The sequence below is a fragment of the Eurytemora carolleeae genome, unplaced genomic scaffold, assembly GCF_000591075.1.
Source record: "Eurytemora carolleeae unplaced genomic scaffold, Eaff_2.0 scaffold717, whole genome shotgun sequence".
NCBI lineage: Eukaryota > Metazoa > Arthropoda > Copepoda > Calanoida > Temoridae > Eurytemora > Eurytemora carolleeae.
Window position 1 is genome coordinate 103,500 of NW_019396864.1, and position 72,089 is coordinate 175,588.

Here is a 72,089-nt window from a genome sequence, read left to right on the forward strand (position 1 = left end):
TTTGAACTATAAATATCAAGTTAAGTCGCTTAGACTAAGCGCTATTCTAAATAAAAATGTTGCCCTCAGATCTCTTAACTTTGGGGAAAGTTTCTCCATTAATTACATAAAAAGGACCTTTATCATTCTAGAAGCAAACACTACAGAGAATTCTAATTAAAGACCTTCAAGATAAATTGATATATACACGTACACATATAGAGAAGGATAGACAGATATATACATAGATAGCGAGTGTCTCAGAAAAAAATCGTTTTTTTCGAGGGTGTAATTTCAATAAAGGGAGAGAGGGGTCGTCAATAAAACATTTTGCTCCAAAATTGCATTTTAACCTTCAAAAGTAGGCCTAATATTAAAGAATGTCCTCGGTATCGCTTATCGAAGATTTTTATAAATTTTTCACCCACTAAATGTTGTAATTGTTGTACTTAAAAATATTACCAGTAAGTACAATTCCCTTAAATGGGAAGGGGGGGGGGCGTGTTTGAACCATTTTGCGCTAAACTGCTGTTTTAAGATGTAATCTAAATAAACCTTTTCCCAAAACAATCGTCTTTTTCGTCATTTATTTTGAAAAATCCTTATGATTTAAATTTTTTTGAATATATTTGGAAAATAGCTTACCGAATAATTTTCGAATATTCGGGCTACTTTTGAAGGTTAAAACGGCAAAGATAAAAGATGTACACTGTACATAAACAAGGTTCCCACTTACAATTTGAATTCTAGAGCTCTCAATATTGGCAATGCAAAGCTTGTGAATTCATATTTACCTAAAATTGCTTATAATGAAACTAGTCCACGCCAAAAAAAAAATATTTCTCAAGCGGCAACTTCCCAAGTCTGTACTAGCTGCAGCGCTCGGCCCCAGCCTGTTCTACCTGCCGCGCTTGGTCCATATTCTAGGTCTAAATTAATATTCCAGTTTCCATGCAAAATCTTAGAAGATTATCTTGAAAAATAAAGATGTGACCCCCTTTTTTCTGATTTTTTTTTATGGCGGAAAATTTTTTTTCATTGGCGCAAAATTTACAGCAAAATAATTTTTTTGTCTTGCTTTATTGATTTACAATGCGCAAAAGTTTTTCAATCAAAGAAAATTTTTTTTGGCGCAATTTTTTTTCAGTTAACCACAATTATGATCTGGATTCAAATTTAAACAGAAAAACTTCAAAAATGGAGATAGGAACTCAAATCAAATTCAATTTCAAAGGGAAAAAAGGCGGAAAAAAGAGGGAATAAACAAACAAAAAAAATAATTCATTAAAAAACAGGTAGGATAATGCCCACCATAATAATGGGGAAAGCCTATAGTTTTTCAAAATAAACGAGGAAAATGCGGGAAATATGTAGCAGTATTTTTTATTTTTTACATTTTGAAAAAAACATTGCTAAAGTTAATCACTAATCTGACTTTCTTGCAAAACCTCATGAAAAGAAAATAAGTTTTTCCCACAAACTTAAAATTATAAAATTATAAAATTATAAAATTATAAAATTATAAAATTGAAAAATTATAAATTATAATTATGTCGTAGAAATTTGATATTTCAAACTATAAATTCAGTGAGACCAAACAGCTTAAGTATGAAATATAAAAGGATTACACCATCAGGTCTGAAAGAAATAGGAATTAGAAAATTTGAGTTTGTTGCAAAAACTCAGTTCCTTACTCCAAAAATTTGTGTCATTTGAGGGAAATTGTGCCCATTCCCCTTTTTAAAAATGTTCAAAATCCACAACATTTTTTTATGAATTTTTTTGTTTTGTTTTACAATGTACACAAAGAGAACATGTTGAAAATTTAAATATATGATGGGCGCAAAGCACCCTATAAGACTAGTGTTCGTAGATTTATATAAATTAGAGAAGAAATGTACCCAGCTTTAGATAGATAGAAAGATAGATAAAATATGTATATAAAAGTTATGATAAAGTTGACACCTCTATTAGTTAGTTGCCAGGGAATACATAATGAAGATTTGGCAAGTACTAGAGTAAATTACCAAGTACGTGGGTATTATAGAATAGGATTGGTAAAATATATCATATATACATATATATATATATAAACTTTGCTTGTCTGTCTTTGTGCTTGTATCCAAAAAAACGTCAAAACGGCAAAACTGAACGGGTTCAAATTTTGTTTGGGACCTCACGTGACCCCAGGGAAGGTTTATGAGTGAAAGCCTAGTAATGTTTTATGATTGAAAACACGAATATGGCCTTAAAAATACTTAAATTTACTGATAAGCAAAAGCTTGATTCGTTTTAAAAAAATATTTGAAGATTTTTGAACGTTCCACATTTCTCTGAGAAAAGTTACCAATTTTAAAATAAAAATTTCAAAACATTTGCTTTCCGTCCACACATTTTTTGGTTCTCTTAGTGTAAAACATTTGAAATGTCGAAACGTTTACAGATTTTAGTTGTGCATTTTGTAAGTTCAAAAACCTTAGCAGGGGTCAAGCCATTGCCCAACAAAAATTACTCATGCTCTTTTTGGTATCATTTTAACCTTTTCTGTAGACAAAAAAACGGGTTTTTCATCTGAAATTGACAATTTTCAATTTTATTTTCTTTTAAAAAGCGGCTTGCGCATTTATGCAAAAGGAACGAAAAAAAGAAATTGGCAGAATTTATTTCAGTACAATGTAAATAAATCTTCTCAGATTTAAAGGGCACCTTTGTAAACTACGTTGATTGAATAGAAAGAGTAAAAGTTTTTCAAAATTCCCGTTTATAATCTACTAACTGAAGGGCCCGGTGTTGCCCATGGGAAAAAATGAAGAAATATTTTTTTAAACTAAAAAAAAAGAATTTCGATTTTCATTGCTTAAGATACTTCCAGGCTGAGTGTCCGCAACAAATTTCAACCCATTCGGTCCAACCGTTTGGCTCGCTATAGGCAACATATATGAATGTTTTGTTTTATTATATACATAGACTAGCTGAAGGGCCCAGCGTTGCCAATAGAAAAAAAATGTACAAAAAATGTACAAAAAAAAAAAATTTAGCCTTTAACAGAGGGCGACCCATTTATAGTGTTCAAAAAAAAATTTCAGCCCATTCGATAGCCATTTGGACGGTTATTGGCTGGAAACATATATATATGAATGCCTTATTTTTTTTTATAGAGATAAAGATTTAGATATAATAAAACAAGACATTCGTATATATGTTCCCTATAGTCGGCCAAACGGCTGGATCGACCGGGCTGAATTTTTATATAAAATATCTATCTATCTATCTAACTATCTATCTATCTATATTTAAAGTGTAAACATGTTGTGTAGAATAATAAATCAAGATATAACATATTACAAGCTGGTAAGGAGAATTTAAAGGAAAAATGATTCACGGTAAACTAGGAGTCATGGTTATTAAGTCAGTGAGCCTTAACTTTGGAACCCCTTTTCACTCCTTAAGTAAAGATTTATCCTAATTGCTATAGTATACGCAATTCATTTAAGAAATCAATAAAATTAATTTACGTTTTGTAGAAGGATTTTGAAGTAGAGATCAAAGTAATGACTGGAAAATATATGTTGATACAGACAGAATGTACTTTTTTGTAGTTAGTTGTACGTGAAGGTGTTATTGGTTTTAAAAAAAATTTCTCCATTTTTTAATTTTATTTTTCTTAAAATTTTTTTCTTCCACGGGCATGCCGGGCCCTATAGCTAGTATTTTAATATAAATGATTGTTGAGTATAATATATTGATGACATATGGCCAGGGAGGGGAATAGAACTATTATCTAATATTACAGAACATCGGGGTATACTTTGTCAGCGAAAAATCAATGTAAACCTTACATTCTTTACATTTGTGCGTTATCTAGCTAAATTTCGATGGTTTGGATTGAAAGAAGGATTATTCTAAAATGTGCCCTGAGCTCAAATTGTTAATATCGAGATTAATGCTTGATCTCCTATTTTTGTTAATCTGCAAATTGTTATAATCTTTATTTTGATATTCATTTAAGTGTCTAAAATTCTATTAATCGTAGTGTCATTTGCATAAACCGAACAGCCAATCAGAAGCCGAGAAATGGTTGGCACAATCAATGAAAGAACTCGCATTGGTCGGAACCCAGCAATGATATCCAAAAGAAAGGATTAACAAGAAAATAGTGGTTACTTAGATTAAAGGGATTGCCCGATTTGCAACTGTACCCATAAAACCTTTGTGTACGTGTTCGTAGAGTACAGAGATATGTATGTGTTAACTAATCGAACCCCGCTTGTATTCCAATGCGGTCCAAACAATTTTCCAAGTCCAAATAATTTCTGTAAATAAAAGTACATGTACGATAAACAACAAATGATAAAGCTTTTCGATTTGTGTAAATAAATATTATATGAATAAAGTGAATACACAGAAAGATCATTAGCATTGAACCACTATGCATGAATAAGGTATAGATTGTATTGTATATTGTATATTGTGTATATGTGACAGAAGAACAATTTGTCACCAAAGAAAGAGAATAATTTTTTAACATCCATGCTTTTATATTTTCAATTCATATCATTATGTGTATTGTATATTATGTACTACAGAAGCCTTTACATTTTTTAGAAATTGTAATTACAGATAATTTCAAGTATGATTCTTTCACACTAGTTTGGGAAACCAGCTTAACCTGGAGATTACAATAATTTTTCAAGCCAACACTAGCGCATTCTCGTGTTTCAATCTAAATTTAAGGCAAATCGGTCGAGGGGATCGTGGGCTTTGATTGGACACACAAACAAACAAACAGACAAACAGACAAACAGAGATTAAAACTTTAATCATGTTCACTTGTTTGTTGGTTTAAAATGATCAGATTTTAAGTAAACATATCAAAAATACATAATTGAGTAAGAAATGGTATTAGATATATTTGAAGAAATTCCACCTCTTTATTTAACTATGATTGATCTTTCCCCCATCTATCTATCTATCTATCTATCTATCTATCTATCTATCTATCTATCTATCTATCTATCTATCTATCTATCTATCTATAGTAGAAGGATTTTGAAGTAGAGATCAAAGTAATGACTGGAAAATATATGTTGATACAGACAGAATGTACTTTTTTGTAGTTAGTTGTACGTGAAGCATAGTAAACCTATCTTAACCCCCCCCCCCCCAACCAAATATTAAAAATTGGATCAAATTAAAATTTTTATTAAAAATTAAGAAAGTAGAAATGCGCAAGTCCCCTTTGTAGAAAAACCACAATTGAAAATTATCAGTTTTAAACATTATAAATATGTATACCCGATCAGACAAAAGCTTTTAAGCGTACCGTTGTGACATCACAGGCATTGGAATCTTTGCATTGAGGTTCACTTAAATTTACGCTTACGTAATGTACCTTTAAACTTTAAAATCATAATTAAGTTAAGTGTAACAGCTGTTTTCCATATCCATAGTTGTATAGGTCTCGCTGTGTGGTTTCAGATTTTTACTAAAACTCGGTTCCAATTTTTTTTTGGAAAAATAACTTTCTAACGCAAGGAAAAGAAATTTATTTCTTAGAAAACTACAAATCCTCTCAGCTCTCTGAATAAAACATGATAATCTGAAGCTAAAATTGAATTCTCTTTTCTATCGGTGAAACATTTAAAGGTACTAAGCTATCTGAGAGCTCACTGTTAAACTTTAAAGGAATAAATTGGGAAAGAATTCTTGAAAAATGTAAATTTTCGTTAAAAAAGAATTATATATTCAGGGAATGAATGGAAAGGTTGATTATAATATTATTATGAAATATTTGTCGATAGTTTCAGTTGACTTTTTACGGAATCTTGAGAGGTTTATAAAGATTTAACTTAATCCGTGGAAACCAAAATTATGCGGATTAGCTTTTAAGTCAATAAAAATAATAGATTATCTACTCTGTCTTTTTAGTTAAGGGTTTCTACTTTAAAATCATATTTAAATATTGCCTTGTCCATACATATTCTCATCTATTTCGGGACTGAACTTAATGAATTTAAACCAGATCTAGAGACGGTTCAACCACTTATTTTGTGTCGGTGACTCTTGATTTTCCATGTCCTTTAACCAACATTGTACAGATATGTATTTGAATTGAGGGTAGGAAGTTTAGCGACCTAGCTCAAATTCATTAAATTCGTCCTTATGTCGTGAAGAAGTTGCATTTGTAGAATTAAATTTTTTTTTCATATTTAAACAGGTGTATAAATATATATATATATATAAAGGAACTGAGTTTTTGTCACAAACCCTGATTTTCAAACACCTATATCCTTCGCAACACTATGTCGCAGACCTTTGATATTTCAAACTATGAATTATGTTAGATCAAACAGTCAAAGTTTAAAATATAAAAGGTTTACACCATCATATTACACAGATATAGGAGTTAGAAAATTTGAGTATGTGGCAAAAACTCACTTCCTTTGTATAAATTTGCCATAACTTACTCAGTTGAGTGCATTGAGTGAATCAAAAGTTTATTCAACTGTTCACTCAGTCTTTCAGAATATATTACAGCTGAAGGAAACAAGGTTTACAATTTAACTATTTTAAAAACAAAATTCTATAATACAAAAACATAAAAAAGCAAAAAAATAAAACTTTTATTTTGGGTTTAAATGACAGGCCAAAATTACCAATTTGCGAAAATTTACGAAAATTTAACAAAAAAAAATATAACCAGAATGCAGATTTATTTATGAATGAATTTTCACTGTATTTTTGTGTTGATGAATGACATGTTATTTTTAAAACTTTTTTTATGACGCTTCGTGTCCTTCTTCTTAATTTCATGGTTTATCAATTCCTATTAACAGTTTACCTTCAAACCTTACTAATAAACAACATTTTAAGATTTTGAATATTTAAATTTTTAAATAAAATATTTTAAAAAATTAATTCACAAATAACTTTTCGCGAACACTCCCTTTAACATGATAATTAAATCTAAATATTTCTATTGTTTGCTTCATAGTTATTAAAAATTTTCAACATTTTGAGATAGTTAATTCGATAATAGATACGGAATCGCTACACTGCGCGATTATGCATATTATATCCAGTCTTAAAATTTACAGTGCGATATTGATTTAGCTGACTTGATGTTTTTTGGGATACAAACAAAAAATCAATTTTACAAATATATAGATTAAATATCTCTTTCTAGAAATATTGAGTTAAAAAAATTGGATTTTTGTAAGGAAAAACAAGAATACTGAACTAAAGAATAAACTAGAAAATTTTGCACACTCTCTATATTATATCTTCCCTGTAATATGATATTCACAAAATAAATCTGCAAACATCAAGAGATTTTCAATGATGTTGGATTTGCAAATATTTGTGGATTTTAGAAAGGCACGTTCCGAGCCACAAATCATTGATCCTGCACTTTCATAACACCAACCCTACGTCAAACTAATGTAAATTAAAGAATTGAAACAAAAATGACTTATTCACTTTTTTTCATCAAAAACGTTTTTCCTTGTTTAAATTGACCCTCCAAGCAAAGATTGCAATGCCCGATTCACAAGTTTTGTCTGACCAAGTATGAATTAGATATCCATATTTTAGTTTCATGAAACTATTTATTTTCATTTTCGGTTTCTCTGCGAAAATGACTTTTATTGTTTCTATGAAGCAATGGAGAAATACACGTTTTGAGTCAGAAAAACAACAACATCTTCCACATTTTTGATCAGATTAAGGTTTCAAGGATATTGGTGTAAATAATATATTTCCATCTTTGCCTGGAGGCTCAACTGAAATGACGCAAACAGTTCCTTTAAGGAGCTATGCATAAAACTGCACAAATGCAAAATGAAAAATGAATCTGAAATCTTTGAAATTTATTAGGCAAACATGAAGGAAATAAAATATTTCGAAGAAATCAATTAAGAGAATAAAGTTTAAATTCTTGCAGAAAATAAGGTATAGGGGTGCACACACATGTATTCAGTCTGCTTATAAAAACACTTTTGCGTAATTGTAACAAACGAACGCATTTCGAAATTACAAAAAAAATCATGAAAACAATGTGAGGTAGGGATCTCACAAATTATGTTTATCCATCGTTATGTTAGTAATTTCGAACAACAAGTTCGAATATTTAAAATGCTTTTGATATTTTCGCTTTTATGAACATATTGTTCGGGATTCCTCAAATGTATGTCATAAATGAAAACTATTTTGCATTCTATTTTTATCCCACTAAGCAAACAACTGGTATTTGTGCAAATCTCAGTTTGCAAACATATATTTAGAAAATGTGGGAAATTTACACTAACAAATTCATAATATAAGGAGCTTCAATAATGTACATTGTCGCCGTTTTGGACAACATTTTTAAAATTCTAGTTTGCTTTGGATTTTAGAAATTAAAAAAATAAAATGTGATAAAAAATTCTAAAATTTATTTGGAAAATTTAAGTAAAAAATTTCACGAAACTAATTTTTTTTTTATTTTAGTTTTCGAAAAATTGTTTGAAAAATGTTAATTCTTATGTTTTCCAAAATTTCATAAAAATTCATCAACAATTGAATGAGAAATAACAGAAAATCCTCAAAAAACCCAAAGTGGAAGTCTGCAGTAAATGTTATCAAATAATGCCTTAGGACTGTTATGACATTTAATTGGTTTACAGTAGTTGTTTTTTAAGAAACAATAGAACCTAACCCTTATATTTAGCCAAAGAGAATAGAATATATATTTGAGGGGAATTTACTAGAAAAAAGTGTAAAACGGCCATTTTGTTGCACTGTTTTCATACTGCAGAAGTACTTCACATAAATTTATGCTATATAACCTTTTGGGCCCTGGAATATCATTTTATAGAAAATCTAAAATTAATGTTAAAAGAAAACCAAATTATGGAATAGGCTGGTTTCATAATTGACCAATGATCATTTCACATAGACTCTATGCCTTTCACTTTACAAACGATGATTTTCCGTTATAACTATAAATCAAATGATGTTTTTTATTCACCTAATTCATTATAAAGTTTATTTAAAACTCATGGGTGGCTGGGGGTGCTATAGGCTAAAATTTTTAAATTATTTTTTTCAACCTTTTTTTTCAATTTTTTTTTCACAGGCAACGCCGGGCCCTTTATCTAGTCAATAGAATAAAATATATGTATTCCCTATATGAACAGAAAACTTTAGCTAGTAGAAATATATATTTTCAGCGTTGTCTGTAATTTGTATACACTACAGTGATCATGCTAATTCTTGAATTCAAATTACTTTCTATTTTCAGTTAATTAAAATTTTTCTAGAAGAAGAATAATTAGTAAACGTACAGACTACAGACACTCCATTATAGTTAGCATAAAAAAACACAACGTTTTGCCACAGTAAAGGTCACAGAGTTAATTTGTTTCTTTGTTTACAAATTTAACAGCCAATAAACCTTTCCTTTTGGCTAGATTGGTTCAGCCGTTTTAGATACATAAATCTATAAATTTAAATTTAAATAATTTTTTGACATATTCCCAGCCCCATTATAATACAGTTTAGAATATTTGTTAATGTTTTTATATTCCCAGCCCCATTATAATACAGTTCAGAATTAGATGCATTTTTACTTACAGTTAAACCCTAAATGAGCCATACATCGAAAGGAGTTATCAAATGGGTTTTATACTATCTTACGTAAATCTCAGTATTTGCCAAAATAGATAAATAGCCATGAATATGCAGGAACAGTTTTAAAGAGCTCCATATAATCATTTAATAATTAGGGGGAGGAGATATTGCAGGGGGGATGAACTATACTGTCAGAATATTAAATAATAAATTTAAGGTTTATCTACATAAAACATGATAAAAGGAAATGTAACGAGGCATGAAACAAAACAAAAAAACTGGAAGGAGACTGAAACTTTTAATGTTTTCAGAAAACGAAACCGAGTTAAGGATGTATAAAAGATGAGATTACAGACTTTGATAAAAATAAATACAAGTGAAAAAGAAATTTAGTCTTTGCACCAAACTCAAATGTTTTAATTCAAATATCTTTGCAACCTGCAAAACTTTGATATTTCAAACCTAGATTTAACACTGTTCATAGCTTGAAATATCAAAGGTCTACAACATTGGGCTGCAACGCTATAGAGATTAGAAAATCAGAGTTTGTGACAAAGAATCAATTCCTTATAGATTTGTCTGCAATAACAAAGAAATATATGATTAGTTATTTGTTTCTTGTGTAAATAGATCATTGAAAAATCAGTCCTAGACATAGAGATTATTTTCAGAAGGTTTAAAATATCGATGCCATATTTATTTCAACATTGATACATTAATAATTTTCATATGATTTAAGGTTACAGGGTAGGTTTACTGAGAACAGTTAATATTACATTTAGTATTAATTCCATGCATTTTCATGCAATGTCTAATATTTTTTATACAATTTCTTAAATTTTTAAACATTTTCATACATTTTCTTACATTTTCATAATTTTTGTTACATTTTCATACAATTTCAATTACAATTTTTACCTCTTAAAACATTTTCTTTCACATTCTTACATTTTCCTGCATTTTCTTACATTTCCATACCTTTTCTTAGATTTTCATACATTTTCATGCATTTAACATAAAACAAGATATAAGTTTACATACTTGTTAAATATTGAGTACCAAATTAAAACAATATATTTCACGTTTTTCACATTTTGTATCATCAATATGGTACCCTGAGTTAGAATATAACAAATGCTGGTAACTAAATTTTAGACCTGTGGTCAATGACCCCCCATGTAGACCCCCATAGCCCGAGAAAAGCGGTAACATCTCACATGGTGGTCAGGGACCTCAGATCCAAAAGGTTCTTCTTGATTTGTATATGTAAATGACCAAAACCGGAATCCCCATTCAAAATAAATTTTTTTAAAAATTTAAGTTTTTTTTTACTCAGATGACCATAGAGAATGGAAACATATGCTTGACCAGACACCGAATTCCAATATAATTTGACAATATTTCTTTATATACAGTCAATCCCAAATAAATAGATACATAATGTCGTATTCTCAACCTATTTAAGATCAAATGCAGGGGAAAAACGAGTTTAATATATCAAATGCTGTCCTGCATATTTGGCTTAATTTACCTTGAAATAAAAATAAAAGTACTTTCTTCAGAATTATCAAATTTTTTTTACTCTCAACAAGGATAATTGGATAAGTTTCATAAATCATATTAAACCCTTTGAAGCTGCAAACATATGAGCAGCTTTTATCATGTGAAGAACCAATGATAAGAAGCATACCAGTTGTCATAGACTAATAAATAAATTTCAAGACGACATTTCATTCGCTCTTGCCAATTAACCTTATATGTATATATAAATATATGTATATCTATTGTACATAATTACATACATACTTATGATATAATTACAATATTCATATCATGTTAAACTAAAGTAAATTGCACGTATATTAAAATAATGACTCCTCTTATTTAAGATCTATTTAGTTTTGAATTAACTTGATTTTCTCAAACTTAAAATCAAAATCAGAGGAGCAACGAGGTTACAAAGGTGGTACCAGTAATGTCGCATACATTTTGCCTGTGATTTGATTGACGGTGATAAGAAGTCGTCTTTTTCACAAAAGTATTTATTACGCAGTTATTTAAATGAGTTTAATTATTGGAGATGGAAGAAAGTGCTTCATAATATCTAAATCTGTTGTTTTACACACAACTTTCGATCCAAGACTAAAACTACAAACCTTACAGAAAAAATGTTATTCTAATTTTTATAGTTTATATCGATTTAAATTAAGTTTTCTGAGGTCCTTTGGAAAAAGGGAAAAAACTATTTTTCGCCAGGTTTTGTTTAAATTCATGAGAAATGTTTGAGACAGAATTTAAATTTTACAGAAGCATTGTGTTGCAGAAAAAGTTAGAATTGAATTTAGTATTTCCAAATTATTTAAAATACTTACAAAAAGCTCTTTAAAACCATTCTTTATCAATTTAGATGTTTTGCCTTTGTTCCCAATATGATTTGAAAAACAAACAAATATTTTTATCTTATAATTTTCCAAATTCTAAAGTATAAAAATATAAATGTAGAATCTAGACTAAACAGTTCAGTTGATATTTAAGATGAGATAAATGCATTGGTTTTTGAAAATTCTCTTATTGATGATTTTTTAGATTTAAAATATTCTGAAGTTTAAAAAATCATACAAACTATTTTCTACTGACTCAAAAAATCCCATTCGCTCAATTTCGACTTTAGGTTAAACTTTAAATTGAAATCATGCAAAAAATAGAGCTTATTCTACAGAGTGTTCCAGAAAACATAAAAATTAAGTGACGACTTCTAAAAAGTCTTTGATCCACGCGGTTTTTAGGATATCTTCCTTGCTACCATATGTTTGCAGTAACATTTTGGGGATTTTCAATCATTATTTTGTTTTCAATCATTATTTTGTTTTTAATAATTATTTTGTTTTCAATCATTATTTTGTTTTTTAATCATTATTTTGTTTTCAATCATTATTTTGTTCCAAACATTGTTTATTTGCTCTCAGATTGATGTCTCCTTTCTCCCGTTCTGTTGATGTGTGTACCCGTTTCTGTACCTGAACAATATGTGTAATTAATGAAAGCCATCGTTTTTTAACATTCAAGGTTAAGGACCGTTTTTTAACAATCAAGGTTTAAAGACCGTTTTTTAACATTCAATATTTAAGGACCGTTTTTTAACATACAAGGTTTAAGGACCGTTTTCTAACATTCAAGGTTTAAGGACCGTTTTTAACATTCAAGGTTTAAGGACCGTTTTTTAACATTCAAGGTTTAAGCGCCGTTTTCAACATTCAAGGCTAAAGGACCGTTTTTTAACATTCAATGTGAAGGACCGGTTTTTAAGATTCAAGGTTTAAGCACCATTTTTAACCTTTAAGGTTTAAGAACCATTTTTTAACATTTAAGGTTTAAAGACCGTTTTTTTAGCATGCAAGGTTTAAGGACCGGTTTTTAACATTCAAGATTTAAGGACCGTTTTTTTTAGATGCAAGGTTTAAGGACCGGTTTTTAGGTTCAAGGACCGGTTTTTAACATTCAAGGTTTAAGGACCATTTTTTTACATGCAAGGTTTAAGGACCGGTTTTTAACATTCAAGATTTAAGGACCGTTTTTTTTAGATGCAAGGTTTAAGGACCGGTTTTTTACATGCAAGGTTCAAGGACCGGTTTTTAACATTCAAGGTTTAAGGACCATTTTTTTACATGCAAGGTTTAAGTACCGGTTTTTAACATTCAAGGTAAGGACCGTTCTTTAAACATTCCAGGTTTTAAGGACCGCTTTCTAACATTCAAGGTTTTAAGAACCGGTTTTTTAACATTCAAGGTTTAAGGACCGGTTTTTAACCATACAAGGTTTTTTGACTTTAAGAGTGTCTAAAAGAATCTGAGATGTTTGCAACATTTCTAAATTGTATACTCGTAAGTTTGCTTTTATTACGTTACATACAATTTTTACCCAGGCAAAAGATATACTCCAAAACGATTTTTCAAAACGATTTTTCAAAACGATTGGTAAAATCGCTTAATAAATCGGTTTGAAAAATAGTTTTGGATGTATGTTTAGTCAGAGAAATAAAATGCTTGCATAATGTAATAAAAGAAAACGTATAGAATTTTGTATGTGTTAAAAATCTCAGACTCTTTAGAAGCACCTTTAAAACCAAAAAAACTTGCATGATGAGTCCTAAAATATGCAGTAGATATTCAATAAGTTTGAACTTTGGAAAGAAATCTTTATTAAGAAAAAAAATAGGCAGACATAAATTTTGAATTCCCAGAATTAATAGAATGTGTATTTTGAATGCCGCGAGGTTAAGGAAGATTTGAAAATAGTGCTGTGAAAGGATTGAATACGAACTAAATATAAATGTTTTATATGAGTTCAATTATCTTTAACAATTTAAGACTTAATAGAAATGCAAAGAAAGATAAACAATAAAATTTATCTTTTTTGTGTTAAGAAACGTTCCAACGTTTTGTATTTATACATTATCTTAGAAAAATATTAAAATTAGAAATTTATAAGAAAAAATCATGGTAAAGGGTTGTAAAATGCCCGCATGTTTTTGCTTCAAATTGTAAGACAATTTTCGTCACAGCGGAAACAAACTTTATTTTCATAATCTGGTTGGTTTTGTTTAATTATTTTTTGGGTTGCTGTAAACCAGATTGTTTTGGTTTGGGTAGAAATTAGTTTATTTCTTGGTTTGTTGTGGTTGTATCAATCTGACCTACATGTGTTTAGTTATCGAGTTTCCATGCTCCTGCCTGGACTCAGTGTCTGCAAATAATAATAATGAAATAATAATAATAAAAATAATAATAATAAAAAGTTAAAGGGCCGGCGTTGCCCGTGAAAAAATTTAAATTTTTTTCTTGAAAAATAAAAATTTCGAATTTTTTTAGCCTATAACACCCCCCCAGCCACCCATGAGTGTTCACAAAAAATGTCAGCCCAATCGTTCCAGCCGGGCATACAAATTCTAATTGATTTATGCAGTAGAGACAATGAATAGAAAAGACAGAGTTCCTCTCTTTTCAAGATAAAAAACGACGCTATCTTACTCAAAGTGACTCAGCTGGACACAGGTTTAGAGGGTACCGTTGTGAATCAGAACACGTTTTTATGATCGGAAATTACGCAAAATCTAGACAGTTCTTTTTAGTTCAGCTAGAATTCTTTTTCTCACCTTCTGAATACAAGCAGCCACAGCAGATGATATCAAAAACTGCTTTTCTTAAACCCTGAAATATTTCATCTATATATTTATATTTGTGTACTTTGCTTTGATCTCTTAGAATTCATAATTTGAAATATCTAAGGTCTACGAGATTGGGTTGCAAAGATATAGAGGTTGGAAAATCAGAGTTTGTGGAAAAGACTCAATTCCTTTTGTGCAGAACCTCAAATGACCCCACGAAGAGTTTAGCGATGCTCAGAATTACAAAAAGTTGTTAAATTTTTTTACCGTAAAGTTTTGAAAATCAATGAAATACAAAATTGTAATACTATTATTTCATCAAAAATTAAAGATTGGACAACTATTAAAAGTTGAAATTGAAGTTGGACGCGAAGCAATCCAGACTTTATGAATATTTATAAACAGTTTGGAACAGACTTTAGAATATTTATAAACAGTTTGGAACAGACTTTAGAATATTTATAAACAGTTTGGAACAGACTTGAGAATATTTATAAACAGTTTGGAACAGACTTGAGAATATTTATAAATAGTTTGGAACAGACTTTTGAATATTTATAAATAGTTTGGAACAGACTTTAGAATATTTATAAATAGTTTGGAACAGACTTTAGAATATTTATAAACAGTTTGGAACAGACTTTAGAATATTTATAAACAGTTTAGAACAAACTTAAGAATGTTTATAAACAGTTTGGAGCAGACTTTAGAATATTTATAAAAAGTTTGGAACAAACTTTAGAAAATTTATAAACAGTTTAGAACAAACTTAAGAATGTTTATAATTAGTTTGGAACAGACTTTAGAATATTATAAACAGTTTGGAACAGTTACTGTAAAATTAACTTTTTCTCTTTAGAGGGGCGCATATAGAAAATTTCAATTTCCACTGAAGTAAATTTCGAGTAAAAGTAAAATATTTTTAGTTTTATAATCATAACTCCTTAAATGCAACATGTATCGAGAAGAACATAAATGGTTTGAATTTAGGTTTGCTTTTCTATTACTTGTGCATAGATGGAAACTACAGGGGCTTCGAGGTCATAAAGTCGTAGCGGTAATTTCCTACCTTATATTCACAGTTTACACTTGCAATTAATCTTTTATACATTGCAAGTTTTTAGGCAGAACAAAAAGACTATTATCACGGGCAGCCGTAGTACATTTGAATTTCCGAGCTGGGTCAACCTTTCCGGTTCCAGTTTGTACTGTGTCGCCCGGAAATTGGGTGAATAAAGCAGACGCTCAATAGGCCTAGCCGGTGCAACAAGGTTGACGCTGTCAGACTTTAGGTTGAATTTACTTTTACTAAAGGGTCGGAGGTGCGTGTTATTGTCACTATAACCAGACAGAGGTTTAAGGGGTGCAGTTGTGAATCTGGCATACGACTCTCAAAACTGATGATTATTTGTAATTAGTTCTTTATAATATCTTTAAATACATATCGACTGACCAGTTTGCTAACAAGGGTAAAAATATTGAAAGAGGAATTTACTGTGGGAAAAAAATTCTGTGGCCAATATATTTCCAAAACTAAATTCTAAAAGAAATACATTTACTTGGTTTGACATGAATGGGACTTATAACTTAAAATACAGAATATGAAGCATAATGTAAACGAAAATAAAAGAGAACCTTAGTTTAAAAAGAGTTTCATGTCCGGTTCACAACGGTACCCAATTTAAACCTTTAACTGAACAACAATGAGGAAGATATCGTGGTATTTCTGGAAAACTGTTGAATTCTAACAATTTCATTCTTTCTCTTCTACTGTAATAATCCGCAACTCTATCAATTTATCTCAGACAAAGGTTTAAAGGATACTGTTTGTGAATATGACATGCCTAATTATTAATGGAGACGTTTACGGTGCCTTAAAGGGAGTGTTCACGAAAAATTAAAGAGGGTATAGGGAGAAAATTGTTAAAAACGACTTATACCGAAGAACGTAGTGTCCATACAAATTCAGAAAGATGCAACATTCAACTCGGATCGTAAACAAATCAATTTAATTCCAAACAAATCATTCAGATATTACAAACAATAGTTATCGATTATTTTTCGACGCATTCGTAAATAGTTGATATTTCATAATATTTTGTATTTTTCATGATCTGAGAGTTACTTTTAGAAAACATTTATTCCTGTTTCGAGGATTTTTGATAATGAAGACGACATTTTCATATTTTCCAGGAATGTTCGAAAATCCAGCGCCAGCGAAAATTATAAAAAAATCAAAAATATTATATTATCAAAAAGATTAGTAGGGATCAAAAGCGCTTATTTTTCGCCCCTTTCATTTTTCGTGAACACTCCCTTTAAGGAATATTTAACACTTACATCGTCATCGTAGTCGTCGGTAACATACAGGGTTACCCACACAGAATGAAACAGCAAAGACGATCTGAAACTCTTATAGCAGGACACATTATAGGTTAATTTAAGTCTTTTGTCTTAATTAGTCCCTTTTAATGGCTTGTTTAATGGATTGACAAAGAAAGTTTACAGTCGCAAGGCATCATAAATATAAGGAAACAAACAGTTTAAATTCCGTAAAGTCGTCTCTGAAGTCTCAATTTTTGTGGGTAACCCTGTAACGTTTTAAGGTTTTTATGCATTGCTTTCAGAAAGTTATAACAAGAACGGAAAGGGTAACCTATTTTTTTCGTTATTTCTTGCATTTGTAAAATTAAGAGAAAATCGAGCGACTAAAAGGTAGTGACCCCCCCCCCCCGTTTACTTTTTTGGGTCTATACATTTTTGTAAGTTTTTGTCCTAGAGAAATAAAACAGAATTATTGATATAAATTCATGAAATAATATTTCACAATGATTGATGTTAATATCTGTAAAAGTTCATATCCTATGATGCCTTAGAATTTGTATGCCTTAAAGGGACTGTCAAGGAAAAATGAAAGGGGGTATAGAATGAAACCTGAGAATCTCAGGCGTTGAACGATACATATAAAACATCTATCTGATGATGTGCCTTTCTCGAAAAATTGATATAAAATTGTGTCAAATTTCTTGAGACAGTAACATCAGATAAATGTTTTATATGTATGTATAAAATGTATATATATGTATGTTTTATACCCCCTTTCCTTTACAGTCCCTTTAAGATAAAAATATGTAATGTAAGAAACTGGTAATATTCTCCAATTTCCTTAATCTGTATCTTTCTATCTTCCAGTAGAGATAACGATATATCTACATGATATTCAAATATATTTGTATATTTTAACAATGGAAGCCAACTTTTAACTTCTCAATTATTGTAATTTTATAAAATTCTACCATTTTATTTCAGACAAATTGCTGCACGGAAGTTGAAACCATTTCCATAAAAAGTTTTATTGACATAGTGTATCCCACAAAACATGACAATTTGAAGACAACAAAGTATTTTATCAAATAATCTGGAAAGAATAGGTTATGTGCCTGTTTTCATCCAGAAATGTTTTTTAAAGTAAATCTTAATTATCTTTTTATTCCCCTTTTTTAGGGGAACACCCGGTATCTCTTTATACATTAAAAACATTAAGAACAAGCTGACCGCAGGATAATCACACCTTGATGTTACATCTTGTTTGCACTCATTCTATAAACATTTAAACCTCAGTTTAGAATACTAAATAGGGTTTAACCAATGTGTGTAGAACTAAGGTATGGGATAGGGTTTATTCAATGTGTGTAAAACTAAGGTAGGGTATAGGGTTTATCCAATGTATAGAACTAAGGTATGGGATAGGGTTTAACCAATGTGTGTAGAACTAAGGTAGTGAATGAGGTTTATCCATTATGTGTAGAACTAATAAAGGTAGGGTATAGGCTTGAACCAATATAAGCAGAACTAAGGTAGGGGATAGAGTTTATCTAATATGAGTAGAACTAAGGCAGGGGATAGGGTTAATCCAATATGTGTATTCTTCAAAACAATAGCAAAGATTATAAACAAAGATTGTAAACAAAGATTATAAAAAACGACTGGAATACTACCGGGCTATGAAATCACTGTTTACCCTATTAAGATAGGCCAATAACCAAAATATCTTTGTATACAAAAGTTTACTGTAATTTCTAGAAGAAATGTAAATCGGGAATTGCCATCTATCAATACAGGATGTCTTGAAAGTTGAGACTACGCGTACAGTCCCTTCAGAGTTGAACGATATTCTAAGGATCGGAAAAAGAAAAATATTTATATTTACATCTATTTTAATTGATTTAAGTTATCGATAACATTTGGGTTCCTGTTTACACCATAAAGGGAAAGCTCATTATATACATTTTGAATCAACCGGTAATTATATTCATCACATACCCGTTTAATTTTGGGACCTCTCCCTTTAAATAGCAACATTTTTGAAATTTAAGCATTTTATCTTAAATTGTTCAAAATATACTAGTTTGCCCCAATTAGAGTAGTTATATCATGTGATCTGAAAAGCATTGTTTGCAAATATATTGTTTGAAATAGAGTTTAAATTGGCGTGCACAAGAGTTCAAGTTAAATATGTACTTTGCTAAAGTTTGTCTCGAGTTTGGATGAAAGGGACTGTCCTTGTAGTTTCAAGATATTTTCGTTTTTCTAGCTTTTAAAGTGTTTAATTATACTTGATTTGCATAAAAAATATGTCAGGGTATCGTTGTGAAATGTAAATGTAGTTCCACTGAAATCTACGTCTATACTCCCTTTAGTAGAGTTTATATATAGCTTAGATTTTAGAATAGTAGTTGATAACTGTCTACAGTCCCTTTAGTAGAGTTTATATAGAGTTTAGATTTTAGAAAAGTAGTTGAAAACTGTCTACAGTCCCTTTAGTAGAGTTTATATAGAGTTTAGATTTTAGAATATTAGTTGAAAACTGTCTACAGTCTCTATAGTAGAGTTTATATAGAGTTTAGATTTTAGAATATTAGTTGAAAACTGTCTACAGTCCCTTTAGTAGAGTTTATATAGAGTTTAGATTTTAGAATAGTAGTTGAAAACTGTCTACAGTCCCTTTAGTAGAGTTTTTAGATTTTAGAATAGTAGTTGAAAACTGTCTACAGTCCCTTTAGTAGAGTTTATATAGAGTTTAGCTTTTAGAATAGTAGTTGAAAACTGTCAATCTATACAAAAATACCAAAAATCCATCTTCTAAGAAATAAAGAAAAAAATTAAAGAAAAATTGTAAACATTACGCATTAATTCCCGCATGCATTGTTATTTAAAACCTTCAGCAATTTTCAACAAAGATTTAGAAAGAGTTTTCTTGTATTTGCAAAAAATCTAAAGTTCATTTTAAATGCATGAGGAGTGAGGACTTTAAGTTTGAAAATAGGTTTAACGTAGAAAAACAAAACACAATAGTTATTTTCTAAAAACAATGAGAGATTGAGAGAAATAATATTCAAGTACATAAACAAAGTATTTAGAAATGGGCATACTGCAAAGTTAGGAATGAAATATAAGGCAAAGTGACATAAAAACAATTTTGTACCTACTCTTACCAAAACCATCTATGCAAATCTTACAAGCCCTTAATTAGGTATTGTTTACCAGCCCTTATCAATAACTTTCTAGCCATATTATTTAATTTTTAAATTTTAAATCCAAACAACTGGAGTCTTATCTTGAATACTTATTACAGCAACTTACATGAAATTATATTTTTCGTAAAAAACCGAAATTAAAAAGTTTAAAATAAAGCTAAATTTCAAGTACATGAACTAATTACTCAAAGTAAGTCTTAATTTTCTAATCCTACCAACGTTTCAACCTTAGCTTTTGTTAAATATATTTCAGATTATCAATTCTTAAAGATAAAGTTTGATAAACTAGGCTTTGAGGGCTCTTTGCGCCCATCTTCTTTTTCAACTTTTAAGTGTGGCTTTATCTGTGAGCATCTTCTCTTTGCACAGTATACTTTTTTTTTTTAATTTGGGGATTTTATAATATTTTTTCGCGCATTTTCAAAATCTTACAAAATTATATAATTTAAGATAAAAATATTTTAAGATTACATATTTAAAGTCTGATTGGCCATAAACCTTCCCTGGGGCCACGTGAGGTCCCGCACAACATTTGGGCCTGATCGGTTCAGCCGTTTTGACGTTTATTGGATACAAACAAAAAGACAAAAAAACGAACAGACACCCAGACAAGCTAAATCTATATATAGATAGTAGATACACTAAAAAGGTTTCCACAGAAGGTTGCCATAATATCGAAAATAGGAAATTAAAGTTTGTGGCCGGCGAGTAATCAAACAAAGTAAAAAGATTTTGAAAAATTTAGAAAATAATATAAAAATCAAATATGACCTGATGTAAGGAGAGGAAGAGGAGAGGGTTCACAAAAGCATGAACAAAGGCGATATGCAGAGAAACCTAGAAAATAATATTATTTAAACTAAAATAAATTTTATATAGGATCGAAATCTTTATGTTATTCATAACTTCTCTTATTAAAGAGCTATTGCAAGAAACAAAATTGTCTTGAATTTCTAAGATGTAACCGGATTTATTTCTTTGGGCGTAAAATCCAGAGGAACCACGAGGTAACAAAGTCTTAACAGTAATGTCGCATAAAATGTCTAGCTCGCAGTAAAGTTGGTTAAAACAGTTTAAGCTCTCGGCTCATGCTTTGAATATTTATACATCTTTTAGACACATTGTTGTTCTTGATTTGAATATTTATACATCTTTTAGACACATTGTTCTTCTTGATTTGAATATTTATACATCTTTTAGACACATTGTTGTTCTTGATTTGAATATTTATACATCTTTTAGACACATTGTTGTTCTTGATTTGAATATTTATACATCTTTTAGACACATTGTTCTTCTTGATTTGAATTTATGATAAAAAGGTGCGCTCGATGTTATCCTCCCAAACAAAACTGCAAACTAGACAGAACAAGAAGGTCAAATTTAAGTGCATTGCTGGAACGACTTTGTGACCTCGTAGCTCCTCTAGTTTTGATTATCCGCACACGAATTGAAAAACGAAATTTTCTATTCTCAATATCTTTGCAACCCAATTGTCGAAGACCTTAGATATGTCAAACTGTGAATTTTTAAATCAAATATTCTATGTTTGAAATATCTAAATTTACATCTCTAGGTTGAAAAGATGTTTTTAAATTGTCTGGTACAGAATTGAAAAGGCGACAAGGAACCAAGAACGTACGAAAGAATTTACTAAAAAAACTGTACAGTTGTCTCTGAAGTCTCATTCTTCATGGGTAACCCTGTATAAACATTAGACAATTTGAGTTTGGGAAAAGACTCAATTTCAAGATTTCAAAACTTCGTGCAATTTACACTGGTTTAATCAAGGTTTTAATGCAAGGAAAGTTATTTCAGAGGTGTACGCATCTTTTGTACTGCAGTGTACTGTCTCTGGGCGGTAATGTAAACACAAGAAGGATGCCGAAGCCTGACATGGGATCCGTCTTTCACATAAAAAATCAATGAAATATTCTGGATAGAATAGAATAGAATAGAATAGAATAGAATAGAATAGAATAGAATAGAATAAAATAGATTAGATTAGAATTCTAAACTTTAAACTCAGCTGGGAATTCAACTGGAAAACAAAATTAAATATTAACACGCAGTTTTGAAATATCTGCATTACTTTAATTTTAGATATTTTTTCACTAAATATCACTATATATATATATTATATAACTAGGAACTATAACCTTCATATAACGATTCCAAGGTTAACCATATATATCCCTGTTGGGGTACTTGAACACCCCCCACCCATTTATTTACCCCTCCCCCTCATAATTCCGCAGTTTAAAGCTAAATACGACAAGTTATACATTTTTGGAAAGCTCTTGGAGCTAAAACATAAATTATCTGATTATTACATATTTTACATTTTTATCACTTTATTATAAGCTTTTTAACATAACCAAATACAATTTATCTCAAGATTATTGTTTAAACCTTCGAGTTTTAGATTTGCAAAAAAGGTGTTATTTTTGCAAATTGGTTTTTACATTTGCAAAGATAAGCAGTAACTGTAAATATATACTGAAGTTACATATCATATCATTATGAATTGCTGTAAGGAAATAGGGTTGAATTAAATCATCTCCTGCCTTTCTCTGCTAATACTTACAATAAATAAATTCAATTGTATGAGTACACTTATTTAACACTTCGATCAAGCCAGCTGCAACTTTCGATCCCAATTTGACATATCACACACACATACATAGCATGTTCTCTTTCGTATCTTTTTGTTTTTAAAAACCAATTGCTGAAATATATATAGACCTAAGCGCGACAGAGTTTAAAGTTAAGACACCGCACACGTTTATTTAGATGCATGTTTAGTCCGCGTTGAGACTAAGAAAGAAAACACCTCTTTATCCCTTAGGTTTGTACCGTCCGACGTTTGTACTGGTACCTTCTAAACTATTTACCAACTGTCATGTTTCTCGAGACACCCTGTATGTAAGCTATTCGATCATATACACACTTCCATATAACAAGTGTTAATAAATTATTTATGCAATTTTCTTAAGTGGACTCATCAGACACTTCCTCTTAATATTGTGATGTAAGCTTCAATAGGTGAAAAATAGAGATGGAAACGTGTCTTTAAAAATATCTATATTTTCATAGAAACGAAACATATTTTATAATTTATATAATGATGTCAAAGATATATTTACACTGAAGGCAGTATTGATTAAAGCTTTTTCAATGAGATTTTTTAGTTAAGGACAAAAGTGAGATTTTAAAGTATTTTTATATGGGTCCCCTCTCAGGGGGGCACGAGTGTCCCGGCTGATCAGATTATTGTCCCAGCTGATCAAATTATTGTCCCAGCTGACCAAATTATTGTCCCAGCTGATCAGATTATTGTCCCAGCTGATCAGATTATTGTCCCAGCTGATCAAATTATTGTCCCAGCTGACCAAATTATTGTCCCAGCTGATCAGATTATTGTCCCGGCTGACCAGATTATTGTCCTGGCTGACCAGAATATGGATGTATGTGGGGTATATATACATTTTGCCACAACAACTAACATAGGGGAATAAAATATTGTTGACACCCTCTGGTGAGAGTATCAAGTTTAATTTATCAAGTTGTTGTAGAATGAATCTTATCTAAAGAAGACAAACAGAAAGTTATTTATCCCGTAAACTAGAGTTTATATTTTAATCTCCCTCTTTTGTTGTTCTCTGTAGCACAGTTCTTGAAGGGATTATATAGACGTACTTTTAGATGACTCTTCATTTATCCCGTAAACTAGAGTTTATATTTTAATCTCCCTCGTTGTGAATCTGGCATTGCCATTTGCATGGAGGGTCACTTTAAACTATACACTTTAAGAGAGGGTTCACGAAAAATGAAAAGGGGTATAAGCTTACGGCGAAAAAAAACGCTTTTGATCGCTATTAATCTTACTTCTATATGTTGCGTTTATAAGGAAAAAATTGTTAAAAACGACTCAGGCTGAAGAATGTAGCGTCCATACAAATTCGGAAAGTTGCAACATTGAACTTGGATCCACTCTAAGAAATGTCAAATTTTCATCTAACAAAATTTGTTGGAGCACCGGACTCAAATACACCTTAGTAGAATCATTCGTCAAATTTTGTTGAATGTATTTTCAGTCGCCTTAATTCAAAGTTTGTTACATGATCTATCAACCGGTGTTTGTCCGCTCGCTGTGCCGCACTCGCCGCACCTCCATATAATTATCATCTCACAAAGTTTGTTTCATGTCAATTCAACCAGCGACACTGCGCGGTTTAAAAATTAGCATGCGTCAAAATTTGTTGGATGTCCCTTCAACTTACTGCGCAACTATGTAATCATTTGTTATATGATTATTCAGCTTTGAATCTAGACCCGTCAAAAGAGGTTCTTACAGGTGGCGCCACCTATTCTCTCAATATTTGTTTTAACTAGATTCAAAGTTTCTTACATAAATATCCGGCTTTTATGTAAAATTTCAATTTTTTTATACAATTTATTAGTTTTTAAAACGCATAAATCTGCAAAAATGCACTTGATAAGAACAAAAATTTAAACATCATAAGTTTAAAGTTTATCACATTTTTTTATAATACAAATACATGAGGCAGAAATATAAGATCTTAATACAAGTCTTTAAAGTAACATGCAGCATAAGTTTTGCTGTTTATAATACACTTTATTACAATTCAAAGCTTAAAGAACTGGACATAAATTAATCACCAATTTAGACAACATTTGATTCTTGTAGAAGTAGATTCTGCAGTCTGAATTATGGAAGATTTGGTTTTGCATTGATACTCTCTTTCAAGCAAAGCATTGAAAATGCAAGCATTAGTTTGAGAGAGTATACAAAGGCTTAAACAAGTTTTAATTTTGTTCTTCCAGTTTCTTGGAGGTTTCCCTTTAAATCTTTTTGATATCTCCAAATTTCCAGATCGAATTGACGTAGGTATAAGCGCTGTCCGGCTAACAGACTAAACTGTCACTAATTAGAGAGTCAGCTGATTCTCCCCCTCCAGCCAGCCGTGCGAGCCGTGCCAGCCCGGCAGATGGTTCAACGTTTTATTGATCATAAATCAAAATTTGTTTAATCTTACACAAACTAAAATATCGGCTAATTACAATGAAAGAAAACTGTCACATGACAAAAGAAAGATGTCAAATAACAAAGTTTGACACATGCTGAGAGAACAATGTGTAAGCTATTAACAAGTTTTGTTAGATTGTAATTTTGGAAAATATTTAACAAAATTTGAGTAATGAAAGAAGAGATTTGAAATATGAAAGAAGAACTTTGATGCCTGATGCTAAAGACCAAAATTGCATTTTTTAGAGTGTCGTAAAATAATCAATTTAATTCAAAACACCTCATTCAGATATTACAAACAATAGTCTTCGATTATTTTTCGACGCATTTGTATATAGTTAATATTTCATAGTATGTTTGATTTTTTTGTTTAAATATTTCGCTTGCGCAGGATTTTCGATCATTCCTTGGAAAATATGAAAATGTCGTCTTCATTATCAAAAATACTCAAATCAGGAATAAATGTTTTTTCAAAAGTAACTATCAGATCAAAAAAATAAAAATAAAAACGTTATGAAATATCAACTATATATGAATGCGCCGAAAAATAATCAATGACTATTGGTTGTAATATCTGAATGATTTGTTTGGAATTAAATTAATTCTTTACGATGAGAGTTGAATGTTGCAACTTTCTGAATTTGTATGGACGCTACGTTCATTGGTATGAGTCGTTTTTAACAATTTTCCTCTGATAGACGCAACAGATAGGAATAATATTGGTAGCGATCAAAAGCGCTTATTTATCGCCGTCGCGCAGGTCCATACCCACTTTCATTTTTCGTGAACACTCCCTTTAAAGTCCCTTTCATGATTTTGGAAGTTGTAATTGTTGTTCTTTCATTTCTATTTAGAAAAATAATCACATTGACAATAGGAATTTGTAATTAACTAAAATATTTATACATAAACTTCTAATTTCTCAATTTTTCAATTATTTCTTGTATTAATAAAGAATTTATATACTTCTTCTTGATTCCTTAATTTCTTTCTTTTTTCAAAGAAATTATAGATTTAAAATTTTCCTTTTTGAAAATTGTATAATAATTCAATTCTGGAAGATTGTAAATTTGTTGTTTTATGACAGAGGTTATATTATTAAGCACTATTTATTTGTATTTTAAAATAAATGAAAGAAATTTGTAAGGGTCTCAACTATTTTTTTGTCAACTTTTTTTCACATTTATCACAAGGTTATCAAAAAAATTGAATAGCCACTGCAGTTTAAAATTTCATAAATTTACACCAACAGGTTGCAAAGATACAAAGTTTGTCTATCTATCGATGAAAGTTAACCCATCAGGTTGCAAATATATATATACCTCATGGGCCATTGAGTTCTTCATAGCTTTCCACTCCGTAGACCAGCTGAACAGGGTTACCAGAAACAGGGGTCCCCAGAATACCAGATATGCTACAATATAATGATAATATGACCAGCTGGACAGGGTTACCAGAAATAGGGGTCCCCAGAATACCAGATATGCTATAATTTATAGATAATATGACCAAATAAACAGGGTTACCAGACTTATCTTGTACTCTTCTTTATTCTAGAAGTTGCAGAAAATGAATATTTAAAAAAACCGCGTAGGACGTACAGAATATTCTGGGGTTTCGAGTAATATGTGTCATTTCAGCTGCGTTGAGTTCACACTGTAAGCTAACGGAGTTCTCTGGCATTGTTTATCAATCAAAGGTTTAAAGGCCGGGTACCGTTATAATCGGACATTCCCATTTCCTACGCTCACAGTCCCTTTAAACGAAAATCAAATAAGTTTTGTAGAGACACTGTGTACATTTGTTTAAACTAACCTGTGATAATAATAATAAACATTTTCACTCGGCTTATTCCTTCCTCTTCTAGCCTACAGTATATTTATCAACTTTATCAATTTCAGGATCAAGATGGGGGGAGGGTTAAAAAGGAATGGTACACTGTGATCTTGCCATGCTTCCTTTGTTGCATATAACGCTCGGTAATCCAGACTGGACGGTACGAGTGAATGCATAAACACAATACAGTAGACTTAGAGTGGGGTGGGTGGACTGGGCTTTTTTTCTGGAAGACGTAGAGGAATTTTTACAGAGGGGAGAGGGGTAGAGCTTGGATTGGATTAGGAGGGGAAGTAGGGTTAATAGGTTAAGAAGGGGATTGGTTCAAAAAGAACAAAAACAGGGGGGGGGGGGATAATTTATATTCAATATTTTAGAAAATCATGTTTTTTTTCCGCTCGGGATTTGTTTTTCAAATTCTGAATTCGGAAAGTTTATTCTTTTTCAGACAGGAGTGGGACATGTTTTACTCAAGGTTCATATTAAAAGCGTAAAAAAAGGAACTGAGTTTTTGCCATAAACTTAAATTTTCCAATCCCCAGATATATCTTTGGAACCCATGATGTTGTAGATAGTTGATGTTTCAAACTATGAACTATGAAAGATCAAATTATCCAAGTTTCAAAAATCAAAAAACAGGTTGCAAAGAAAAAGAAATTAGAGAAATTTGAGTTTGTTCAAAAAAAGTTCATTTCTTTTTCTAAATTATAAAAATTGATTGATATATTGATTCCTGGTGATGTAGGATTTGATCTTGATTGATTGTTGATTAAGAGAGAGGGTGTCTAGTTCCTAAAAATTAAAAAATGAACAAAAAAGAAAATACTGGACGACGACTCTAAAATCGTCAAAACACTTTTAGGAGAATATTTAGAACTATTTAATTTTACTGTTTACCCCTTGTATAATGACTAACCTATACTCCTAGTTCCTTGTATAATGACTAACATGTACTCCTGGTTCCTTGTATAATGACTAACCTATACTCCTAGTTCCTTGTATAATGACTAACATGTACTCCTGGTTCCTTGTATAATGACTAACATGTACTCCAGGTTCCTTATATAATAATTAGCTTTTAATCCAGGTTCCTTGTATAATAGATAACCTGTACTCCAAGTTCCTTGTATAAAGACTAACCTTTACTTTTGGTTCCTTGTATAATAACTAATCTGCACTCCTGGTTCCTTGTATGATGACTAACCTGTACTCCAGGTTCCTTGTAACCTGTACTCATGATTCCTTGTATAATTACTATCCTATACTCCAGGTTCCTTGGATAATGTCTAACCTGTACTCCAGGTTCCTTATAAAATGACTAACATGTCCTCCGGGTTCCTTGTATAATGAGCAACCTGTACTCCTGGTTCCTTGTATAATGACTAACCTGTACTCCTTGTTCCTTGTATTATGACTAACCTGTACTTTAGGTTCCTTGTATAATAAGTAACCTGTACTCCAGGTTCCCTGTATTATAATTAACCTGTACTCCAGGTTCCTCCAGGAACAGGTTTGCTACTCTCTGAGCTTCACTGCTTGTATGATTCAGATCCTGAACATGTATGTTTTCAGATAAACTGTAAAAAATCAATAAAATCTTTAATGAAATGTCTGATCAAATAAGCATGTATGATTGACGGAATCTCAACAATTAGAAAAAAAGATCTTTTAAGCGGAATTACTTTGCGACCTTGTTCGCGAATTGTTCAAATTCTTCTGATCATAAATGATCGAGTTATCCCACTTTTTCTACTTAAAATAATTACTGGCAAATGCAGTTCTCTATAACAGTGACTCGTGCGTTTATATGCAGCAATAGAAAGAAAGGAAAATTGTTAAAATTAAACATTTTTCGGATAAAAAACAGCAATATCTTCCTCATTGATGCTCAATTTCATGGTACCGTTGTGAATCGGACATGGTACTTTATAAAGTGAGGGTCACTTGAAATTTCGTCAAAAGTTCCTTTAAGTGCCCCAGTTTCGTCAAAAGTCCCCAGTCCCGCCCAACTGAAGATTTTTATTTTAGATTCAGGGAATGAAGGAAATATAATTTTTCTCATGGCCAGCCATGGAGAGATACCACCATTGTTTTTAGAAAACAATAAATTTATATATTGGAGTATACTTAGAACTTTTTAGAAGATTAGAAGTCTCCATGTCCCTCCTGAGATCAAAACTTTAACATTTTTGTAAGTATAGCGCTAATTTACAACGCGCGCTTTATCTTAATATAAAACCTGTGACAACTTTTTAATTGAAGGAATAAGTGGAATTAATCAATTAATAGTTTTTCCATTCAAGAACCACAACAGGATGTTAAGTTAATCCAAAGAGCTTTGTAATATAAAGAGTAGGCAGTAGGCACCAGACGCCTCAATTGGGTTCAATAAGAAGCCATAGAATGTCGTCTTTTCTATAATTTAAAAAGATTTAAGGACTTTTTAAGCATTTCCACCACCAAAAACTTGCGTTTTTTAGGTAATGTGCCGTTAGAAATGCATAACTTTATTATCTTTTTAGATAAACTTTATCTTAAAACAGATTGTAATGTAATTGGTTTTAAAAGATTTGGCTACTTAAAACCAAGGTTTTTTCGGGCCTTGCTCATCGTTACTGGCCTAACATTCTGCTTTAGACTCTAACAAAACTATATTTAATGACATTCTAACAAATTTTGTTTCAAAATATGTGGTATTTTTCATACAAATGAGATGCGTTACAAAATCACAATTTTAGCTTTATTTTAGCAGGAGAGCATCCTATCCTATAACTGATCAAAAACCAGTTTATAACAGTGTCGTTATTTTCCCACCATATTTAGCAACTACAATAATTGATTTATTTAATAACTAGATTCACGGATCAACAACATAAAAGGTTTGATATCTCTGATTAGTTAATTAAATTACTTAATTTCCAGATGCTCGGTATTCCTAGAGAACCTTATTAAATATCTAATTAATTTCTCCTTTTCTATGTTTCTCCTCCATTTTCCTTTTTATATTGTTAAAACTATTGTGATTGCAATTTTTCTCATTTATTTGTAAATAACTTTAAAATACTTAACAAGGGAAACCCATGAAATTAATTAGATATCTGTTAAGTTTTGAACTGACTGATTTAAAAAGGATTTGATGTTAATAGGAGGGGATTATACCTGATAGAGTTTGTGAAGATGGAAGATTGTCAACATAACGCAGAGAACATTTATCAAAATCCAGATAGCATTCAGTACATAGTGGCGGTAGGGACCCTGTATTAGTACATAGAAAAGTACATAGTGGCGGTATGGACCCTGTATGTATTTTGTACCTGTACAAGAGGGCATGAAGGACCATCTACAAGGGCCTCGTTGTTTGCTGCTAGAGCTCCACTATGCAAAAATATTGTTTAAAGGGGAAGTTCACGATTTCTGACGACGTTTTAAACAAACAAAAGTCAAATTGCTGACCTTGAAAATATCCAAATAAGTGAACGGTCCTTTTAAAGTAACTTTGACTTTGACACTCTTACTCTTACTGTAAATCATTCTTAAAATTTTCATTAAGGAACTTTTGAAATTTGATATTTAGCTAGATTTAACCATATTTAACCTATACTTAACTAGATTTAACTAGATTAACTAGAGTTAACATATTTAACTTGATTTAACCAGATTTAACTAGATTCAACAAGATTTAACCGAAGTATTCAAACAGAATTAACAATATTTAATCAAAGTTAAACTAAATTTTTAACTAATTTAACTAAATTTAACCAGATTTAACCAGATCAAACTAGATTTAGCTAGATTTCACCACACTTTACTTGATTTCATCAGATTTAACTGAATTTTACTAGATTTTAGCTAGATTTCACCAGATTTAACTGGATTTCACCAGATTTAATTGAATTTCACTAAATTTAAACTTCACTGCAGATTAAACCAAATTTAGCCAGACTTAATGAAAAACACATATAATTAGATTTATCCGAATTTAACCAGACATAGCCAGATAAAACTAGCCTTTAACAAATTTAACCAGTTTCAACATGATTACTAGAATTTAACCAGATATCGCCAAATTTAGAATATAACTGACCTGAGAAATGTAGGTCCAAGATCTAAAGTGGCACCACAACCAAGATTTAACCAGATCTAACCAGGTTTACCCTGATTTGACCAGAATTGACCAGATCAAACCAGATTTAACCAGATTTTGAATATAACTGACCTGAGAAATGTAGGTCCAAGATCTGCAGTGGCACCACAACCAAGATTTAACCAGATATAACCAGATCTAACCAGGTTTAACCTGATTTGACCAGATTTGACCAGATCAAACCAGATTTAACCATATTTAGAATAGAACTGACTGAGAAATGTTGGTCCAAGATCAACAGTGGTGCTAGCAACCCAGATTTAACCAGATATAACCAGATCTAACCAGGTTTACCCAGATTTGACCAGATTTGACCAGATTTGACCAGATCTAACCAGATATAACCAAATTTTGAATATTACTGACCTGAGAAATGTTGGTCCAAGATTAACCGTCACGCTTGCAAACCAGATCATAAACAGTCCAAACCCAACACATTGAGGACTATCCTGAATTCAACCAACTTATTATTCCTTCAGGAAATATCTAACCTAAGGGTTTCAGATAAGTTTTTTACAGGAAATGTGTAAACTATGAGTTTAATATGATGTAATTAGATGAGCTCAATAGCTCGGAATAAGGATAGGTCCATTGATGTAACCCCTTTAGTTAATACAGACCCGGAGCTAAGCTCAGATAGATGAAAACGGTACACGGACTTCAGGGATCAAACATGTGTATATGCAAACAAACTCTCACATGTCACTAAATCTATTAGAGTTTTGACAATTTATTCTTTAAACGTGAAGGTTTAAATAAGCTTTTTTTGTTTTAAAATTCGGTGATGGTGATGGACCAAACCTCTGTATAGTAAAAAAAGTAGATGTTAGTTCCACATTTATTGAAAATATATTTCGGTCTGGGTTGACCCTCGTCAGTTCTTGAGATTGTTTCTGTCACAAAGATTAAAAACAAACTTGTTTGTTATCTAAAATGTACATGTCTATGGCAACAAAAAAGTAATATAAAGTTAGTAATGTAAAACTGAAGGCAAAAACGTTGCAAGACTTCAAAGACAAACCAGACTTAAAAATGTTCCTAAATCTTTGTGGTAAGCTAACGGTGAATCTACAGAGCAGTCTTATGACAATATATTTATATTAGATATAATCTTTATTATAAATAAGTAAACTACAATATTAAACCATAATAATAGACACGTCACATATGGAGTAATTTCGGGGGGATGGGGGATACAGAGTCTACAACACAGAATGAGACTTCAATATCGACATGAAACTCATCCAATACTTTTTGAAGATTTTCAGATATTGCCTTAAATGGAGTGTCCGGCTATGTAAGGTAGTTCTGAAAACGTATGCACCCCGAAAGTAGGAGTTTTGAACTTCGAATTTGCGCTCAAACTCAGGATTTACAGATCTTTAAAAAGTGTAATATGTCCCAAATGAATCCGAAAGAAGTTTTCCACAACACTGCATACTCAGTTCAACTACCTGACATAGCCGGTCACTCCCTTTTTATAAAGTTTTAATAAACGAATTAGTTAGATCATTTAAAAGTATTTATCTGCACAAAACAATGAACGTGAGAAGGAAGTACGCGTTTTCATCCTTTATGGGTTATATTCAGATGAACCCTGAAATTCGATTTTGTATTTTCAATGTGTATTGATGCAGAGGATAAACCAATTTCGGGGGTTCCTTATAAAATGACTAACATGTCCTCCGGGTTCCTTNGGCACACAGGATTTGATTTTCAATGACGACCTGAAACTCATCATTCTTTTTGTGTAAACCCCGTATTTCAATAATTATAAAATCCAAATGCGAATACAAATCAGAAAATCTGAATTTGTATTTTGAATCCGTGTTGATGCTGCAAACAATTTAGCAAATTAAAGCATTATTGCATAATCTCTCGTGATTAAAGCAAATTACCCAAAAGTATACTCCATACATTTATACAACTTTATAATAACTAGGCTTTTAGGACGCTTCGCGCCCATCTTCTATTTAAATTGTGAACTGGTTCTTTTTGTTTACATTTTAAAAGAAAGAAGAAAAAATTTTTGCGGATTTAAAAAAAAAATTCGCGGATTTTCAAGAATTTAAATTTTTTTACAAAATCAAAAACCTTTAAAACACATTTTTTATAATTTTTATCATTCATAAACCTTCCCTGTGGTCACGTGATGTCACACAAAAAATTTGGGCCCGATCCGTTCAGCCGTTTTGACGTTTATTGGATCCAAACGAACAAACAGACACCCAGACAGACAAGCCAAATATATATATATAGACTAGCCTTAGAGGGCGCTTTGCGCCCATCTTCTAAATTAATTGTGAACATGTTCTCTTTGTGTACATCGTAAAACAAAACAAAAATAATTAGCGGATTTTCACAAAAAATTTTGTGGATTTTCAAAATTTTCAAAAATTTAATGAAGATAGAATTTTGATGGAGACAAATATTTGAAATTTTGATCATTCATAAACCTTCCCTGTGGTCACGTGATGTCCCACAAAAAATTTGGGCCCGATCGGTTCAGCCGTTTTGACGTTTATTGGATACAAACAGACAGACAAACACCCAAACACCCAGACAGACAAGCCAAATTCATATATAGATTCAAATAGAAGAAGTCAAAGTGGCAGGGGCTTTTGCAATGAAGAGATACTTTACAGGGTATAGAGAAGAGGTCAGGACCTCCTACGGTACAGAGTATAGAGAAGAGGTCAGGACCTCCTACTGTACAGAGTATAGTGAAGAGGTCAGGACCTCCTACTGTACAGAGTATAGAGAAGAGGTCAGAACCTCCTACTGTACAGAATATAGAGAATAGGTCAGAACCTCCTACTGTACAGAATAAAGAGAAGAGGTCAGAACCTCCTACTGTAAAGAATATAGAGAAGAGGCCAGGACCTCCTTATACTGTACAGAGTATAGAGAAGAGGTCAGGACCTCCTACTGTACAGAATATAGAGAAGAGGTCAGAACCTCCTACTGTGCAGAATATAGAGAAGAAGTCAGAACCTCCTACTGTACAGAATGTAGAGAAGAGGTCAGGACCTCCTACTGTACAGAGTATAGAGAAGGGGTCAGAACCTCCTACTGTACAGAATATAGAGAAGAGGTCAGGACCTCCTACTGTAAAGAATATAGAGAAGAGGTCAGAACCTTCTATTGTACAGAATATAGAGAAGAGGTCAGAACCTCCTACTGTAAAGAATATAGAGAAGAGGTCAGAACCTCCTTATACTGTACAGAGTATAGAGAAGAGGTCAGAACCTCCTACTGTACAAAATATAGAGAAGAGGCCAGGACCTCCTTATACTGTACAGAGTATAGAGAAGAGGTAAGAACCTCCTACTGTAAAGAATCTAGAGAAGAGGCCAGGACCTCCTTATACTGTACAGAGTATAGAGAAGAGGTCAGAACCTCCTATTGTACAGAATATAGAGAAGAGGTCAGAACCTCCTACTGTGCAGATAATAGAGAAGAGGTCAGAACCTCCTATTGTACAGAATGTAGAGAAGAGGTCAGAACCTCCTATTGTACAGGATGTAGAGAAGAGGTCAGAACCTCCTACTGTACAGAATATAGAGAAGAGGTCAGAACCTCCTACTGTACAGAATAAAGAGAAGAGGTCAGGACCTCCTAAGAATATAGAGAAGAGGTCAGGACCTCCTACTGTACAGAGTATAGAGAAGAGGTCAGAACCTCCTATTGTACAGAATGTAGAGAAGATGTCAGGACCTCCTACTGTACATAGTACAGAGAAAAGGTCAGAACCTCCTATTGTACAGAGTACAGAGATAAAATACCATGTCTGAATAAAAAGTCTTTTTTTTTGTTACAGTGTGCACCAAATATGGAAAGCCTATGAGACCCATGCTACCTCGTTTTGAATCGTTATTTTATCAATCATTTTCAGAGCTTGCAAACGTTTTATAATACGTCTCTTTGTTCCAATTTCTACAGGGAAACCATGTGTATAAAAATTGTATTGCGCAGAATGTGAAGAATTTTCAATCTACAATCTACTATCATACAACAAATATATATTAATGAATATTAATTATTTACAAGTTCTCCATTAATATTGTTTTCTCTAAACTTATCTCTAGATTAGGTGGATTACGGAGGGGGGGGAGGGGGGATATCCGCAACATAACATTAAAAAGAACACTGTTATAGTGATCCTCCATTTAGAGGGGGGCATGCCAACCATACGTTAATCTGATCAATAACGTGAAAGATAAAGTAGCTACAAAAGTGTTTAATTCTGATAGTTTCTCTGTTGTTTTTGAAGCAAGTGAGGGAAATTCAACTTTGCATAAAGGCCAAAATTAAAAATAATCGTATGCATATTTCATTTATACTTATTGTGTATCTGACGTCCAACTAGGGTTTCCAGCAAAAAGGGAAAAAATTTTCTCGCTGAAAATTTTGCATTTTTCGCTTATCGTTCGTTCGTGAGAAACGAGAAATTTTGGGAAAGTTTTTTCGCGAAATTTCTCTCTGATCTGTTTCGAGAAAAAATGCGAAATTTTTGCGAAAAAAGAAATGCAAAATTTTCGCAAAAAAACGGAAATTTCGGGGGAAGAAAAATCGACAATTTTGTGAAAAAAATACGAACGAGGGATTATAAATTATGACCAAAATAAAACATCTATTGCGCAATTAATTATTGCACCTACAAAACTTATTTTTTTCCGCGAAATTATTTTTCGCGAAATATTGCGAAAACAATTTTTGCGAAATGTAGCATCGATTTTGCAATTTTTGCTTTATTCATTTACGCAAAAAAAGATTTTGAAATCGAACGAAAATTTTCTCATTTTTTCGCGAAAGTTTTTGTTCGCTTGAAACCCAACTTGCAACTCTATCAACCGGACAGTCCCTTTAATCTACAATATAATGCAGCACAGTCCCTTTAATCTACAATATAATGCAGCACAGTGGGACCTAAACAGTCCCTTTAATCTACAATATAATGCAGCACAGTGGGACCTAAAAAACTGTGGAATAAGAAGACGACTCAAGTTTTGCTTTTAAATAGTCCAAAGAACATGATTGTGTAGTGTACTTATACACAGACCATTTCATTTTATACAGGGTGTCCCATATTATATTAGATCGTCAGTTAGTCTAAATTATGTTTTTTTTGGGACTAATAAGAAATTTTAAGAAGAATATATCATTTCGTAAAATTGAAGAATGCTTATATAATTTTTTTTTGCAGAAAATGTTAGATTTTTCGAGTATTATGTGTTTATTTTGGTGTTAAAGCTTGGAGATAGACTCATATGATATGGAACCATAAAGAATAGAATATATATTAGAGGGGAATTTAAAGAATCTCTCGGTGTGAATTTTTTCAGTCCCTTTCAGCCTGAAAGGGGGTTCAAAGTGTACAAATCATGTAAATATTCACAAATTATATGCAGTAGAGTACATTAATACAGTATGTTCCCTAGACTATTCATTTCAATTTCGAATTTTTTAAACTGTTAAATAAACTTTATAATGAATTAGGTGAATAACAAACATCATTTGATTTATAGTTATAACGGAAAATCATCATTTGTAAAGTGGAAGGCATAGAGTATATGTGAAATGATCATTGGTCAATTATGAAACCAGCCTATTTCATAATTTGGTTTTCTTTTAACAATAATTTTAGATTTTCTATAAAATGATATTCCAGGGCCCAACAGGTTATATAGCATAAATATGTGAAGTACACCTGCAGTATGGAAACAGTACAACAAAATGGCCGTTTTACACTTTTTTCTAGTAAATACCCCTCTAATATATATCCTATTCTGTATGTATGGAACGCTCTGTATGTTGATTTTCGAGCTACAGCTAAAACAGCATCAAATCCACATAAGGTTGAAAAAAGTCGTCTTCCTAATCCACATTTTAGAGTTCCCACTGTATAGTACCATTTTTTAAATTTAGACTGTACTACTTATTTCTTAGTTAATCTGTTTCTAGTTCTGAGGTCAAAACTTCTGATTCTCCGGATCAAACAGAAATCACATCCCGTCTAAAGGATTACGGTAATTCCTCTTGGATAGCCTAAGGTTGTAAACCAGTCGAGACGAATCCAGCACTTCAATTCTTAAGTTCCCATAGTTGATATCGAGATCAGTACGCTGTAGATAAGCGCTGCCTCAACAAAAGTTTCTATTTATGTACTCTTAGTTTATTTGTAATTAGTCTTATACTCATTACTACTCATTAGTTAGACGAAGGTCTCTAGAGCATTGCTTAATGAATGTTTTGTAATGATTTATCTAATTATATTTCCCCTTTATATATTACATGTTCACTTACATGTAAAGAAATAATAATGATAATAGTTATAATACTAATGATAATTATAACACATGAAGAACTACAATAAAAATAATAAGATGAAGAAAGAATACTAATAATAATAATAATAATAATAATAATAATAATAATAATAATAATAATAATAATAATAATAATAATAATAATAATAATAATAATAATAATAATAATAATAATAATAATAATAATAATAATAATAATAATAATAATAATAATAATAATAATAATAATAATAATAATAATAATAATAATAATAATAATAATAATAATAATAATAATAATAATAATAATAATAATAATAATAATAATAATAATAATAATAATAATAATAATAATAATAATAATAATAATAATAATAATAATAATAATAATAATAATAATAATAATAATAATAATAATAATAATAATAATAATAATAATAATAATAATAATAATAATAATAATAATAATAATAATAATAATAATAANTGAAGAATCGAGCTACTAAGTTGAATTTGAAGAATCGAGCTACTAAGTTGAATTTGAAGAATCGAGCTACTAAATTGAATTTGAAGAATCGAGCTATTAGAGATCAGGGTGCGAATTTATCTTATGCAAAATAAATTATACATTAATTCGAATAACTAGAGTTTAAAGTAATTTATGACATGTACACAACAAATATCAAAGCATATTAAAACATGCCTAATTAGTTTTACATGAATAGCAATTCGGTTTATAACACGTTGTATATTGTAATTTTCAAAAAGAGAATTTGTAGTCAATTTTTTAATATACTTAGAGAGTTGCTTCTTTTTAAGTCAAGAGGCAGGTTATTCCACATCTTAAGATGAGAGCTTGATGGTAAATACTGTAATGAGCACATTTTGAGAATGTCAAGTTGATAGTTAAGAAATTTTCAAAGTTTCCTAGCTTTTTAAAAATGTTTTCAAAAGATGCAGGAAGAAGTATGTGTATATTTATACATAAATATAGCTTGGTTAGAATCTTATACTTAAGGAAAAGAGGATCACTATGAGACGTGGCTTTTGAGTTATCAATTAATCGTATTGCTCGTTTCTGTGAAATGTGAATTTGTTTCATTTCTGAACATTTGTTCCTTCCCCAGACTGAAATTCCATATTCTATAAATGATCGAAATAAAGAGTTGTAAATGGTCAGTTTAATATTACTAGGAAGAATATTTTTTACACTTGACAAAGCAAAAACTGCACTGGATGCTTTGTTTTTAACCGCCTTAAGATGATAGTTCCAGTTAAGATTTTCGACTAAATGAACACCTACAAACTTAAAAGATTCATTTTTGCATCCAGTTCCTACTCTTTCTATATCTTTATTATCTATTTAAGTTTATTTTTGAAGAGAATATATTTCAGCTATGAAATGTCCATATATGAAATGTTTGAAATGTCCATATATGAAATATCCATGTATGAAATATCCATGTATGAAATGTCCATCTATGAAATATCCATCTATGAAATGTCCATATATGAAATATCCATGCATGAAATATCCATGTATGGAATGTCCATCTATGAAATATCCATCTATGAAATGTCCATCTATGAAATGTCCATCTATGAAATATCCATCTATGATTAGTCCATATATGAAATGTCCATCTATGAAATGTCCATCTATAAAATGTCCATCTATGAAATGTCCATCTATGAAATGTCCATCTATGAAATGTCCATCTATGAAATGTTCATCTATGAAATGTTCATCTATGAAATGTTCATCTATGAAATGTTCATCTATAAAATGTCCATAAATGAAATGTCCATAAATGAAATGTCCATAAATGAAATGTCCATAAATGAAATGTCCATAAATGAAATGTCCATCTATGAAATGTCCATCTATGACATGTCCATCTATGAAATATCCATCTATGAAATGTCCATCTATAAAATGTCCATCTATTAAATGTCTTTCTCTAAAACGTCCCACTACCCTATACCATGTTTGATGTTAATTTCAAACAAAAACTAAAAACAAATGTCTAGGGTTACACAAACATATTTAATAAGTTAGAATTATAAAACCAAAATAAAAACATAATCTATCTTTATTGAATGCTAGATTATATTTAATCATAAGATAATAGTTCACTAGATTATAAATTACTGAGGTTTATTTATACTTTTATTAAAAATCATGAATAAATAAAACCCCGGGAGATTATTTGATAAATAGATTTCTATCCTGTTGTGATTAATTATTAGTTTTTTTTTCGCTTTCACTGAAATTAGAGAATACTAATAATTAAGCAAAATGTTTAAAATTCAAAGACCCGAAGAGCAATCTCTTTAAAATAATTTATTTGTAATAGTTAATGACAATACAACAGCGCAGCACAAAACGTTGAGGTATATATTTTTTAATTAACCTTGTGCTTACTAAATATTAGAAAAAAATCTAAAACGACCTGCATGCCGAATTTAAAGAATTTGAGCGGCGGCTTAAAGTTAAGCCGCAGCTCAAATCATGGTTGGTTTCACTTAAAATTGTATTCAATGTTTCAAGATTTAAGCCGGCGCTCAATTGAAACCGGTTTTTGGGGGATTTAAGACGCGGCTCAAATTCATTGTATTCGGACACTGAAAACAGACTTACTAATGCATCGAATTATTCTGATATGCGTGTGCTTACAACCAAAAATATTGTTTAACGTTTGCAATGGTTAAAGGGACCGTACGTAGACGTAATTAAAGATACTCTTTGTTTAAAGTTCGATTTACAAAGGTACCCTTTACAACAAAGATTACAGTGCACAAGCGCAAAAAATGGAGATATCCTTGAAATTGAAGTTTTTGGGATTATCTGTGAGTTATTTCTAAATCAACCATTCTTATTTCTGTTCTTTAAAGTTCTGTTCATGGCTCAACAAGAGAAATATTTACAATTTTAGAAAATTAGCTTTTCAAGCGATTATTTTCATCGAGTTTTCTCACGATTAACATTTCGATCAGTATACAGGGTGTCCCAATAAACATGGTTAGTGTAAACTTTTTATCAGTGCTTTAAATGGGGAAACGGAGGTGTCAGAGATCGACTGTCAATTAAAATTTTGGCCGGCAAGTATATTTAGACTTACATTCATCAAAGGAATTTACAAGTCTTTTCCACAAACTTAGATTTTCTAATCCCTATGTCTTTGTCTTTGTAACTGGATGGTGTAAACCTTTGATATATATTTCAAACTTAGATTATTTGATCTAACATTTTTCATAGTTAGAAAATATATCTAAGGGATTCACAGATATATAGTGATTAGCCAATTAGAGTTTGTGGCAAAGACGCAATTTTTTTCTTGGATAAAATGGTTTGTTTGTAAACAATAGTAGTTCTAGTAGAACTACACATCAAACACTTTAGGAGTTTGAACAAACTTTAGTTTACAAGTTTTACGAAGAAATGTTTTGACTAATTTAAGTTTAAATTAAGTTGTAAAGTGGAGAAAATACTAGATAGTGATACACACTTTACACATAAGGACATGAATATCTGTCACAAACTTAATTAAATTTACTAATCCATATAGATTTGCAACCTGATGGTGTAAACTTATGAAATTTCAAACTTCGATGATTTGAAAACCAAAGTTTGTGCATGGCTTAAGCTCAGTTTCTTTTTTTCTTTCTCTTTCACAATTCCATTTTTAGGTTTATTTAAAGAGGGGGGGGGGTGTATCACGCAATAAGCCCGAAGGGGGAGGGGAAGCAATAATTTTTTATTTAACTTTATGTTGGTTCGCAGTGCTTTAAAGTGTTTGGACATACATTTCTTTGTATCATGAGTGTTCAAAATATTATTTGAAAACATATGATGAACAAATCATCAAACTAAAAAATTAAATAAGAATAAAATAATTTTAGAATTTTAGAATTATAAAATTGAATAGAGAGACAGGATTAGCTGCAACGGCTGAACCAGTTCAAGTGTTGCTAATATGATATAATTAATGCCCTTGTCAAAGTAAATTCACTTGGGACAAGTTGAAAATGAGAAAATTTTTAAACTTTTCATTACGTCGTGATAAAATAATTGTGTAATTCTATGAAACTGACCCAATCACCTCCTCCGATCTCAAATCACTCCTTGATTACCCCAGACACCCAACTAGTAAGTTACTCAATTAAACATTAAGCAATTGTATTCTTATCTATTATTAAACTAAAAATGTATTTTGTAGGTTTGAAATATATTTATATATTTGCAACGTGTGTTTAAGGTTTAGAAGAGCCTTCGAACCTTCCGTCCGTGATTTGTGTCAACAAAGGTACAATTGATGCAATGTTAGTAAGTGAAAAGATTTTAGAATACATTTAAATTGTCCATTCTCATCATAAAACACAAGGCATATGCATTTTTAAAGGAAGATTTTGACTAAAAATATGTCACGGCCCCTGCCCTGACTTCCTAAAATACACCCCCCCCTCTGTTTTTGATGACAACAGTTGCAAAAGCCCTAACGATAGCCAATTATTTTTTATTTAATACTTCGCTAAAAATATGTGTTTTTAAGTTCTAAAATGTTCATATCTAGGGCTAAAAAAATGTGCAAATGAGTTTGTGTGGGTGAATGCGTTGCGCCTATGTTGTCCCCAGCCCAGGGTACCCATGAGTTCCCGAAAAAAATTTCAGCCAATTTTGACTAGCCGATTGGCCAGGTATATATATACAAATATCCATATAAATATATTTATGAGCGAAGAGAATTATTATAGAGATAAATGATTAAATGGAAAAGAGTGTGAAGACATGATATTATTGGATGTGTCTCAATCTTGACAGATTGCATTGAGAAGAATAAAGGTAATTTACTTACTGTAGATACAGTAACTAGAAGAATTAAGGTAATTTACTTACTTTAGATACAGTTACTAGAAGAATGAAGGTGATTTACTTACTTTAGATACAGTTACTAGAAGAATAAAGGTAATTTACTTACTGTAGATACAGTAACTAGAAGAAGGAAGGTAATTTACTTACTTTAGATACAGTTACTAGAAGAATAAAGGTAATTTACTTACCATAGATACAGTAACTAGAAGAAGAAAGGTAATTTGCTTACCGTAGATATAGTTACTATAAAGAAAAATGGTAATTTACTTACCATAGATACAGTAACTAGAAAAAGAAAGGTAATTTGCTTACTGTAGATACAGTAACTAAAAGAAGAAAGTTTATTTACTTACCGTAGATACAGTAACTAAAAGAAGAAAGTTTATTTACTTACTGTAGATACAGTAACCAAAAGAAGAAAGTTTATTTATTTACCGTAGATGCAGTAACTAAAAGAAGAAAGGTAATTTACTTACCGTAGATACAGTAACTAAAAGAAGAAAGTTTAGTTATTTACCGTAGATACAGTAACTAGAAGAATAAAGGTAATTTACTTACCGTAGATACAGTAACTAGAAGAAGAAAGGTTGTCTCGACAAGGGAACATTTATTTACAGGCTGACACTCAAGAATAGATTTACCTGAACATAAATTCTATTTTATATCTTCATTCGTATTGAGCATTTTCTGATTTTATTTTTACAGTTTTTTTTTACTTTTTTTTCTTCTTTTCAAGCTTCCATATATTCTCAACATAAAATACCTTTATACCTGTATTCGTACACAGCATACCCCTTTATTCATACCCTTTAAACCCCTGTTTTCCTAGCCTATATACCCCTGTATTCCTAACTTATATACCCCTTTATTCCTACCCTGAATACCCCGTTTTTCATACCCTATATGTGTATCCCTGTTTTCCTACCCTATATATTCCTTTATTCATACCCTATATACCACTGTATTCCTACCCTATATACCCCTTTATTCCTACCCTATGTACCCCTGTATTTTTACCCTATATATTTCTGTATTCCTACCCTATACATTACCCTATATATCCCTGTATTCCTACCTTAAATACCACTGTATTCATAAACTATAAATCCCTGCATTCCTACCCTATGTATCCCTATTAATCAACCCTATATATCCCTGTATTCCTACCTTATATATCCCTGTATGCCTTACCTATATTCGCCTGTATTCCTACCCTGTAATCCCCTGTATTCCTTACCCTATATTTCCCTGTATTCATACCCTGTATATTCCTGTATTCCTACCCTAAATACCACTGTATTCATAAACTATAAATTCCTGCATTCCTACCCTATGTATCCCTATTAATCAACCCTATATATCCATGTATTCCTACCTTATATATCCCTGTATTCTTACCCTATATATCCCTGTATTATTACCCTATATACCCCTGTATTATTACCCTTTTTATCCCTGTATTCCTACCTTATATATATCGCTGTATTTTTACCTCATATACCATGTATTCCTACCCTATATACCCTTTTATTATTACCCTTTATACCCCTGTATTATTACCCCATATATCCCTGTATTCCTTCCCTATATATGTACCCCTTCATTCCTAGCCTATATATCCCTGTATTCCAAGGTAATATATTCCGAACTTGTAATTCCTCCTCTCTGTAAGCATATTGAGAATATTGTGCCAGAATAATGTTAACATACAGATGAGAGAACCTGGGTATTCATCCATCCAAACTGTTGATGAGCTCCTAAATTAGGTATCGGGTATTTACACTTAGATACAGGGCAAACCAAGATAATATCCGGTAGTCTAACATACCATGCCTGTTCAGCTTAAGTCTTTGAATTTGAAGGAAATGGAGGGATAGATGGGAATGGATGGTTGGAAGGGGGTGGAGGATATAATAATAATATTTATATCTTGTATTAATTTCCTTTCATTTTATTTGCTTTGTTTCAGATAATCTGTCTATCTTGCTTTATTGCTATATCTGGATAATTACATTAGAATAATAAAGAAAACAATAAAGAAACTCATTTTCTACTTATTTCATCGAAAATAAATACTTCACTGCAAACTAAGATGTCAAGCTAAAATCAAGCAGTATAGTGTCAATTAATCCTTTAAAACCGAAGCCAGGACCAAGCACGTTGAATTTTTAAGAAAAATTAATTTTTCAATTGATAGTCAATTAATTCATTCAGCTTTAGTTAACTTTACTTCTAAAAAAGCAACCTCTAGAGTTTGGCCCAGAAATTGTCTTAACCTAACCTAACCCCACATATCGAATATCATTTTATTATTTTTGTATAAATAAGGCTGCAGCGCTCGGCCCCCTAGCCTGTCCTAGCCACAGCGCTCGGCCCAGAAATTTTCTTAACCATGCCTTCCCCTACATATCGGATATCATTGTGTTTGTTTGAATAAATATGACCACATTTCTCGGCCCCATAGTCTGTCCTAGCCGCAGCACTCGACCCAGAAATCGTCTTAGCCTAACCTAACCAAATTGTGAGGTTACCAAATTGTTGGTTACCAGATTGTTAAGTTACCAACTTATTAGTTACCAAAAATCCGCCCATCGGGGAGGTACCAACCTAAGGGTATTAGAATAGCAGATCTAACTAAGAAGGGGGGGGGGAAGGTACCCACCTAAGGGTATTAGAATAGCAGATCTAATTAGGTCCACAACTGCTTGATGAACCAGTAACCCTTGACTCCATCTAAATAAAAACAGTTTTTCACACAGCATAATACTTTTATACTTTTAAATTTGACAACGTAATTGCAGAACTATAGGGATACCCATGAAATTGTGGAATAGTAAGACGAGATTGAAGCAACCTTGTGAAATAAGTCTGTGTTCCATGGGGAAATTGATGCGTTTAAGGGACCGTTCACTCATTTGGGTAATTTCATGGTAAGCGAAACAGCCTTAAGCTGTTAATTGGTAGTTAGTCTTACTTTTCAAAGATAACTGTGGCCGGAGAAAAAGCGGATTTATATTTCAGAATTCCAGCACAAAGGTTTAGTACCTTTGCCTTGATCACTAAATTAGACGTTTTTTAGAAACAGCCAATGAATATTTAAAATTATCATTTTTTAATGCCATCATACGTTAGCCATTATGTACTAAAGTATGAAAACTTTTGATATTTGAGTGAGCAAGAAATTTTTAGACTTTTTAAAATGTGTATACTTAAAGACTACGTTCACTACAGCAATCAATTAATCATTACGCAATTTTTGTTCGTAGATTCAACTCCGAGTTTGATATAAATAAAATATACTATCTCACCTGCATTAATGAATTTGTGAATAATCCAAAATAGTACATTTTATTAAATTAACATTGAATAAATTGCGAACCCTGTTTCCTGTATTAATATTATTTCTATCAAATTCTAGAATTTCATAAAGATTGAATCACAGAATCACAGAACATTTGCAAAATTGTAATGAAAAAATTCTGTTATTCAATATTTACAAAATTTTAGAATTTGATAAAAAATAAGACATACACACATTTTTGCTTTTCTGAACTTTAAATTTGAAGAGAGAAAAAAAATTCGCGGAACTTTTTTTGGGCAAAAGAAAAATAAATTCCAAAAATATTAGAAAAATGAAACAAAAATTGCACAAAAAAATACAATTTTGCACCAGACGCCGCTAATCACACTTTTTTTTTTACTCACCCTGTAGTTTTAAAAAAGCTCGTTAGAAATAAAAAACTTAAATAGAAAGATCGTCTTCATTGTATTGATAGAAACGCCGACCAGTGTGTTCTTTTCAGAAGTTTTCCTGAATTTTATTTTAACACTAGTCTAAGAAGTTATTTTACTTTAGTTTTCAAGTTTGTTCAACTTGATACTCTCATTAAACTAGTATTTAATCTACAGGGAATAAAATAACTTTGCCCATAGGAATATACCTGGAACTCACATAATTTGTTTACATATGAAGTGTACTGCTGATTCTGGGGGAAAAGTAAACAATGCTCAGCTGAGTTTTGTTTCTATTCCTTCATGAAACTGAGTACATCAAATCAAACTTTTTTTTTAAAGCTATGGGACTTGTCCACCCTAAACTAACTATAGGTTTAGATGCCTTCAGTTTATTCAATTTGAATTCGATCATTAAATTTACAGACTTGTTGTTTTATAGTTTTTTTTATTTTCGACACTCCACCAACAAAATAGTATTTAAGAGAAAAAGTATAGAAGAGAAAAATTATATAAGAGACAAATTATATAAGAGAAAAAGTATATAAGAGAAAAATTATTTAAGAGAAAAAGTATATAAGAGAAAAATTATATAAGAGAAAAATTATTTAAGAGAAAAAGTATATTAGAGAAAAATTATATAAGAGAAAAAGTATAAAAGAGAAAAATTATATTAGAGAAAAATTATATAACAGAAAAAGTATATATCAGAAAAGTATATAAGAGAAAAAGTATATAACAGAAAAAGCTAAAGCACCAAACTGTTACATCTGCGTTCTAAAAGTTTCCAGTTTTTAGCTTGGCATCCCCAACTTAGGGGGTTATATTTTCTTGGGGGGGGGGGTCGTCTTAGTTTTTCCTTCTTTTTAATAAGAAGTTATGCAGACACCCTTGGTATATTTTTATTCCTTTGGGACTTGGTCTTCCGGGATTTCAACTTCATATATTTAGAATCATGAAAGTCAAAAGTGTTTTTTTTAAACCTTCTCTGTCCACCCCCTACCCCTCTTCCCCTCCCTTTTCATGCGTCCAAAACATCTCTAGCAAGAATATTAAATTTTCCGTGACGTAATTGTATTCTAAGAAAAGTTTAAAAGAAGTTTCATATAATCATCTTTTTTAAATAAAAGAGCTAGGTATTTAATAATAACGATACAACTGTATAAAGGTGTTTATTTTTCAAGCTTTCTTATAAACAAAATAATAGAAAAAATTACAATATTTAAAAAAAAAGTGTTGTGAGTATGTAATTCATCTAAATACATTTTACATTTTAATAAGTTCAGGAATGCCGCAAATTAGTTCATAAAACAAGACCGTAAAGAGCAAATAGGTTGTCAAGTTGACAACAATGTAATCTTATGTGTATTTGATGTTATAAAAGAAGGAAGACGACAATAATGTAATCTAATGTGTATTTGATGTTATAAAAGCAAGGAAGACGACAATAATGTAATCTAATGTGTATTTGATGTTATAAAAGCAAGGAAGACGATAATAATGTAATCTTATGTGTATTTGATGTTATAAAAGCAAGGAAGACGACAATAATGTAATCTAATGTGTATTTGATGTTATAAAAGCAAGGAAGACGATAATAATGTAATCTTATGTGTATTTGATGTTATAAAAGCAAGGAAGACGATAATAATGTGTATGTCATGTTATAAAAACAAATTGTATTACCTGTACCTTGAAAATCGAAAATTTAAATGGGTCTGTTTATATGCACAATGCACAATTGTTGTGTTTCATGTCCATTGGCCTTTTTAAATTCATAACTTGAGTTTAACAGTCGTCTTCCTATTTTATAGTTTTATGGGGCCAATTGCTGCACATTGTTTAATAAATCATTAGTTTTATTAGTTTTCAATATATATAATAATAGAAAAGAAACCGAATCTTGGTTACAATAATTGAATAGGAATTTTTATCATTTTATCATTCTTTAAATGCAAAAACATTTCTCTCTAAATCCCAGTTAAATTCTTTCAAATACATGAATTCAATTATAGAATAATAAAAACACAAAATGCAAATACAAATATAAAAACTTGTATTTTTGAAAGGGGTAGATTTTTATTATTCCATATCTTAGACAAAAAAATGGCTTGGCTTGAAATTAAACAGTTATGAACAATGTCATCAATGGTATGGTTTTAATTTGTTTTAAAATTTTTTTTCGAATGTAGGTACTATGTAGTTGTACCAAAAAATAATCAAAAAAAAAGGTTTTGATGTATTTCATTCTTTAATATTTCAGTTTTACTTTAAGTCTCATGTAATTTTGTTTATGGAGTTAGGCTAAAAAATTTGCACGAATTTATTATAAAATAATTTTAAGATAAACATAAATATGTGCATTTAAAACATAAATTTTTAATAAATCTGATAGTTTTCATTTAGTTCTAGATTGGTTTAATAATGAAATACTAATTAATTTCTATCAATCAAATAATAATTCTACTCTACACAATACAAATACATTTTTGTTTTCACAAATCGATGTTTGGTAGATAGGGGGGTAGGAAGGTAGGTATGCAGGTATGTAGGTATGTAGGAAGGTAGGTATGCAGGTATGTAGGTATGTAGGTAGGTAGGTATGTAGCTAGGTATGTATGTATGTAGTTATGTATGTATGTAGGTATGTAGGAAGGTAGGTATGTAGGTATGTAGGTATGTAGGTATGTAGGTAGTTAGGAAGGTAGGTATGCAGGTATGTAGGTATGTAGGTATGTAGGTATGTAGGTAGTTAGGAAGGTAGGTATGCAGGTATGTAGGTAGGTATGTAGGTATGTAGGTGTGTAGGTATGTAGGTATGTAGGTATGTAGGTATGTAGGTATGTAGGTATGTAGGTATGTAGGAAGGTAGGTAGGTAGGTAGAAAGTAAATACACTACTCCATAAACTGCTCTCGAACCCGTATCTATCCAGGTACAATTCATTTTCACTTAGCTAACAATGTCTACACGGACACAAACATGTAACTATCAATACCTCAACAACTATACTCCAGCTTCTCTAGCCCGCTTGGCACTCACACATGAAGCCGAATGAGTCCCAATTCTCAGGTTTTAGGTCATCAGACCGTATCGACTATTATACCGTTTACCGGCAATCAATTTCAAGAAGTATCTGAGTTATTCACGAATTAGTTACTTATGATCACATTCACTCTGGTCTGAACTTAAAAATAGAATCTTGTGAAGTTGTGGAACTTTGTAAAATTAAAAACTGGAATGCTTGAATGCAAAACCAACCAAAAAACTTTCGCCGTTTATCTGTGCTTGATCGTAAATTACGATGATTTTAGCTATTTTTATCTATAAAAAGTGGACCCACTGAATTTAGAATCTTAAAACTAATCTTGAAACGTTCCCTGGGATCACCAGAATTTCCCAACAAAAATTAAGGCAAATCGGAGAAAAATGTGTATTATTAAACTCTACCATGAAATACTACCTTACCAATTCAGGATATTTTGGGGTAAATTTTTTATATTTGGGGGCATTCTTTTCAGTTTGGGGCAAATTTGTGGGGGAAAAATCTTAAATCTATATTCAGGGGAAAATCAAATTTTTGAGGGCAATTTTCAGGTAGGGGAAATCTTAAATCTTTGTTTTGGGTAATTTTGTGTATAGGAAATCTTTTTTATTTATTTGGGGGGAAAATTTTTTATTTACGGCATTTTCAAAATATTTGACGGAGTTTTTTATAAAAGGGTAATATTTTTTGGTTGGGAGTAATTACCTCAAAGTTAGGTGTATTTATAAAACATTTGGGGATAAAAATAAATAGGTGCAAATTATGTATGTTCGGTGGCATTCTAAAAAAAGTGGACAACTTTAAGCCTGGTGGGGCAATAAGAATAAGAATGTGTGAGAATAATTTAAAAAATCAAATTTGGGGCCATTTTTCTAATAAAGGGGGCAAAAAGAAAAAGAATCTGAGCTTATATTGAAAAATGTTAAAGTGGAATTAGAGTTTGCTTTAATAGTTGGGGGACATGAATGAGAGTAAGTTTTAAAAAAATTAAAGAAAATTAGTTATATTTGGAGCTATATGGACCCCTGTTAAGCACTTTTTGCCCCCTCCCTAATGGGGGGCCTTCCCCCATACCCCCCCTAGTTGAGCGCCTGCTCATCATAACTTGGCCATGATAGATCCCGGGACGATTCATCGCAGGACGATAGATCGAGGGATGCTAGATTGCGGGACGATAAATCGCTGGACGATAGACCCCGGAACGATAGAGATCGACGGCGGCGGCGGATTGCAGGTTTCTATTTTAAAACCTGTATACTTATTTTTTCAGGTTAAAAAAATCCTTTAAGTGTGACTTTATACATACTATTCCATTCATAAACATTTCTTTAAACTGAAGCCAATAAATGACACTGTAAACTCTGTTTCATTTCAATTATATGCTAATGGAAAATTGAAACAATGGTGCTAGGAAAGTTGAAATAAGGGTGCACAACCGTTATAGCATATTGCATAGATATGATATATGCTAACGGAAAGTTGAAACAAGGGTGCTATGATATATGCTAACAGAAAGTTGAAACAAGGGTGCTAGGATATATGCTAACGGAAAGTTGAAACAAGGGTGCTATGATATATGCTAACGGAAAGTTGAAACAAGGGAGCTATGATATATGCTAACGGAAAGTTGAAACAAGAGTGCTATGATTTATGCTAACTGAAAGTTGAAACAAGGGAGCTATGATATATGCTAACGGAAAGTTGAAACACGGGAGCTAGGTGCTATAATATATGCTAACGGAAAGTTGAAACAAGGGAGCTAGGATATATGCTAACGGAAAGTTGAAACAAGGGTGCTTAGGATATATGCTAACGGAAAGTTGAAACAAGGGTGCTATAATATATGCTAACTGAAAGTTGAAACAAGGAAGCTAGGATATATGCTAACGGAAAGTTGAAACAAGAGTGCTATAATATATGCTAACGGAAAGTTGAAACAAGGGTGCTATAATAAATGCTAACTGAAAGTTGAAACAAGGGAGCTATGATATATGCTAACGGAAAATTGAAACAATGGTGCTATGATATATGCTAACGGAAAGTTAACACAAGGGTGCTATAATATATGCTAACGGAAAGTTGAAACAAGGGTGATATAATATATGCTAACGGAAAGTTGAAACAAGGGTGATATAATATATGCTAACGGAAAGTTGAAACAAGGGAGCTAGGATATATGCTAACGGAAAGTTGAAACAAGGGTGCTATGATATATGCTAACTGAAAGTTGAAACAAAGGTGATATAATATATGCTAACGGAAGGTTGAAACAAGGGAGCTAGGATATATGCTAACAGAAAGTTGAAACAAGGGAGCTATGATATATGCTAACGGAAAGTTGAAACAAGGGTGATATAATATGCTAACGGAATTTGAAACAAGGGTGAAGATATCAAACACAAATAGATCACACTCTAATTTTTAAAGAAAATAAGGTAGGATATTCTATATGTTGGACAAAAAAAACGATGGATCACTGAAATACTAGAATTTTGTATTTTGTATATCAAGTCAAGGAGTTTTAGTTTACCGCTAGCTCTTATGCACAAAAGTTCGGAACCCATGTTTTCAATGTTTTAGAAAATTGAACAGATTTGTTTTTACCTTCTATTTGGTGGTTTTACCAGTAGAACCAGACAAAGAAGAAGATTAGCAGATATACCTGGATTCAAACAACTTTCTTCTAAACTTATAGCTCCTACCCCCCATCTAGCTCCTTCCCCCCCCCTCTATATTTTCTTATGTTTTGGAACCTGCACAGTGCTGTATGCTTATAGGGTACAGAATGGATTAATTACATATATGTTTCCCAACCAAAACAACTTTTAAATTATCATTTTGACATTTTGGTTAATCATTTTCATATGTTAAATAATACAATAGGGTTAATCATTCAATTAACCAAAAATGGGTTCAATTCAAGCTAAACCTTTGCTATTCGTTGAAATCAAAACTTTAATTTTTGATAATTTACATAGTAAAGAGGAATGGACTGATTAATATTAGCTGAGCTGAAAACTTTAGAATGAAATATCCAGATATCCGATGGATTAGCTTCTCTGGAGTTTAAATTCATGTGGAGAACAAGCAATATTTAAACTGGATATTAAGAAAAAGAGTGGTTTAAGCCATTAAGTGGATGACGCCCATTCTAAAGTTTTCAGCTCTGATCAATTATTAATTGATCAGCGATCAATTAGTAGGAGAGAAATTATTATTCGATCTACTAGGAGGGAATTGATCAGTTAGTAGGAAGGAGCTGATTAATTGAAAAAATAGTAGGAGGGAACTGATTAATTGATCTAAAAGTAGGATGGGATTGATTAATTGATCTACTAATAGAAAGGAGCTGAATAATTGATTAAATAGTAGAAGAGAACTGATTAATTGATCTAATAGTAGGATGGAATTGATTAATTGATCTACTAATAGAAAGGAGCTGATTAATTGATTAAATAGAAGAAAAGAACTGATTTATTGGTGAGGACATGTTTATTTATCAGCCAGTAGTAAAATATGTTTAAACTATTATCTCTTTGGACTTTCATCAAGTTAAGGTATTTCTTCATAAGAACATTAATCATATAACGTTCTACCATGGGTACCATGGGTACCCATGCGTTCTACACAACTACACAAAGCTCAACACTCCCCCCCCCTTTCCCCTTAAGGTGTTGAAGTATTAGATTCTGTTAATCCAGGTCCTCGTATACCTCCAGGTACAGCCATACTAAATACCTAGAGTAATGTCGTCTATGTATTTCAAATTCCTTTGACCATAAATTTATTATGAATAAGATCAAAATATATGATGAATATAAAACTAATTATTATTCTGTAGTGTATAGTTAACCTTTCAACCTTAAACAGGTTTCAAACTTATTAAAGATATTGCAGACTTTTGAACAATTTTGTTGTTATTTAATAAATTTGAATCTGGACAAATTTACTAATATATCCATCAATTTTGATTGTGTAGAAATGGCAGACAACATTTTAAAGATTACGGTGTAGATTGTTTAACTGGGATATTACTAATATTGTTGTAAAAATAATAAACCCCATGTTAAGGTGAAGTGAGCAGCAGCTTGTGATAGAATTAAAAAACTGCAGAATGCAGACACTGCTGGGCTTTTGGAGAACTTTGAAGATTTTTATGTGATTCTAAACCTGAAAGTATCCTATTTATTACTTAAAATATTTGAAATATTAATGTTTTAGAAAAAAAGTTAATCGGTATAAACATCGGATACTCCTCTAACCTTAATGGTCTGAAAAACATTTTACAAAACTTTAATGACATAGCGTAAAATTGAGCATTTTTAATTTGAACATATTTTTGGAAATGCAAAAATTGAACTTCTAAAAACTGTGCAGACGGTGAGTGATATCGAGAATTGATCAAGGATTGAACTGAACAAGTATCAAGGATTCAACTAAACAAGGATCATGGATTGATCAAGGATACTACTGATCAAGGATTAAACTGAACAAGGATCAAGGATTGGAAAAGGATCACCAGAAGATCGAGGATTGAAACTATAATCTTCGAAGAAAACAAGCAACAACAAGAGAAATCTAGCCTGGATGTTGCCAACGTAAGTCTTTGTATGATCATGTAAAATTATATTGTTCTAAAAATCTAACAGATTCTTTTGTATTTTAAAGTTAAAAAAACTTGACTAAAGAAAACCTAAATATTTTAAACATTAACCATTTTCTATACATTAGCAAATTTTCTTGAAAGGATGTATTTTAAAAACATAAATATGTAGATCGTTATTGTATACAGATTTTTATATTGTCTTGATTAAGGGTTTTTGATCGCTTGTGAAGTAACTTATAATTCCAAATGATCGCATACTAAAAAATTTGCTGAAAAAATGGCAGGCTGGACATTCCGCAAATAAAATATAAAGAAAAGGTGGGATATTTTGACAATTGTGTACACGAAATTATGCCGCGTATATCAAAGACGATCAAGAATATGAAGTCGTCACTTAATTAATTGATTTATTTAGACACCATATATAATCTGTAAACCCACTTTTAATGTTGAAACTCGATTATAATTAAAGATCCCAAATTTAAGATTATAATGAACTGAGAAATTTGGCTTTACGGGATAAAATGAAAGGTTCTTTATATGACGGAGGGAGTAGTGGGGAGTAAGGAAGGGGAGGAAGGGTGGGTTGGGATGGGGAATAGGGGATATGCTTGTTTTCTATTTCTTAGTTCTTCTAAAGTAATAAAATGTTTAAACAAAAGAAACTAATAAAACTAGGAAGTGAATCAGAGGAAAGTTGTTTTAAAGTTCCTTTTTATATTTTATAACTTTTTCTCTAGAACATAGTATAATAATGTGCTACACACACCTTGTATTTCAAAGAAATGTAAATCAAATAAATTCTGAACCCGTAATTTAAATGAGTTTTCTTTTTGGGGTCTTAAGAGATTTTGATTTGGGAAATGGAAAATATGAAAAAGCTGAATAAAATAACATTTCATAACGAGAATATTATTTCCACAAAACTGCCTAATGGGTTTCAAAACTGGTTTTCATAACGATATCCTGTCTTAAGTTTTGGGCTCTGGTGGGCAGGGCATTGTATTTTAAAAAAGATCAACAATTCCTTTGATTGAAAGAAGGGGGTTTGGGGTTTGAGTCCCCCAGGAAAGTTTAAATATGGTTCAGCCCTCCTCACCCCCCCCCCCCTCGGACAAATCTTCGCCTTTGCCACGTCAACAGATGTAAGTACTATTTAGCTTTGGAACCCAGCCTTGTCTGGAAAACAAGATTTACCATTAAAGTCAATCTAAACACAAATAAGAACTTTTAAAGGCCGCTGAAAACATTCCCGTGGTTCTGCTGATTTCCCAAATCTATATTTGAGGCAAATCGGTTCAAAGGTTAAAGATTTATGATCGGACATTCAAACAAACAAGCAGTTTCAGACAAACAGAGATTACTACTTTATATGAATACTAGCTTGGGAACCCGGCACTGCCCAGGGTACTCAAAGATACTTCCGCCATTTACCTGCAATTAAACGATTTTACCGGGAAACTAAATGTTCGCTATAAAAGTCGACCAATTGATTTTAGAATCTTAAACCAAAGTAACAACATTCCCGTGGCTCTCCCGAGTTCAACAATCAAAATTTGAGGCAAATTGGTCCGGGGGTTCCTAAGTTATGATCGGAAAAACAAACAGTCAGACACCCAGACAGACAAACAGATATTACAACTATATATATAGATATATCTCAAGTTTAGAAGTTGGAAACAAATATATTATACTTTTAATATACATCTATAAGCTTGAAACTTGAAAGCCTCATCCACCATGTATAATGTGTGTGCACTGTTCAAAATGGAAAAAGCAAATATGAAAAGATTTGTATTACAAAGTTGAGCTTATAAGGTTGTGATAACAAAATATAATTAATTTAACGTCTTTCAATTTAAAAATTCTATGGTTGAAAAACATTTACTTAAAATAAATTAAAAAACATTAAAAAAATTTGTAAATTAAATTTTTTTTTAGTTACCTTAATATTATTTCCAACTCGTTAACTACTTCAGTATCATTACATCTGAAAAACAGTTTTTTAAATGTATGTAGTTTTTTATGTAACAAGTAGATACAGTGAGACCCATGAAACTGTGGACTAGGAAGACGACATTTAACAAGTAGATACAGTGAGACCCATGAAACTGCGGACTAGGAAGACGACATTTAACAAGTAGATACAGTGAGACCCATGAAACTGTGGACTAAGAAGACGACATTTAATCAGCTTGTATTTAATGCTGTCATACATAAGGTAAATAGATTTACCATGCAGTTGTTTGAAAATCAATTGATTAAATAGAAATGGATAAAGCTACCTTCAGTTCAACAAACGTTTTCCTTTTTTATCTTCTTAATTAAAATTAAAAATTATTACTTTCCTTAAAGTGGAAAAAAATAATGTTTTAAAATGTTTAAAAGTTTAAACATCAAGCTTAAAAAAATATTTGTTTTTTATCAAAAAAATTTAAAAATGCATTCTGAAAATTGAAAAAATCATTTATTCAGAGCACTGATGTTAGAATTGAAAAATATATATTCTTTATATATCCAGGACTAACCCTGACAAGATTTATTACTTCTTTTATATCTTTCCGGCCTTTTGAGGTATATTTATACTATTTAACATATAACACTTCATTTTTTTTATTTTTTTTTTATTTTTAAGATTTTAATATTTATACATTAAAACCGTTTATATTGTTTTTGACCATATATAGTATTTAGTATATCACCTTTTGATAGATTTCTTTTACATGTGGTTTAAACAATATTTTTGTTTCATTTGCTCTTATAAATTCACTTAAAGATAAAAGTGTTTGTAGTTAGACATGGTGAATTTTTTTTAATGAATAAATTTTATATATCCTTGCGATAGCAAGGGGAAAAAATTCAGACTGGTTCAAAATATTTAAAATACAAAACTCTGGTTTTTAGGTTTCTTTCTGACAATTGAGTAATCGTGGAGCTAAGCGTTAACCAAAACAAAAGCACAATTAATTGTTAAAAAGTCTAATTATAAAACCAAAAGTACATTGTATATTTGTTGATCAAAAAGAATTTTTAATAAACAAGTAAAATGGAACCAAAAAACTATTATCAAAATTATCAAAAAAAAAGCAAATTACATCTGATTTTTCATATAAATATTTTTATCCTTTTTTTGCTTTTTCGACTTTAAAGAAAAAGTACAAACCGTTGAAAAGACTTTAACCAGAAAGGCTAACTTTTTTTTTTAAATAAAAAGTTTTTGTTATTTATGTATATAGCAAAAAGTTCTAAAACTTTTAGTACTTTTAGCCTAGATACATTAAACTTTTTTCGCAATTCACTATTTATATATTTATCAATTCCATTCATTTCCTATAGACCAGAACTTTCTTCTTCGAATTAATCTAACTTTTAAAGTTTTAATATTTGAGTGATAAATTCTATTAGTAATTTTGTTAATTCTATAATTTTCATCTGTGGAACTAACACCTCCTTTATTAACTCTAAAATATATTGTGATTAATTTATATTTTGGAATTAAAAGCTCAGCCGTTTTGACGTTTATTGGATCCAAGCTGAAGGGCTCGGCGTTAATTGCCGGTGGAAAAATAATAAAAAATTCTGAGAAAATTTTTTTTCGATTTTTTAGCCTATAACACCCCCTGACCACACCCTTGAGTGTCCACAAAAAATTTCAGCTCATTCGGTCCAGCCGTTTAGCCGGCTATGGGCAACATATATATTTACGAATGTCTTGTTTTATTATATAGACTCTATAGACAGGCCAACACCCAGATAAACGAGCCACATTTATAGATACTATAAGCTTGCAAGTTGCACGGTACCTCGCCCCCCCCCCTTTTCTGTGACGATGTTAAATTTTCAATTTTGCTTTGATCGTGTCTTTCCAGCCGCCATTTTTATCGTACATTGTACAGTTTTGGAGATTTTGTTTATCCGTATTCATTGATTTCTAAAAAAAGTTTAAGAAATCGAAATTTTTATTTTTGCGTTTATTGGATAAATCTAAGAAACAAACCTACCTCCAAACAAACAAGTCAAATATATATATTTATGTAAAGATATGAAGAACTCATATATCTATGTTTGTAAGAACTGAAAGGATGAAAAGTTTATTTCATTATTCCTCTAGTATATAAGGATGTTAAGATCTCCTTTCTTTATACATCCTCTTTACTTACCGTTCTCTTCAGTATATTATTCTTGACAAATTACTATTATTCTTGACAAAAGCTTTAGGCCTCTTATATTTTAAATTTTACTACATTATTTAGCAGAGCTGAAAACTTTAGAATTGGTGGATATCGAGATCAATGCTTGATCCTCTCATTTTCTTAATTTAGAGACTAACCTAATCTTGTGTTTGTATCCTGAAAAGTGTATAAGATTCAACCAATCAGAGTGGAGTTTCAGAAGCCGGGAAATTTGAAATTTTGCGCGTCATTTAATAAGATTAATATACAACGACGGGAGGGACTCTCTAATTTTTTCTGGGTTTTGTTTTTTCTGTACTATATCCAAAAAGAGTGGATTAAGCAAGAAATTAAAAGTGTCCACGTATTGGATATTCGGATTAAGTAGTCGGGATTAAAGGTATCCCATTCTAGAGTTCCCATCTCAGATTTCTTAGTTTAAAATATCTAAGGTCTCTGACATTAGGTTACAATTGGATTCAAAATACTATGTAATAAAGAAAGTCCTATCATTGCATTATCCGAACCAGTAGTACAAGAATTTACCGGTCTAGCTAATGTAATAGTACTTCATACATATCCACTCGTACCAACCCGTCTGGTGAACTACGTGATATAGTAGACCCTGCACGTTTAATGCAACAAATGTAGGCTGGTACACTGTACAGCTCGCATGTACACTGTACACTGTACAGTTCACGTTGTACACTGTACAGTTCACATTGTACACTGTACAGTTCACATTGTACACTGCAAAGTTCCAATTGTACACTGTACAGTTCCAATTGTACACTGTACAATTCACATTGTACACTGTACAGTGTAAATATTTAAGGATTGCAGTTGGAGAATTGCAGAAAGAAGGGTCTTGGAAAATTTTTTTGTTTCGACTGTGTCCATAAACCTTCCCTAGGCCGGGGTCATCTATTTATATAAAGTTGTAATCTCTGTTTGTCTTTCTGTTTGTTTGTCCGATCATAAACCAGGAACCCCTTGACTGATTTCCTTTAAATTTTATTTTGAAAACTCGAGAGAGTCACAGGAATGTTTTTAGCTTGGTTTTAAGATTCTAATTTCTAAATTGAGTGGATCAACTTTAATGGCAAAAATTTAGTTTTCCGGTAAAACCGATCAAGTGCGGTAAAACAGCGGGAGTAACTAGATTGCCCTGGGCAACGCTTGGTTCCCAAGCTAGTACAAGATACCACAAAAACGTTTTGCCCTCACCGTTAAAACCGCAATAACCGTTTCGACGTTTACCGGATACGAACAAACAGACAAGCAAAACATAGATTCAAAAAAATCGACACAGAAATGTTTTCTATTTCATAAAGTAAATAAAATCCCAAAAAGTAAGTGGAAATATCATAACCATTACTTGGATATAAAAGTGTACAATAAAAGTACTTCTAGGGTTGATAAATGTGAGGAGTTCTATTGTAAAGTAGGAAACTATATCATACTGGGTCCGGTAACACAGCCAATTTCATAATAGTGTTATTTTCACCACTCACCTTACATAACTTGTCAACTAAAGGGACTGTCCTTGGAATTTTATAAGATCTTCAATTTAAAAAAGGGGATACACCTGATACACAGGCAGACAGCAGATCAAATCACGTAAAACTAACAACATCGAATTGCATCCTGATTGTATCGGATTGTATCAGATTGTATCGGATTGTATATTCCCTCATAAATTGGAAAGGAACCTTTCACAAACTAAACTATTTAAAATAGAAAGCCCAACAAAAAAGCACTAAATTTATCAAATGGGAAAAATCTACATTAAATTGGTGAAAAAGGTTCTAAAGTTAAGACTCGCCAAGACCTTTAGTTCACTCTGACATTAAACATTTATCTCATCAAAATTCAAAAAAAAATTAGTCGTTTTTAAGCTTTAAAAGTGTTTAATTCCGAAAAATTTTCCATTTTTCTGCAGCAGATATGCGCAAATCAGTTTTCTAAAGGGGTGAATATGGATAAAAAATTGATCATTGACCAGAGAAAGAATGAATCGTATATGCAAATCTGTAAATGGAAGCTCTATTGAATTTAATTCTACAATTCATTTGGATCCTAGATATGGTTAGATGTGTGGCAACCCTAATATCGAGAAAGCAAATTGTTCGAAATAACGATCAGAATAAGGGGAATACAATCTTGTGAGATATTCCTAGCTTCTTGTAAATAATTTCGAACAAAATGGTTTGTTAAGTTCGATTTTACGAAGAAAATAATTATAGTTTCTTCTACAAGTATATATCACATAAATGTCACTAGAAGGGGATGATTCATTTGCATGGTGTACCGTCTTGCCTTATACCGTCTGTATATGTACTGTACAGCTTGCCTAAGGGTCGGTCGGGTACCTGAAATGAACTGGAGATAACATTGAGATGAACTGGTATTTGTTCCGTGCTAGCCTTAATATATAAATGTACATTACATGTATATTCTATATTGTTTAATGTATATATATCATGTATAATATGATCCATCATTTACATATCTTCAGATAGATTCTGCTAATAAACCAGATGTCTGTCTGTTTATCTATTTTGCTTGTCTGTCTAATTTTTTAGGGCAGCTCATATGACCCAAGGGATGCTTACCGGAAATTCAAACTAGAAATATTTGCCTTTAAAAAAGGTTGGCATTTATTATTTTTAACTATCTTTATTGTCCACAAATTTAAAAAATTCGCAAAAATATGTTTTGATTAGATAACGTGGAACAAAGCCCCAATTAAAACCTGAAATTGAAAATAAAAATTGTGCGAAGTTGAAAAACTCTTTAGTGTTATGAACTTACATTTAAGTGGGGGGGGGGGCGTAAATGCAGTACACAGCTTTGGAGGTTCCATGGGGGAACGTAAACAATGCAGTACACAGCTTTGAAAGTTCCACGGAGAAACATAAACGATGCAGTACACAGCTTTGGAGGTTTCATGGGGGAACGTAAACAATGAAGTACACAGCTTTGGAGGTTTCATGGGGGAACGTAAACAATGCAGTACACAGCTTTGGAGGTTTCATGGGGGAACGTAAACAATGCAGTGCACAGCTTTGGAGGTTCAATGAAGGAACGTTAACAATGGAGCACACAGCTTTGGAGGTTCCATTGAGGAACGTAAACAATGCAGTACACAGCTTTGAAAATTCCACGGAGAAACATAAAAAATGCAGTACACAGTTTTGGAGGTTTCATTGGGGAACGTAAACAATGCAGTACACAGCTTTTGAGGTTTCATGGGGGAACGTAAACAATGCAGTACACAGCTTTGGAGGTTCCATGGGAGAACGTAAACAATGCAGTACACAGCTTTGAAATTCCACGGAGAAACATAAACATGCAGTACACAGTTTTGGAGGTTTCATTGGGGAACGTAAACAATGCAGTACACAGCTTTTGAGGTTTCATGGGGGAACGTAAACAATGCAGTACACAGCTTTGGAGGTTCCATGGGAGAAGCAGTACACAGCTTTGGGGGTTCCATGGAGGAACGTAAACAATGCAGTACACAGCTTTGGGGGTTCCATGGAGGAACGTAAACAAAGCAGTACACAGCTTTGGGGATTCCATGGAGGAACGTACACAATGCAGTACACAGTTCATAAGTATTGTTATTTCTTAAGCAAAACATACCCACTTTTTATCAAACAAATTACCTTATTTTTAGACCAAAAATTTAACATTTTGTGATCAAGATTATAACCCTTTTTTACCATGAAAATAATCTTTTTTAAAACCAAATTTAATTTTTTTAAATCAGCATGGACTATGGAAATACATTATTTTTATTTCTAGAAGAGGAGAAAAATAATTTAGAAATTTTGCAATTCACATCTTCTTCCCAAGGTTAGGTGTGGATCCAATTCATATCTTCTTCCCAAGGTTAAACTGAAGGTGTGGATCCAATCCAAATCTTCTTCCCAAGGTTAAACTGGAGGTGTGGATCCAATCCATATCTTCTTCCCAAGGTTAAACTGGAGGTGTGGATTCAATTCATATCTTCTTCCCAAGGTTAAACTGGAGGTGTGGGTCCAATTAATATCTTCTTCCCAAGGTTAAACTGGAGGTGTGGGTCCAATCCATATCTTCTTCCCAAGGTTAAACTGGAGGTGTGGATTCAATTCACATCTTCTTCCCAAGGTTAAACAGGAGGTGTGGGTCCAATTAATATCTTCTTCCCAAGGTTAAACTGAAGGTGTGGATCCAATTAATATCTTCTTCCCAAGGTTAAACTGAAGGTGTGGATCCAATTCATATCTTCTTCCCAAGGTTAAACAGGAGGTGTGGGTCCAATTCATATCTTCTTCCCAAGGTTAAACTGGAGGTGTGGGTCCAATTCATATCTTCTTCCCAAGGTTAAACTGGAGGTGTGGATCCAATCCCCCAAGGTTAAACTGAAGGTGTGGATCCAATCCATATCTTCTTCCCAAGGTTAAACTGGAGGTGTGGATCCAATTCATATCTTCTTCCCAAGGTTTAACTCAAAGGGACTGTAAGCGTAATTTCAAGTGACCCTCTATGCAAAGATAACAATTTCCAAGTCTCAATGGTATCCCTAATTGTATTTGAATGTTCATAGTTATATAGACTGAATTTGATTTCTCTAAATAGTGACTTGCGCATTTCTGCCACAGGAAAGCATATAAGAATTAAACACTTTTAAACCTAGAAAAGTAAAATATTTACCACATTATTGATCAGATTAAGGTTTCAAGGGACGTGGCGAATCTGCATTGTCATCTTTGCATTGAGGGTCACTTTAAATTACGCTTACAGTCCCATTCAAGAATGATTAAACACAGTGAAAGAAAGATATACGTATAAAGTTCGAGAAGAACAGTTTTCAAACTAGTTTTATTGCAAACAAACAATAATTGGTAAACATTGATTTACCGCCCCCTCTTTCTTACAACCAACTGTTTTAAGCTTGGTTTTAAATCTTTGGTTTTGTTTTAAAATCTGCCACTTATATGTTTAATACAAAAAGACATTGTAATATATCATTTTTTACAATATGTTGATTTACGTGAGATTTCCGGGTTTTATAGTCAGTAAGCGTTCAGTTTTGGACCCATGTTCATTCATCAAACATACAGTCAACATCGTATTTATCCTTACAATGAAGACGACTTTCGATTTATATTTAGATTCTTACCAAGCTTCCAAACAGCTTTGATACATATAAAATTAAAGCAATTACTAGCTTTTCTTTGTAATTTATATTTTAAACCTTATGTTTGCAATACTTCTAAAATATTAAACAAAATATGAGGTGTGTAAGTTTAATGGTTTTTGATGTCATATTAAACCTAACTGTGTGAACCATTAAACGTTATAATTTGAAAGAATTGTAAAAATTAGTCCAAATGTTTAGATAATTCTGTGCAAAACCAAAGAAATAGTAAAAAAATGGAATTGGAATTGGAAATCGAGTCTTTTTTTTTAACTTTTTAGGCTTGGCGTGGTTTGATTTGATATCACTCAAATTATCAAATATCAAGACGACAACCTGCTATATAGTACTTAAAATATCACTTTTTGTGACACACTGCAGTACTGTAAGCTTGGGGAAGTTTTTCGTGAGACAAAAAGTGCAAAATTTCTTAAGATAATCTGAAATAACTTTTTTTCCCTTGTTGAAAATACAATAGAATTTAACGCCAATAATACAGCTGAACTTTTAAAATTTTTTATTTTTTCCTTGTTAGCTTTGTCAATCTTTAAAGGTAATGTGTATAGTTAAAAATTTTAGGAGTTGATTGCGACCAATAATATTTCTCTATCTGATGTCCCTGTCTCAAGAATTGATATACTGCAAGAAATATATAGACCAGGAACCGCCATATCTCATGCGTCAAATCTGTGTACTGCAGTGGGAGGAGATCAAAACAAAGAATTCAGGTGCAACGCATCAATTTTTGAGGGAAAAGGCCGCAGGGGCGGATACAGGGGGGGGCGGGGGGACATTCGCCCCCCTGAATTTGGAATTTTTTTGTTCCTATTTTCAGAATAGCTTCTCAATAGCATGCTTAAGGGAAAGAAACCCTAGTGCAAAACAGGAAAATATCTTTCTTAAAGTTTCTTCAAGTTAAAAATCTAGTTTTTTAGTCTTTAGTCTATAATTTTGATTCTTTTTGAGTCTTTTAAGTCAAAAAAAATGTTCGCCTGCGTCGCGATTTTTTGTTCCTTATTATGAATTTGTTTGTTCCTAAAAAATCTTGCCCCCCCCCCCCCTCACTCAAATCCTGTATTCGCCCCTGTATTTTCCATACTTACCAGAAAGCCAAAAATCATCTGTATTCGCTCTAACTTGATATATATATATATTGTTTTTTGTTGGACTGTAATATCACATCAGAGCTGTAGTCCATTCCCTTCAACTTCTGTGGGGTCACTGGGTTTGTTTACATTCCTCCCACAGTGTACAGTACATAATATGCGTATATCTGAGTTGGGCGTTCCTGTATATAGTTCCTTGTATAACTGCATGGCTAGTTATACTAAAACTTTATATATTTTATATGGTATTTGGATCAAAGTTTAAACAGATCATATCAAGCAAATAATCTAAAAATTAGGATAACCCAGAGAGGTGCATAGAAATTATATGCACGCTCCTATCCTATGTTTTCATTTTAAATAGATATAATTGATTTTATTCTTGTTTTGTCTGTATCACGTGACCAGTTTTCGCTTAACTCGGACACGGTTTTATTTAATTTCTTGAGACAAGGACATATCAGAAAAAAATATTATTGGTCGCGATCAACGCTTTAAAATGTCTAGGCTTTAGAATGTACCCCCTTTTATTTTACCTTAACAGTCCCTTTAAGACACGGTTTTGAAAACTCAAAATGTGCAACAATTTGTTAAAACACTCATTACCCTTTATTTGATGACGTGAATTAAAGACGAGTTTTAAATCTTTTGATTTAAGTCGTATCTTATATCCCATGCTTTCTGGGAAACCGCACCGTTTACATGTTCTTTGGACTATTTGCAATCAAACAAATAACCTTCTTTTCCACAGCTTTATGGGTCTCAATGTATCATACCTAGAGTCTGGTATTTTTTATTTGTTTGTTGCTATTTTTTATTTTTTTTTAGTAAGACAAGTCACAAGACATTTCTAATATTTCAATCAACGTTAAAAAATAAAACTGCGGATTTTCGTAGAACGATTCATTTTAAAATTGACGGCTCAAAATGATCAAAGATATATTATTCATAGCTTAGAATTTATGATATAAATACAAAATCTACTGTCGATGGTTGGGAAAAACTTTAACATCAAAATATCTTTTAAAGATTACATATCGTTGCTCCTTTTCGTCTTTTATAAAGGTAAAAATTATAAGTAGTAATGGTTTATTTAAATAAAAACCGAAAAGAAAACCTATTTTTTTCATTCGTTTTTGAAAACGCTACCAATCCCTACCTGTAAACCAAGTATTTAGATATATAATTTCAGATCAATTATACATTGAATCCCTCAGGTTTGGTTTAAATCAATTATGCATTCCTTTTGAAACAGAGTAATCCTAATCTAATACACAAATAAACCTTGGTGATACTTAAATTTAAAAAATAAAAACTAAATAAACACCATAATACAATGTTCAGAGTTTCAATCTTTTTTTAAATACAAAACTCAACAAATGTACGAATTTTAGTTTTAAAAATCTGGTTAAACATATCGGCCATAAAGGATTTTTTGTATCAATTTTTTAAAAAGTTTTAAGTATTTTCAGACTTCAAGGCGAATGTCCTAAAAAATATACTGTCCGTTTCGCTGCAACAGTAAACTTGCTTCTTTCTTTAGTAAATCATTTAATAAGTCCTAATGACATAATTTATCATAGGGATTGTCATATCATATAAAGAAGAAGAACAACAATGATTCAAACGAGGGTACTGTGTTGCTTGGTTGGAGGATTTTACGCAACTAGTGAGAAGAGCGGAGAGGAGGAGGTTCTATTTTTAGATAAGCGGACTTCTCAACATACCTATATAAACCTAAATACCTGATAACTATACCTATCGGCTATACCCAGCTATAGTATTCAAGATCTCACAAAGAACCAATATATGCCTAAATACCTGATAACTATAGCTATCGGCTATACCCAGCTATAGTATTCAAGATCTCACAAAGAACCAATATATACCTAAATACCATATACCTATGGTTATATACCCAGCTATAGTATTCAGGTTCCATACCTACAAGTCAAGGGTTACCCAAAATAGATGAGACTTTAGATACGAAGCTGTACAAAATGTAAACTGCCTGTTTCCTTACATTCATAATTCCTTGCAACTTTGAACCAGTTCATTAGATCATTTAAAAATAATTACCAAAAAAAGGCAGACATAAACCTTGAAATCGTCATGTTTAACCCTGAATCTTGTATTCAACTGTTTTTAACCTATACATACAGCTATTATTCAGGATTATAAACCTAAACCTTGCTAATTTTTCTTTAATATTGTAAATATAACTTTGCTTCTCCACAATCGTATGGTTTAGAGTTAGCTTTATCAGAAAAGTTAAAATGGATGAGGCTTTTTAACAATTAGTTTTTTTCAAACCTCCATAAAAGCCCCCCCCCCCCAAAAAAAAAAAGTTTTCAAAGAAACATATTTTTAAGATGCAACTTTGAACTTTGTAAAGAAAATATTTATTTCTAAACTCTAACATATTTAAATACTTTCGTTCACATGAACAATATTTATTGTTGTAGTTTTTCGGGATCTAGTATTTGGGACTTGAGTTCCCAATGTGTTTCAAAATTGTATACAGCATGGAATACTGCTATTTGAATTCTTTTTAATGTACCTAGAGATACGCATAGGTACTTGATTGAAAGTATTTCACAATGTTTACATGTAAAAACTATGTTAGCTAGCAGATGTGTGTCTTTCTATGAGACTATTGAAGCAAGTTCTAAGCTTTGCATTAGATTTATTTCTAATTTATGTAAAAATGACCTCAACACAGTTCTTATAAGAAATTTATTTTCTATTGCAAATGATTGTTCTGTAAATCCTTCGAATCTTAGTAAAATGTTAGTTAAGAAACAAATGAAATATTTCGATGTCCCATTGGACCATGCATGGAAAGTTCCGGTTTTACAAGAACGAATAATTTATATGTTGAAGGATTCAATGATTACGTAATAACTGAAATGATAAATATGTTATGTAATGAGCAATGATCAATGTCGTCTATTTGTGCATAATTTTGCATATTTTTCTCTTTTCTTTTTTCAAAAAATTTATTTAAACAAATTTATACTACACCAGTTATATATGTATTAATATCTTTGTGTGTGAATAAATCTTTATAATATAATAATTAATCACAAATAATTCAAAAACTAAAGAATGCGTAAAATTTAAGTACTAAACTTAATCATCCCATGACTCATATATAAATCTCAATCTAAATATAATAAAAGTGGGTTTATGAATACGCAAACGATGTATAATTTAACAGAAAATGATGATGGATAAATAGAAAATGATGAGAGACTGCAATAAAGTATTTAACTCATCGATTTCGGGGAGTTAAATAAATGTTTAAGGTATAGCTTAAAGCTAAGGTTCAGTTTAAGTCAAGAGCCATATTTAAAGTCAAACTTAACATTTAAGTCGTAACTTTTGTTTCTTAGTTATCTACTCAAATATCGTTATCATAATTCATATTTAAATATATTAACGCTATGGCATATTGGCCAAGATAAAACATGTCTTTTTATTTTCTGATTTTGTAAATATGTCAACAACAAATTTATATGCATATATATTGCAATATTTGTATAAATCAGAGCTTGGTAAATATATAATTTATACATTATATATATATATGTATAAAATTAGGTATATATCTATGTATACGTACTATGTCAACATAAATCTTCATGTCCGTCTTATATTTGTCATTTTCATCTGATTTTATTCTGGATATTCTAGGGATACTTTCCTGGATATACTAGGGATACTTTCCTGGATATACTAGGGATACTTTCCTGAATTTACTAGGGATACTTTCCTTGATATACTAGGGATACTTTCCTGGATATACTGAGATACTGTCCTGGATATATTGGGGATACTTATACTGAGATACTTTCCTGGATACACTAGGGATACTTTTCTGGATATACTGAGATACTTTCCTGGATATAGTAGGGATACTTTCCTGGATACACTAGGGATACTCTCCTGGATATACTAGGGATACTTTCCTGGATATATTAGGGATACTTTCCCAGATATACTTTCCCAGATATACTTTCCTGGATATACTAGGGATACTTTCCTGGATATAATAGAGATAGTTTCCTGAATATACTAGGGATACTTTCTTGGATATACTAGGGATACTTTCCTGAATATACTAGAGATACTTTCCCGGATATACTAGGGATACTTTCCTGGATATACAAGGGATACTTTCCTGGATATACTAAGGATACTTTCCTGGATATACTAAGGATACTTTCCTGGATATACTAAGGATACTTTCCTGGATATACTAGGGATATTTTTTTATACGTGCTGTCTATTATGTGCATTATGTTTGTATGTGATCATACGTAGGTAAAAATATATAAAATAATAATAATAAATAAGCAGTTTGCTTCTCTGAATATATGAAAGAGGACTCAAGTATTGTTTAGTACAAGGACCTAGTATTGGTATCCAATACTAGTAAGTACTAATATAAACAATAACAAACAGAAACAATAACAAATATAACCAATATTAAATATAAACATTAAACAATAACAATTATAAACAATAACAAACATGAACAATAACAAACATAAATAATAACAAACATGAAAAATAACAAACATGAACAATAACAAACAAAACAATAACAAACATGAAAAATAACAAACATAAATAATAACAAACATGAAAAGTAACAAACATGAACAATAACAAATATGAACAATAACAAACATGAACAATAACAAACATGAACAATAATAACTATTTACAACTAGTGAAGTTAAGGGAATTTTACTTTACCAAGGGTTCCCAAGACCAAGACAAAATTGGTGTTTAGATAAAATTTTAATTTCCAGAAAAATTAGTTGTACACAATTTTATCATCTTTTGTGATAAAAATGCGGCATTTTTTTCCTGAAAACTTCACAAAGCGGGTGGTTATTTTACTTAATTGTCCCAAGGGACGTTAAGTAACTTAACCTTCCTCTGGGGGAATCATAGGTCGGGAATGTTGGTCAAAAGGCGGTAAAAAACAATACTAAACATGAACAATAACAAACATAAAAAATAAAAACATAAACCATAAGAGACATAAACAGTAACAAACTTAAACAATAAAAAACAACTAGCTGAAGGACCCGGCGTTGCCCGTGAAAAAAAGGTTTTAAAAAAATATTGAAAAAAATATCGAATATTTTATAGCCTGAGTGTCCACAAAAAATGTCAGCCCAATCGGTCCAGCCGTTTTGCCGGCTATACGCAACATATATACGAATGTCTTGTTTTACAACAAACATATGACAAAAAAACAAATTGAACAATAAGAAAGAGAAGGTGACATTGTGACCTAGTAGCTCCTTAGGGTTTGATTTTACACAAAAGTATGAAAAAATCGATTTTATCTCGTTACATATTAGACATTCAACACTTTTTTGTTCTTCTCAACAGTTGTTAATTAAGTGAAGTAAGGATTGAAAACATTTCAAATTTCAATCTCTCGAGCAAATTATTTTTTGACCTAACAGATAGTTCGAAATTTTTGTGTTTTTAGCATTTTGTTTTCTTTTTCTGAAGAGCTATAGATAAGGTACAAGATGTTTGTTCTATCTGGTGGAGTAGTTTGAGGACACAAAGTCGTAACGGTAGTTCTGCAAAAAAATATCTTTTTCGTACAATTTGAGTTCAAAGTGAAATGAGTAAAAAATAAGAAAAGAAAGTGCCAGAAATGTAATCAAAGTTTTGTGGTTATCACTGTGTAGTAAAGCACAATATAGTACTGGGATTGGAACAGGTAATGAGCTAGTAGGGCAGGCCCCATCACTGACTTTCCTAGATTTGATTGCATGAGTACATGAAAAAAATACGAATAAGTATCAGATTAAGTAAGCTTTCTTTTTTTTCTTGGTTTTTTTATTGAAAAAAGCGGAGGAAAATAAAAATCTGCTGAATTCACAATATTTTTACCAATAAATGATAAACTCTACGATAACAGGTAAATATAAAGATACATTTCGGAAAACGGAAATTTTTCAAATCTTTTAAATTTCAGCTGGTCTCTCATTTTTTCATTCAGTGCAGCTGTATTCTGTGTTGTACAGGGTGTCTAAAACACTTTTTAAGGTACTTAAATATAAAAGTTGTATGATCCGTACCGGTACAACACGTACTGTATATACGTTAAATAGTACTGTCCCGTCAGGTTAGTCATTATTATTTTTCTATTATTAAATAATCTACGTATTATTTATGATCGATGGACACCAATTTCATGTTTGAAGCTAGAGATGGGCGCATTTGTTGTTTTCAATTCCTTTCTTCGTCGTTAGCTAACGACTCATTTTGTTAGATTTTTTTTCAGTTGTTCAGAAAATATTTAAAAGCGCTTTTTTGGAATTATCCTTTTTATCTGAACGATCATTCAATTAATTCTTCGTTCAATGAGATAATTTTTTCCATATAATTGTTCGTTCAGTAAAAAATTGATTGGTTTATCAAAGGTTTGTTTGAAAAAATTGAAAAAAAGAAAAAAATCGTTTTTTTTAATTAAAAAATTCAAGTTTATTCAAAAAACTTGTTTATCCATCAAAATAACAATCGGTTTTTTTCTAAATTTGATATTAAAAAATTGTCCGTTCAGTAAAAAATATAATTTTTTTTCAAGTTATTTTAAACGATAGGTTTAGATATAGTTTAATATCGATAATACATAAACGATAGTTAATGGTTCTTAATCGTTTGTCTTTGTTTATTTTTCGTTTGCTTTTAAATGATTGTTTTTGAATTTCTCTGAGCGATCCAATTTGTTCGTTCATCATAAGCTATTTTTCTGAACGACACGATCGTTCCAGACAATTTTTTTCGTTTTAAAAATTTCTATTGTTTACAAAACTATAGAGTAATAAAACGAAGAGGTGAAGCTTAGCTCAGATGTACACAACCAACCTCCCTATTAATTAATTAATAGAGTGGTCGGTTGTATACATCACGATATGTTTACGTATCTAACAATGTACACTTGTTTATAAAGTGATCGTATTTCTAAGGGGGATTTTATGGAATTGACCAATTTTTAGATTTTCTTTTTTTATTTAAATCCATATAATTATCAATACTAATATTCAAATATCTACATAAAACCATCCCTTAGAAATACGATCACTCTTTATACATGTCCAAATCAATATTTGCTCGAAACGTTTCATTCATTTAATTCCATAGATTTGCTGTAGAATGTATAATGTATATGTGTTTGACCCTAAGATTTTAGATTTGTTAAACAAATATATCTCTCCTGAAATCACTTAACACGTTTGTAAAACGAAAACATCAAATTTTCAAACTCAACCAACTGTCATAAGTTCCTCAATTCTAGTGCTACAAACCTCTAATTGGTGTTAGCAGATCCTTAAAAAACATTTTTTGAGACACCCTGCATGAATTGTTCTTTCTTCGCATTTTAAACCAATTCACAAACAATGATCTGAAAGAGCTTTGAATTTTTGAGACGATCTGAGATCGTGAAAGTAACTTTCTTTTGGTTTATCGAATCAGGCCGATTTTTTTGGTGTAATTTTTAAAAAGTTTATAAGATTTATTATATATATTATTTAATTTAAATTTATCGGAAAGTTTGTTTAAGTTTGAGAGATGTTTTTAAAGAAAATAAATGCCATTAATTCTTTCAAAAGAGTGACTGCAATTCGTTAAAAAATGATGTAAGACTTTAAAAAATTAGATTTTTGGTACAAAGTATTGGTAGTCTGAATTGCACGTCAA

General features: G+C 31.3%; 1 protein-coding gene across 1 annotated transcript; it reads right to left on the minus strand.

Moving 5' to 3' along the window:
• Positions 1 to 12,539: 12,539 nt before the first annotated feature.
• On the minus strand, positions 12,540 to 52,895 carry LOC111709516 (uncharacterized). The gene is made up of 15 exons (XM_023483201.1): positions 52,874 to 52,895; positions 51,882 to 51,939; positions 45,163 to 45,233; positions 43,059 to 43,141; positions 31,686 to 31,774; positions 30,490 to 30,550; positions 30,335 to 30,430; positions 28,659 to 28,727; positions 27,909 to 27,967; positions 27,155 to 27,207; positions 26,662 to 26,753; positions 21,061 to 21,126; positions 14,741 to 14,795; positions 14,286 to 14,331; positions 12,540 to 12,605 (listed from the first exon to the last, which is right to left on the minus strand). The coding sequence occupies exons 1-15, from the start codon at positions 52,893 to 52,895 to the stop codon at positions 12,551 to 12,553; spliced, it is 975 nt and encodes a 324-aa protein (XP_023338969.1). The 3' UTR covers positions 12,540 to 12,550.
• Positions 52,896 to 72,089: the final 19,194 nt, after the last annotated feature.

Bases quoted from the DNA above. Each gene is read 5' to 3' on its own strand.
- LOC111709516 (XM_023483201.1), bottom strand. From the start codon at position 52,895: ATGGGTACCCATGGTACCCATG. The intron at 31,775-43,058 runs GTAAGTAAATTA...TAAGTTGGTTGA, and splicing joins TTCTAGTTACTGTATCTACG to ATTCAGGATAGTCCTCAATG. The intron at 21,127-26,661 runs GTATATATATAT...ATTATTTTCTAG, and splicing joins AGAACTCAATGGCCCATGAG to GTTTCTCTGCATATCGCCTT.